General features: G+C 43.5%; 2 protein-coding genes across 2 annotated transcripts in view; both read right to left on the reverse strand.

Moving 5' to 3' along the window:
• Positions 1–9,559, reverse strand: part of LOC310799895 (regulator of chromosome condensation-like) — a 16,086-nt gene extending 6,527 nt beyond the window's left edge. Inside the window, exons 1-6 of the mRNA XM_083662503.1 lie at positions 9,483–9,559; positions 8,279–8,372; positions 7,930–8,117; positions 6,686–6,865; positions 3,620–3,716; positions 2,119–2,241 (exon numbers count right to left, since the gene is read on the reverse strand). Coding sequence (XP_083518629.1) covers positions 2,119–2,241; positions 3,620–3,716; positions 6,686–6,865; positions 7,930–8,117; positions 8,279–8,357 — 667 coding nt within the window. The 5' untranslated portion in view covers positions 8,358–8,372; positions 9,483–9,559. The remainder of the gene's footprint in view (positions 1–2,118; positions 2,242–3,619; positions 3,717–6,685; positions 6,866–7,929; positions 8,118–8,278; positions 8,373–9,482) is intronic.
• Positions 9,560–13,802: 4,243 nt separating this feature from the next.
• Positions 13,803–57,290, reverse strand: phactr4b (phosphatase and actin regulator 4b; the record flags this gene model as incomplete). Its single annotated transcript, XM_083662663.1, has 14 exons — positions 13,803–13,937; positions 15,075–15,151; positions 15,531–15,668; positions 19,587–19,648; positions 20,776–20,831; positions 21,549–21,747; positions 25,094–25,392; positions 29,087–29,621; positions 34,462–34,593; positions 38,392–38,733; positions 44,088–44,813; positions 47,625–47,705; positions 48,433–48,606; positions 57,221–57,290. 14 exons carry the CDS (start codon positions 57,288–57,290, stop codon positions 13,922–13,924), a joined length of 2,907 nt encoding a protein of 968 aa, XP_083518789.1. The 3' UTR covers positions 13,803–13,921.
• Positions 57,291–72,089: the final 14,799 nt, after the last annotated feature.

A 72,089-nucleotide genomic window follows, 5' to 3' on the forward strand; every position in this document is an offset into this window, starting at 1 on the left:
AACATTGTATTGTGTAACTGTTGCATCACATCATAGTTTGTGACCTCTCCTGAACTCCTGTTGTTGTTGTTTTGTTTTTGTTTGTCCTGTGTGTATTTTCTCTTGAAAAAAGTACGGTATGTAAAAATAAAGTATAAAAAAAAATGAATTGAACGGTTGAATTCTGTATTCGCACACGTGCCCCTTATTGCGTTTTACAAGTCGCACTGTTCTATTTTTTAGTAGCAAATGCGATCAAAATGATTGCACTGTCGAGTAGGGCTGTGAATCTTCACTGGCCTCACGATTCGATTACGATTCAGAGGGCTACGATTCGATTCGATAACGATTATCGATGCATCTCGATGCATCTTAAATCGATGCATCAATTTTTTCCCCCAATACATGTTTTATTTTTTCTCGCTTTCTTTTTTCTCACTGTGTGGCTACTTTTAAAGTAAAAGTGCATTTAGAATTGCATTGTATTATGATCCATAATTAAAATAAACAACTGCATGTACCGTAAATTCCGGACTATAAGCCGCGGCTTTTTTCCCGTTTTTTGGCCTTTTTTGGCCCCTGCGGCTTATATAACGGTGCGGCTTATCTATGGATTTTTTCAAAAAAAAAAAAAAAAAAAAATCTCTCTTTTTTAGCACTCTTTCTAACTATAAATCCACTTCTGTTTTAATTTCCTCTCTTGCCCTCTTTTCACCACACCGCGGACACTGTGTGCACTGTAAAAAACAACACAGGTGGTGTTGTGTTATGTTGTTTTGTTGAAATGTTAATAAATGGGAGCTTCCTCAAACAGCCATCTCTTTCCCGACAATCCCCTCTGTGCATGAACCCTTACATATGGTAATTAAACATTAAAACACAATAAAAAAAAAAAAAAAAAAAATACCATTAACACATTCAGTGCCACAGCGCTTCAGTAAAATTGTCTGGAGCCTGTGCCAGATTCACTTCCATTCAGTTGAAAACAGCTATAGAATTTTTTCTATTATGGCTATATTAACGGGGCTGGACTTTAATGAAAGATTGAACACTCCTGCTTCTTCCAAAGAAGAAATTTTGTTTCTAGACAGTTCCATTATGAAATTACAGCCTCTCAAAAAAGTGCACTTTCATGGGTTTTCTGTCGTTTTTTTTTTCTTTCCAAGTTATAGCCCCTTTTATGAATACCTTTTGCACTCTAATTTGGAGCACATTCACTGACTCTGGCTGGTGTTTTCTGATGTGGTGGCGTGTGGTGTGGTTTCTGTGCAGCCTGTGTGTGTCACACACCCCTCTCTCCCCCCCCCCCCTCTCCACCTCTGAGCTGCGGGCTCCTCCCACAGCACAGAGTTTGCTTTCTCGACTCGTTTTTGCCCCGGACAGATCCCAGCTTTGCTGCGCGCATCATTTCCTTGATGGGCATCAAGGAAATGATGCGCGCTGGCAAACGCGACTGAACGAAAAGGCTTGGCCCGTTCGGCTTCGGATGCTGCCTTTCTAGGAAATCGTGTGGAGATAGATAGAAGCATGTGAGCGCGGATGCAGCCGAGCCCACTCTCGCTGTAGACGGAGCAATATATAGGCTCTGGCAGAAAGCATGCATCGGTTTCCACGGCTTTCTCCGCTGTCTCCTGTACAAAGTAAAGGATCTGAGGTGGGTGGAGCAGCTCCTGTGACGATGTTTAAGGTGGCGCCGTGTGATCCCTTGAAGGGATTCATGCTCACTGGCTGGGTACGACCTTAAACAGCAGAATTATGGAATAATATGAATTATGATTTTAGGACGTCCACAGACGTCCTTGGCACTGAACGTTACTTTTTTTTAGGACGTGCACAGACGTCCTTGGCACTGAATGTGTTAAAACACCCGCGGCTTATAGTCCGGTGCGGCTTATATATGTAAAAAACAGTCAACTTTGCAGGTGCGGCTTATACACCGGTGCGCCTTATAGTCCGGAATTTACGGTACTTCCATTATATTTTATTTGATAAAAAAAAAGTTTTTTTTTTTTTTTTTAATAATCGATTTTTGACATTTGTGAATCGATGGAGAATCGTGCAGGTCCGCATCGCGATGCATCTTATAATCGATTATTTTTGACACCCCTAGTGTCGATCCCTGGCTGTAAAGTGACTTACAAAGGCCTCTCCTGCCTCCTCCTTGGGTAAAGCGCTCAGCCACCCTGCCCAGCTGACCCTGCTCTCCGTTGCCTGATGTGTAGAGATGTCCTTCCAGTGTCACCATCACAAGGTGGTCGTTGCCTGGTGAAACATTCATAAGCAATGTGACATAAACAGTTAGTGCACAAACAAACAAGAGTACAAAGTAGGGTTGTCAAAAGTAACGATAGTATCGATTAGGGGTGTCACGATATTTCGTCGCACGATATATCGCAATATCGAAACGTCACGATATGCGTATCGTCAGAAAAAAATGATATCGTAAAAAAAAAAAAAAAAAAATTGCTCCTGAATAATAATAGAACAAATTTAGCAGAATCAACACGCATGAGTGAGGGGGTAGACTACTACTGGCATGGCAAAACAGCTCAAGGGGTACATAAGATTACATAAGTTTAGGGACCATTGAGCATGAGTTATTTAAGAAATAGATTGTATACTTTATTTTTCTTTCACCATGCAACAAACATTTAGTTTGTGAGAGTGTGACACATTCTATTGCAAGAGAAGCATTATCTTCCATGTTGTTTTCTAGTTATTATAATAACAATTTCCAAAAACAGCATTTGTTTTGTATTTTGTGTATTTCAAATGAAAGGCTATTTTTCCAGTATTTTCCCAGGGCTCCCTTGAAAAGAGGTTTCGATTTCAACGGGACTCACATGGTTAAATAAATGATAAATAAATACATAAAAATTATTTACTTTTGTTAAAAAAAATATTGTTAAAATATCCTATCGTTATCGTGAACCCAATATCGTGTATCGTATCGTATCGTGAAATTAGTGTATCGTGACACCCCTAGTATCGATAAAAGTCAATACTCAAAATTTGAAACGGATACAATACTCATTTGCAACAGGTATTGATAAGTATCAATACTAAACATTTGAAACGAATACAATACTCATTTGCATCTGTATTAATATCAGCAGTGCTTTCTCTTAATGAAAAATCAAACATACCACTGATTTCTCCCTCCCTGTCATCTTTTTGCTTCAACAAGTTCAAAGTATTCTGATAGGCTGATGACTAGAGCAGGGGTAATATGCTGTGTTATGATAGGCTGATGACTAGAGCAGGTGTGATCTGCTGTGTTATGATAGGCTGATGACTAGAGCAGGTGTAATCTGCTGTGTTATGATAGGCTGATGACTAGAGCAGGTGTAATCTGCTGTGTTCTGATAGGCTGATGACGAGAGCAGGTGTAATCTGCTGTGTCACGTCAAAGTATTTAATGAGTTTTATCAGGCCTAGATTATGGAGAAGCGTGCGTCTGTCCGTCCATCTATCTTTATTTTTTATGCCTCTTGATGTGTTGTCATCCCGCCGTGTGGTATCGAAAATGGTATCGAGTATCGATATTTTCCTGGGTATCGATATCGAAGTAGAAATTCTAGTATCGTGACATCCCTAGTACAAAGTCATAGATGAGCCATCTCGGGGGATCATATCTTACCTGATGCAATCTTCAGAACAGGTTGTGTCATGGGGACTTTGACTGGAAGGTTGGAGGGTTTCATGGGCTCCAGAAGACCAATAACACCATTGCTATCCTAATGAAGAAAAACAAGAGAGCAAATATGTCAATCTTCTTCAAGCCGTACAACAGACCTATTCAACTGGCGGCCCGCAGCCGGATACGGCCCATTTGAATTTTGATGTGGCCCGCCAGAGTTTGATATAAAAAAATATATATATATATATATATATATATATTTATTTCTTTTTTCTTTTTTTTTGGGTGGGGGACAAAGATCTATGACTGGCCCGGGAGAAGCTTTTTTATTTTATTTTTCCTTGTTTGTTACATTACAGTGTTTGATTTTCATCATAATCTGGTTTTCCATAATAATAATAATTAGTTCAGTGTTTATGCCTGTGTTGCTGTCTGTTGTAATGTAAAACGACAAAAGGGAGAGCATGAAAGTGAGTGAGAAAAGGAGAAGATACTGAATAATGACATCACAACAGTCTAATCCTAATGTTAATTTAAAATTAAATATTCTTCTAAATATGGGGGCAGCGTCGAGATTCCATTCCTTACAGCACCCCCTATATAATAATAGTTCCAGCAGCACGGCTGCGAAAATGTGGTGGCGGGTTGTGTCAAGTGTTCATATAATGGCTCAGGGTCCGGCCCCCGGCCCCTTAGGTTTCTGACAATGTGGCCCCCTGAACAATTTAGTTGAATAGCCCTGCCGTACGAGTATGAGATATGAAAGCCTCATGTTTTGGGATTATGAAAACATATAGCAGGCTCTAATACAACCATTTTGTTTACAAATGTGTCCAAATTTGAAATTGTGTGAAAGGATAAATTTTGCTTGGGCACATCAGTGTGCCTACAAATAATTATATTGGCGCAGCTCAACATTGTGGTAATCTACCGCACCGTCTGGTCAGCTTGATGACTTCCTCGATGAGATGGACACCCTTCTCTCAAGTCTTTCCTGAGGATGGTAGGCCACTCAATTCTCCTGGGCGACTTCCAAACATCCAGTCGGTAACCTTGGCAATCTCTGCCTTTCTTGAACTTCTTCTCATCCTTCGACCTTCTACCTCTCTCAATCCCCTCCGACTCACAAAGCAGGGAACGTGCTGGACCTGGTCTTCACCAGATCCTGCTCCACCTCCAACCTCACTGTGACCCCTCTTCCTGTATCCGACCATCACTTTATAACCTTCTCTCTTTCCATCTCGCTCAATCACCCCCGCACTCTAGCACCTCCCATCGCAACCTAAAAACTCTCTCACCTAACTCCCTCTCTTCTGCTGTCCTCTCCTTGCTTCCCTCAGTCGAGCAGTTCTCTCTCTTGTCTGCTGAGGAGGCTTCCACCACTCTTCTATCCTCTCTCTCCTCTGCTCTTGATTCTCTCTGCCCTCTCACCACTAAGCCTGCCTGACCCTCTCCCCCTGCACCTTGGCTGACTGAATCTCTGCAAACTCTTCGAACAGAGCTTCGGGCAGCTGGGAGGAAATGGGAGAAAATCACACCACCTGGAAGATCTCTCTTCCTACCAACTTATCCACTCCAACTTCACCTCTGCTGTCTCAAAAGCAAAAACCTCCTTCTTCATCTCTGAAATCCAGTCCTCCACTTCCAACCCCAGCAAACTATTTTCCACCTTCTCCACCTCCCCCCTCTCTGCTGATGATTTTGTAACCTTCTTTACTAAGAAGGTGGATGACATCAGCTCTCAACTTTAAAAACCTTTATTATCAACATACATTATAATGTAACGTTCGCTCTAGTCTAGCTGCTGTGATCATGAGGATATCCGACTGGTGTCTCTGACTGTTATTGAACCCCGGAACAACATGCACTAGTAGGAACTAACAATCCTATTGTTACAGAGCTTTGTTTCTTCTTCTTTTTGACGGTGTTATCGGGAACACCGGTGTGGTCATGTGTTTATTACCCGGTGGGAAAATGGCCACACCGTGGCACCCCTACTTTGATCCTCTCAGTTAGAGTGTACAGAAGCCATGTCAAGAAGTGATGAAAAATGTGTTATATCATCATCATGTGTATCATCGTCATCACCATCAGTAGTAGTAGTAGTAGTATGTGTTATTGTTCTGTAAATTCTATGCAACTAATTATTGTTTCAATTATGTGTTGGTACTTTCCAAATTTGGATAGAGTATAGAGTAGATCCTCACTATTTCTTCGATGAGAGCCGCACTGGGAGGACAAAGTCAATAGGAGGCCCCTTTTAACGCAAAACACCAAAAGCCACCCCAACCAAGCACATCTGCCTACCATTTTTTTGTGTTTTATTGTTTTCCACACACACACACACACACACACACACACACACACACACACACACACACACACACACACACACACATATATATATATATATATATATATATATATATATATATACCAGTTTCCCCTAGAAAATCTTTCAGGCCTGGAGGGATTTCGAAACATACCCCGACCGCAACGGTGGGGGCCGTCGCTGGCGACGCTAAACTTTTAGCTAACCTGTTCACATCTATGTTCGCAATGGCATCCCGAGTATCATCATACTATTATGGGATGCGATGCGAACCGTTGTATTATGGGATGTGCGTTTCCCAGGCAATGACACACGTTGACACGTTTTGGAACAGCGCTACACGCTGGCACAATACTCATAAAAGCAAAATGCTTATTGCTTTGAATGATTTGGCACCTTCTATTACTGTCAACACCAGTATTGTTGTATTGTAATAATATGCCATAAAAGTTTATTGAAATTTTGGGGGGAGCAGGGAAAAAAAATAAATATATATATATATTTTGCAATTTCTTAGAGCCGCCAACTAAAGCTTCGAGAGCCGCCAGCGTCTCGCGAGCCGCGCAATGAGGAACTAGGGAGTAGAGGATAGAGTATATCCAGAACAAAAAACTGTCATTGGTTTTAAAGCATTGACTATTTTAACAAGACATCTCTTATTATTATTTACTTATTCATTATTTTTGCTAGTGCGCGTGCACACACACACACACACACACACACACAAAACTAACCCTGAAGGAGCCCCAGAGGTACACCGTCCCGTCGTCTGTGAGTGCAGCTGTGTGGCTGTCCCCGGCAGACACCTGCACCACCTTCGACTCCATCAGCACCTTCCCTGGAACCATCTCGGAGCACTCCTCCGACGTGTCCCGACCCAGGGCACCCTCGTCGTTGCAACCAAATGTGTAGACCTACAAAGTGGAAGTACAAGTTTGTCTGGGAACCTCTCTACCCAGTGCCCACAATGGTGGCATCACTGGCATGGAAGTAGTACGAACATTTTATATTTAAAAGAAATATGGCCGTCTGATGATGATCACTTTAGGGATGAAACAATAAACGGTTTAATGATAAACCATGATAAAATGCCCTTACAGTGACCGTACCGTTTCAAATTTTCATTACCATTAAAACCGTATGACTGTGATTATTAAAGCGCTTTGAAAAACACAGTAAATACTGTCCATCATCAACCAAAGTTAGCAACAGTCTCCCAGATGCAGACGTGCAGCCTTGGTGAAATGATTGTGTATAGACCAAATCAGCGGGGATGTTTACATTTACTTCCGGTTACCCCTGGTTCCGGTTACCTCCGCACAAACTGATGTGTTGAAGACAAAAACAGACAAAGAAGACAAAAATGGTTTGTTCGTGTTGTGTTGTTGGGTGTCCAGTGACCATAAAGAGCGGGTCAAGATTTGGATTATTCTAAATTCCCTCTGCAAAGAGCAAACATGAGCAAAGAGAACTCTGGAACTCAAAGAGAACTCTCGACGGCACAGGCTACTACAGCTACAACATCCGGGTTCTGAGCTGTATCCGAGCGGCGTCAGTAGCCTCTGTCTGTAACGTAACGTTAACGAGTCTGCAAAAAAACAGCGAGTTTGACAGTTGTAAACAAACGTTATTAGCTAGCTAACACTACATAAAACAAACACAGAAGAAAGGCTAGATACGTCGGACAAGCATGTTTACCACCCGTTTGAACATTTAAATTGAAAGTAGTCGGCCGAAAACAACGAGAGTTTGACAGCATTTATTTGACAACACGCAAATTTAAACCTGGCGCCTTCCCGAAGTGGTACGCGGAAGTAATGTTGTTTACATGGTGACGTCACGGTGATTTGGTCTATTGTGTAAATACTTTTTGAACATTTTCAACACATTTTAACAATACCACTGATAACCGTGATCATTTTGGTCACTATAATTGTGATGTGAAATGTTCATATGGTTTCATCTCTAGATCACTTACACTGCCAGTGTCACTGAGGCAGACGGTGTGCATGCCCCCGGCGATCACTTGCACAATGGCTTCGGGTAGGGTCACCAGGGCTGGCTTCTTCCTCATCATGATGTCGTCCCCCAGACCCAGCTGTCCAACATCACCCTGGCCCAGCACCAGAACCTGACCCGCCTCCTTCCCGTGACTCCTGTGGGACACTAGAACGCGAGAGCACGCCACATTGATTTCATTTAAATCTAAGCAATGGCAAATCTCCATGTATTTACGGAGAGATCACACAACAAGCTTGATCAATGACTTACTGATATAATAACTACTTTATTTTTCATTCCTGCTGGGGTCAAATGTACAACCTTACCTTTCAGTTTCTTTTGGTCTTTATCATCTTCCAATTTAACCTCAGACTTCCTCTTGCCGGCGGTCTTTTTAGCAGGCATGATGACAGCAACAGACTTTGGGCAAAACACAAGAGTAGACTGGTGTGAAATTTGAATATCCTACGATGGAATAAAACCACTGAGGCTGGTTCAGATATTTAGTAGAGATATTAGTTCAACAAATATTTTTGTTTGTCCATTTGAGTCATCCGATTTGACACTATAGGCTACATGCACAACTTTTTTTTACTTCCTGAAATAAGTACAGCTTCTTTATTTCCTGTCCTACACTATTGGATGAACTGATTAATCAGGTGATCATTGTTGTGACTGCAGCACACGCCTGACATGAATCAGTTCATCCAATAGTGATGACAGGAAACAAAGAAGCTGTACTTATTTCAGGAAGTAGTGGAGTTGTGCATGTAGCCCATTAGGCAATGCATCATTAGAAGTAAAAGCCTGCTTATGACAGTGCGTAATTATGGGCAACATCGCCAACAAACACCATCCACGAATTTTACGTGGCGATCACAATACTCCCATCTAGAAATAGCCATGATAACAGTCACTATGAAAACAATTAATTGCAAAAAGAGCACTTTATGCCAAGTATCAGTAACGTCACACGACTCTTTCATAAAAAGCGATTTCATTATCACAGTCAGTCAACAACAGCAGCTGTCAGGGGCATTTCAATGACTGGCGCAGTGTCAGTATCTCCACTGTACAGCTATGTCAGTTCAAAATACACGAACGAACATTAGCGGCATGTCGCCAAGTTGTCGTTGGTTGCATGCATAGCTATGTTAGCTAGTTAAGCTAAGCTTAGAAATACATGGAAATCTTGACCACAGGTTGAGCTTGACACAAGTTCAATGGGTTACTAACGTTAACTATACAGCGGCCATGCACCCTGCTAAGTTCACTAAAACGAAATACCCACCATGTAGCAAATGTTAGCTAGCTAGCTAGCTTTAAGCTGCTAGTCCATAACATTACGTTAACGTGAGGAGCTAGCTAGCCAAAGCTAACTTAGCCGACAGCGTTAGCATGTCATTTGAGAATGAATGGAAAATATACTAACATAAGTTAATGAATTGAACAAATACACACCGTTTAATGCCTTTGCTATGACTTATTTTCACATATAAGATAGTTCAGGAGCACTGTAATTTTACTAACCTGAAAGGTTTAGAAGTTTGTGTGCGGTTCTTCTCCACACTCTCAAACCTGGATGCTTGCTTGACGCTTTGGCTGGCCGCACGGAAATGAGAGACTAGCAACAACGAGCAACAATAAGCATTTCCGGTGGCCGTTTTTCAAAGTAAAACAACCTTTATGCTTTATGCACAATTAGAACACGGCTCTCTCGAATACTCGATTCTGATTGGTCAATCAACAATATTCACCGGTCATTATTTCTCGACAACCGACCGCTGCTCTGCCACACCTGGATTAATCAGTTGGTAAGAGCATTTTGTCCGCAGACGCTACTAATTAGGCCAACCAGTTGCAGCTGTGGTGTCTTGTGTGCCAATTACGAATGAAACCGCTTTGTGTTGAAAACGCTATTAAAAAATCTATTTGAATAATTATTTTTGTCAGATTATTGAATGATTTAGTTGTAGGCCGTGTTCTAAGCGGGATAATGTATACTGAGCCGGTGATTACTGGAAATAATGACCTTCAGGTGAATATTAAGCCCTCCGCTGCGCGTCGGGCTAAATCATTCACCTGTCGGTCATTATTTCCACAGTAATCACCGGCTCAGTATACATTATCCCTTATGTATAGCGCACACAGAAGCCATTGAAAAATGATTAATTTGCACATTCAAATAAATTATAGCTGCTGCGCAGCAATGGGTCATGGCCGGGCAAGTCTCAAGTCTGTTAGCTATAGTATTGATGACATCATCAGTGATGTCACAATGCACAATTGCGCAATGTTGCATAAATACAACATTGCATTTAAACAATAAAACGTTATACGTTGTTACATTACACTGGTTACATGTAGGCTACCCTGCAGTGTTTCTCAACCCAGTCCTCAAATCCCACCTGTTCTGCAAGTCCTACTTTTGTCTTGTTTTGTCTGGTAAATGTTGTGTATTGTGTCGGCTGTGTAGGGCAAGAACAAAAACTTGCAGGACAGGTGGGCCTGGAGGATTGGGTTGAGGAACCACCACTCTAGAGTACCGGCTAGTTTTTAGTCTGACACTGCTGTGCCTGTGGCACTGAAGCATTGCAGTTCTGCACTATTCAGCTCTGTACATATCATGGATACATTTATGGGCATAGCTCTCTACACCTCCCCCAGCTGTTTGAATGTGGACATTTGCCTTTGTGAACCCTGCACCTATGCCCTTGAACTGGACTGACTGTATACCTGTGTGAATCAAACTGGACTGACTGTATATACAGTACCTGTGTGAATCAAACTGGACTGACTGTATATACCTGTATATATATATATACCGTGTATATACTGTATATGTAGGCAATGGGGACAGTATTTTGGCATCTTCTCACCTGAATATTCAGCAGTATACAACTGCAGTATCTCACTATATACAGTACAAGTCAGTGTCATTATTCCTTTCTACCAGTTCACTTGTCATTTGCGGTGTCCTTGCGAGGCTCAATGGCAGTCCGTTTTGGTAGTGGTGGAGCCACCGCACTGCCACCGGTGTCGCTGAAATCACACATTTTGACTTAAATTTTTTATTTTATTTCCCCCCCAAATCTCAGCACCATGTAGATCGGACACTGGACCACCAGACACAGAAAAACTCCAAGAATATTAAGATTTTTAATTAGATCCAGATGTGTCTATTTACAACTAAAAAGAAAACAACTGTCAGTCCATACAGTCCATATAATTCCACATTCAATTAAAATGGAAAAAAAGGAGAAAAAAGAACTTAGTTTACAGAAAACATACACTTTCATATTCCCATTCTTGTAGCATTTAATCATACACTAATATTTTGTGCTTAAAAAAATAGCAACCTATAATACTTTTTATATTTAAAATGTATTTTCAAACAAAGGGAAGACGAGATATACACAAGCATCAGTTAAATCTATATATCAACCTGTACACAGCATAAAGAACCCTGTAAGCTACTGGCCAGACGACAATACATGATAAACGCTTCTGTAGTTTCAAAATGTTCCTGCCAAAATGACTCCCTGTTGACGTTAATTCATTTTCTGATTTTTTATAAATCCCTGATCTACGCTCACTGCAATTTGAGATATTCTGCAACATTTATTAACTCTTACTATAGATACAACTTAGCATGACCTTATTCAAAATGGCTACAGAACGCATTGCATGTTTGATCTTTAAAGGGAAGTACAAAAACTCATAAAAAAAAGTATAAATGAAGATAGATTATCCAGATCCAATGGTGCTGGACTGTGTTGGCTCATGCAGTGGATTGCAGAAATCAGTGCTATGAAAACCAGTATTCTATAGACCTTTAGGCATAGAGGTTATGTTGGCACACCTATCAGGACCAACTGCCTCCTGACTTGCACCTTTTCTATAGACGCTTTTAATTTGACAACATAAACATTCAAAATTGCCCCTAGCTTACTTCCTGTTGCAATGTTTGCTAATAGATAGCTGACAGGAAATAAGATAGGGTTCAAACTGTTCCCATAGCAACCCAATTCTGTGAAAACCATCTATATCTAGATTGATGCTCAAATGGCCACCTCACATCACAACCATAAATTACAGGCAAGCCAAATAATAATAATAATAAAAAAGCCCAAATAAAAGCTGTCACTATTCATGTGATCCAAATCACAATATAAAATATCTTGTGCATTACAGAATATTTTGTTATTAGATCTCTCCAAATTTCATTCTAAGGTATCACAATTGCAATATATACACAATTATATAAAATACACATAATATCCCAGAGCACGTCCAGTCCTAGAATGGCACATAGAGACAGTCCGCATGTCTGGGAACGCCCATACAGGCTCTAGGAACGCCCACAATAGACGCCGGGTTAGCCTGGGGGCGGGGTTCATGGTGGGGTAAATTCCCCCGTTCTCCATTCAGGCAGTGGCGGCTGGCCACTAGAGGGCGCCAGGGCACCGCCCCACCTATCCACATAAAGGAGGGGGAAATAAAACGTATATATATATACAATATATATATATATATATATATATATATATATATATATATATATATATATATATATATATATATATATATATATATATTTTTATGAGCGAGGTGAATATTAGATAGTGAGTATATAATCTGCAATAAATATGTAGATTCATAATGATCTACATGTGTACTGTTTTGGGTCAACTACTTTCTGCCACGGACGCCGTCCGGGGACTTCCGGCTTCCACCAGTGCTAAGCCAGGATCTGTGTAAATTGCACATGCGCTGTTCGCTCTCAAAACAAAGGGATTCGGGGCGCTGGTATCTAGCGACCAGGTGGAGGTGGGGCCAGGTAGAGCGACGGCAATGCATTCTTGACGGACTCTCTATTTGCATGCACGAACGTGCTTTCCTCATAGGTAATGTAACTCATTCACATGCTGTGGGAAGTCCTTCTTCCAAAGTGTTTATGCCATGTGCTTTTCAAGTAAATATGGATGCTAAGGGAAGTTTGATGTAGAGATCAGAGGGCTGCTGACCAGGTTACTGTCTATTTCTGTAATCTGCTCCGTGATTGATATGCCTACTGTTGCCCATATGATTCAGAAGGTAGCCTACTAGTAGGCTAACGTCCGTTACTACTTGCTTGATTTAGTCCACTGTCCAGGCCTATATTTGGTATAGCCCTCCCTCGACAAAAATGCACCAGCCGCTACTGCATTCAGCAAAGTTACAATTTAGCTGATAGCCCAGCCCAGGCAGACACGATCGGGGATTTAACCACCGCAATAAATGCACATCTGAGCAGACGTCTTGTGTTCTGCTCTAGAACCCCCAAACATAGAGCCGCAGCACCGTCTTTTGGTGAGTCAGCCCATGAGATATATCGGCGGTTTTACCCCACTCGCGCGCCGGCCGTTTAACATTTTGTGGGCGTTCCCAGACATGCGGACTGTCTATGACGAGACGTGGCCTTAACCTATCCCCGTCCTTCATCCTCTTGGCCACTCTTGCTTCAGCCTTTTGTGTCTATTATCTATTATTACCGTGTATATTATTACTGCCACCATCGTTATTATTACTATTAGATTATTGTTATGTTTACGTCAACGAGATAAGTAAGCTTTTCCATACGGGGTGAAAAGGAAAAAAGGCAACACAGAATGAGGTTGTGACTAGAACCTAAGTCCCTGAGGGAGACCACATCACAGCAGAGTCCTCTGCCACCTCTCCAACCTCATTGGCACGTGGTTCCCCCCCCTCCTCCTCTGTCCTGGGAGAAATACCGCATCTGCTCCTCACCGCCCACCACCTCAGTTTAGTGAAAGCAATGTAGTGATGGAGGGTGATGGAGGGAAGGGAGGAGCATTCCTGTTTTTCCTCAGTTCCAGGTTCCCCCTGATTCTCTGTACAGTACAGAGGCCGGGGAGCAGCTCCTTTCCAGAGTTAAGTGCTTCGTTCTTCTGGACGAAGGGGGGATGCTAAGGCCGATGAAACCTAAACAAAATGAGGACATCTCATGAGGCACGACATGAGGACATATCATGAGGCACAACAGACATATTTTGCCTTTTGAACAATGGGTATCTTCTGTTGTGGACCTGGCCATAGGCGATTCTAGGCTTTCCAAACAGGGGTTGCACCACCAAGAAGGTAGACAAAGAAATGTTGTATATTTTAAAGTAAAATGCATTAATCTGGTGCACTCTGAGAGCAAAATGAAGAGGCTAGTAGATATGATATAACTTGTCGCAGAACATCAATTTTGGGTTATTTGGTAAAAGTGGAACTGTATTCCTTCTGGTTTTCTTCATTGTTCATGATTTTGTGGAAAGTATTGACTATAGAGTCTATAGTGAATGCTGCTATTAACTTGTGTTTACTTTTGCTACTAAACCAACATCAGGACATCCAAGCAAGTTCTGACAGAGAGCAATGTTATTGGACCCATTGGACAAACACATTTGCATATCTCCCAGCATGCATTGTTCCTTCCAAACTTTTGACCACAAAGTAAAGTAACCACATTAAATAAGTGGTGAGTGGAAATAATCATTAGCCTATTCTTAGTTAAACATGCAGTTTTGGAACATTCAATAAAGACAAATACAAAAAATAGACTATGACTCGACACCCTAAGTGATAGACACATGTTATGAGAGTGGTATATATATCCCTCACACTATTATCCGTTTTAGTGTAGAATGGTTACTTCCTTGCTCTGCTCTTCCCTAGAGTGCACAACCATGTTCAACCCTGGCGCCAGGCTGTTTCGGCCCTCATCAACATAAAATAAAAAATCATCTGGCCACTAGGGGTTGCACGTGCAGCCATATGACTGCTGGAATTCATTTATTGAAGCCGTGCGTGGGGGCCATGGGCATCTCCATGATAGCTAGGTTCCTGTTTTGTTTCTACTGTGAGCAAATTTATGCACGGGTCGATGGTTGGGGGAGGGGCCTGCGGGGTGGGGGTTATGAATGAATTTGTTTGTGTATGTATTTTCTATTTTCTGGGTTTTTGCTCATGTTTTGTGGCTGTTGTTTTTGTTGCATGTCCAAATATTTCAAAAAGAAAATAAAAATCACAAAAGAAAGAAATCGTCAAATTGAAATCCAATTGATAAATGTTTACCTCGTGTAGATTCGGCTCTCTTCATGAACCTCCATTTCAGTGCTCTTATAATCATTGAGCTCCTTCCGGATAGCAGCCTTGAAGTACAAACATGAAAGGGCTTAAAAAGGGACAAGTGTTCCACTAACCGTCATGCTAGATACCAGTATCATCATGTGGTAACCCAAGTTAATTTACTTTTCCAAAGTCTCGTGCACCAAAAGGTGCCCCAGGTGCTTATAAGACACTACAATTATAACATACAAGAGCAATATCATGAGTGAAAGAATATGATACACCTCCATACATCAAACAATATCAAATCAAATATGAGCACAATGGCCTGCTCCTTAAACATGGCCGCTATAAAACATAACTGTCAAGTCATGTGAAAAACAGTCTACTTCAGGGAGATACATGCCTACACTCATCCAGGTTCACAAACGGGTTGATGGAGATAACAAAGTGAGTGAATACCTTATCAGCGGGAGTCAGCTTGGTCCAAGGCTTCTCGGCTCTGCGATCGTAGTCATGGGCGTTTGTGACTTCCACATACTCGTGGAATCGTAGGATTTTCCTAGCCTGTAGTTCTGCAACTGTGGGTCTTTGACTCAGCTGTATAGGGGGAGAGGTGTTATGTCAGCTCAATATCAAGTAAATACAGCATCTAACTGTAGTGTAGGATGTTAATAAATACAGCAGCTAACTGTAGTGTAGGATGTTAATAAATACAGCAGCTAACTGTAGTGTAGGATGTTTATAAATACAGCAGCTAACTGTAGTGTAGCATGTTTATAAATACAGCAGCTAACTGTAGTGTAGGATGTTTATAAGCACAGCAGCTAACTGTAGTGTAGCATGTTTATAAATACAGCATCTAACTGTAGTGTAGCATGTTTATAAATACAGCAGCTAACTGTAGTGTAGGATGTTTATAAATACAGCAGCTAACTGTAGTGTAGCATGTTTATAAATACAGCAGCTAACTGTAGTGTAGGATGTTTATAAATACAGCATCTAACTGTAGTGTAGCATGTTTATAAGCACAGCAGCTAACTGTAGTGTAGCATGTTTATAAGCACAGCAGCTAACTGTAGTGTAGCATGTTTATAAGCACAGCATCTAACTGTAGTGTAGCATGTTTATAAATACAGCATCTAACTGTAGTGTAGCATGTTTATAAATACAGCAGCTAACTGTAGTGTAGCATGTTTATAAGCACAGCAGCTAACTGTAGTGTAGCATGTTTATAAGCACAGCATCTAACTGTAGTGTAGCATGTTTATAAATACAGCAGCTAACTGTAGTGTAGCATGTTTATAAGCACAGCAGCTAACTGTAGTGTAGCATGTTTATAAGCACAGCAGCTAACTGTAGTGTAGCATGTTTATAAATACAGCAGCTAACTGTAGTGTAGCATGTTTATAAATACAGCATCTAACTGTAGTGTAGGATGTTTATAAATACAGCAGCTAACTGTAGTGTAGGATGTTTATAAATACAGCAGCTAACTGTAGTGTAGCATGTTTATAAGCACAGCAGCTAACTGTAGTGTAGCATGTTTATAAATACAGCAGCTAACTGTAGTGTAGCATGTTTATAAGCACAGCAGCTAACTGTAGTGTAGCATGTTTATAAGCACAGCAGCTAACTGTAGTGTAGCATGTTTATAAGCACAGCAGCTAACTGTAGTGTAGCATGTTTATAAGCACAGCAGCTAACTGTAGTGTAGCATGTTTTATAAATACAGCAGCTAACTGTAGTGTAGGATGTTTATACAGCAGCTAACTGTAGTGTAGCATGTTTATAAATACAGCAGCTAACTGTAGTGTAGCATGTTTATAAATACAGCAGCTAACTGTAGTGTAGGATGTTTATAAATACAGCATCTAACTGTAGTGTAGCATGTTTATAAATACAGCAGCTAACTGTAGTGTAGGATGTTTATAAATACAGCATCTAACTGTAGTGTAGCATGTTTATAAATACAGCAGCTAACTGTAGTGTAGGATGTTTATAAGCACAGCAGCTAACTGTAGTGTAGCATGTTTATAAATACAGCAGCTAACTGTAGTGTAGGATGTTTATAAGCACAGCAGCTAACTGTAGTGTAGCATGTTTATAAGCACAGCAGCTAACTGTAGTGTAGCATGTTTATAAGCACAGCAGCTAACTGTAGTGTAGCATGTTTATAAATACAGCAGCTAACTGTAGTGTAGCATGTTTATAAATACAGCAGCTAACTGTAGTGTAGGATGTTTATAAATACAGCAGCGGATGTTTATAAATACAGCAGCTAACTGTAGTGTAGCATGTTTATAAATACAGCAGCTAACTGTAGTGTAGCATGTTTATAAATACAGCAGCTAACTGTAGTGTAGCATGTTTATAAATACAGCAGCTAACTGTAGTGGAGCATGTTTATAAATACAGCATCTAACTGTAGTGTAGCATGTTTATAAATACAGCAGCTAACTGTAGTGTAGCATGTTTATAAATACAGCAGCTAACTGTAGTGTAGGATGTTTATAAATACATCAGCTAACTGCAGTGTAGGATGTTTATAAATACAGCAGCTAACTGTAGTGTAGGATGTTTATAAATACATCAGCTAACTGTAGTGTAGGATGTTTATAAATACAGCAGCTAACTGTAGTGTAGGATGGTTATAAATACAGCAGCTAACTGTAGTGTAGGATGTTTATAAGCACAGCAGCTAACTGTAGTGTAGGATGTTTATAAATACAGCAGCTAAGTGTAGTGTAGCATGTTTATAAATACAGCAGCTAACTGTAGTGTATGATGTTTATAAATACAGCATCTAACTGTAGTGTAGCATGTTTATAAATACAGCAGCTAACTGTAGTGTAGGATGTTTATAAATACAGCATCTAACTGTAGTGTAGCATGTTTATAAATACAGCAGCTAACTGTAGTGTAGGATGTTTATAAATACAGCATCTAACTGTAGTGTAGCATGTTTATAAATACAGCAGCTAACTGTAGTGTAGGATGTTTATAAATACAGCATCTAACTGTAGTGTAGCATGTTTATAAATACAGCAGCTAACTGTAGTGTAGGATGTTTATAAGCACAGCAGCTAACTGTAGTGTAGCATGTTTATAAATACAGCAGCTAACTGTAGTGTAGGATGTTTATAAGCACAGCAGCTAACTGTAGTGTAGCATGTTTATAAGCACAGCAGCTAACTGTAGTGTAGCATGTTTATAAGCACAGCAGCTAACTGTAGTGTAGCATGTTTATAAATACAGCAGCTAACTGTAGTGTAGCATGTTTATAAATACAGCAGCTAACTGTAGTGTAGGATGTTTATAAATACAGCAGCGGATGTTTATAAATACAGCAGCTAACTGTAGTGTAGCATGTTTATAAATACAGCAGCTAACTGTAGTGTAGCATGTTTATAAATACAGCAGCTAACTGTAGTGTAGCATGTTTATAAATACAGCATCTAACTGTAGTGTAGCATGTTTATAAATACAGCATCTAACTGTAGTGTAGCATGTTTATAAATACAGCAGCTAACTGTAGTGTAGGATGTTTATAAATACAGCAGCTAACTGTAGTGTAGGATGTTTATAAATACAGCAGCTAACTGTAGTGTAGGATGTTTATAAATACAGCAGCTAACTGTAGTGTAGCATGTTTATAAATACAGCAGCTAACTGTAGTGTAGGATGTTTATAAATACAGCATCTAACTGTAGTGTAGGATGTTTATAAATACATCAGCTAACTGCAGTGTAGGATGTTTATAAATACAGCAGCTAACTGTAGTGTAGCATGTTTATAAATACAGCAGCTAACTGTAGTGTAGCATGTTTATAAATACAGCAGCTAACTGTAGTGTAGGATGTTTATAAATACATCAGCTAACTGTAGTGTAGCATGTTTATAAATACAGCATCTAACTGTAGTGTAGCATGTTTATAAATACAGCAGCTAACTGTAGTGTAGCATGTTTATAAATACAGCAGCTAACTGTAGTGTAGGATGTTTATAAATACATCAGCTAACTGCAGTGTAGGATGTTTATAAATACAGCAGCTAACTGTAGTGTAGGATGTTTATAAATACAGCAGCTAACTGTAGTGTAGCATGTTTATAAATACAGCAGCTAACTGTAGTGTAGGATGTTTATAAATACAGCAGCTAACTGTAGTGTAGGATGTTTATAAGCACAGCAGCTAACTGTAGTGTAGGATGTTTATAAATACAGCAGCTAAGTGTAGTGTAGCATGTTTATAAGCACAGCAGCTAACTGTAGTGTAGCATGTTTATAAGCACAGCAGCTAACTGTAGTGTAGGATGTTTATAAATACAGCAGCTAACTGTATTGTAGCATGTTTATAAGCACAGCATCTAACTGTAGTGTAGCATGTTTATAAGCACAGCAGCTAACTGTAGTGTAGCATGTTTATAAGCACAGCAGCTAACTGTAGTGTAGGATGTTTATAAGTACAGCAGCTAACTGTAGTGTAGCATGTTTACAGGTTTGCTTGTTTGTGTTACCTTCCTTGTCAGCCTCCGTTTGATCTCTCTGACCTCAGCCTGTCTGTCAGCCTGATTCTTGGCTGAAGAGAGGACAAACAACAAGAGCTTAATTTAGACTCTGCATGAAAGCCAGGCTTCATCTGCACAAAAGGTAAAAGCAAATTTCCAAAATTAGCCATCATTGCTGTAATCTGTAGTCTTTGAAAAAGTCTTACATTCTTGCTATTATTGTTTGTGAAATTCATCCTCTGTAAGTAAAGCAGTGTGGCATGACCAAGACCAAGAAGATCATTGTAGACTACAGGGGGGGGGGGGGCGCACACCCCCCAATCACCATCAACGGCACAGTGGTGGAAAGGGTGGACAGCTTCAAGTACCTGGGAGTCAACATCCACCAGGACCTGACATGGGCCGGTCACACCGCCACTGTTGTCAAAAAGGCCCAACAGCGACTACACGGACTCAGGCGCCTGAAGAAATTTGGGCTAAGGCCAGAAATCCTCAGGGACTTCTACAGAGGCACCATTGAAAGCCTGCTGACTGGCTGCTTCACCACCTGGTACGGGAACTGCACCACCATGGACCGCAAGGCGCTAAGAAGAGTGAGGCGCGCGGCCCAGCATGTTAACAGGATGTGAGCTGCCAGAACTGCAGGAACTGTACAACCAGCGGTGCCTCAGGAGGTCCCTGAAGATCATCAAGGACACAAACCACCCCCACAACAGCCTGTTCTCCCTGTTACCCTCGGGGAGGAGATACAGGGTCCCAAAAGCACGCGCAAATCGCTTGAGGGACAGTTTCTTCCCGCAGGCCACGAGACTCCTTAACATACACAAATAAACTCCGAACAATCATGTAGTAGCTGTACTGCAGCTGCTACCATTACATATGTTTAATTATGTCTATGTTATTTGCACCTGTGCAAACAGAATGTTAAATTATGTTTAAATTTGTCTATACTATTTGCACCTATGTGCAGTGAATGTCACTGTTTCTGGCTTGTTTTTATTGCTTTACTGCCTTATTGCTTGTTGTTTCTCTTGTTTTCCTGCACCTATATGCCCTGTTATTTTGCACTATGTTGGAACGGAGCCTACAGCACAAGAATTTCACACGTGATACTTGTACTAGGGAGTGACAATAGAAATCTTGAATCTTGAAGTCATGGATAAGGACGGTGAGAAGAAAAGGAAGAGTTGATACTCACGCTGAAGGATGTTTCTTTGCTCAAGCTCCTCAGCAGTGGGTCTCTGGCTAAGTCGTCTGGAGTAAAAAATAAATCAATAAAAAATAATAGAAGAAAAAAAAAAAGTGGTGCTATTTTTACACACTTTCATCACTTTGCCATTCAGGCGAGAAGAAGTAGGACAAACATCTAAAATTATCTCTTTGATATCTTCAAGAAATGCACAATGGCTATTTTCAGTCGAAATGATTCACAGTCATTAGCACATGTGCACAAGCAGTGTTGGGCAAGGTACTTTCAAAATGTAATATACTACATATTACTAGTTACTTTCATTTGAAAGTAATAAGTTACTTTACAATATTACTGTCTGTGTAGAGTAACTCATTACTTATTACACTACTTTAGCATTACTTTTACCAAAACAACAGCGGCAGCAGAATGACATCGCCGCCCCGGGACCATCCCAAAAAATAATTTCAACCGCCTTGAAGTCAGTGTAAACAATCCAAAATTCTAAATGTTATTATCTTCCTTTGTTATCATAGTGGTTATTTGCATAAAAACACAGAGTTTGATTAGGAAACGATTGTATCTTTTTAAAATATGTGCTTTGATAAAAATAAAAAATAAAGTAACTCAATGTGTAACTTGAGTTACTTGACAAAGTAACTGGTATAATATTACTGAAATCATATAAGTAATAAGTTATATTACTGAGTTACTGCTAAAAGTAATATATTACATGTAATATGTTACTTTTGTAATGAGTTACCCCCAACACTGGTGTTTACCTTGTGAGCGCCGTGCCAATCTGTGTGCGGATGGCCTCCCACTGCTCTCTGCTCTGCCAGGTCAGGCCGGTCTGTCCTGGAGGCTGCTCGTCTCTGCTGTTCCTGTCCTGGACGAACCTGTCCCTCTCTGGGGCACAGGGCCGGGCGGCCAGCTTCAGAGCCAGGGTGTCCTTCCTCTTCACCCTACAGGCCAGGGCGTCTGAAGGGGCCAGGCAGAGAGATCAACCAACCGCTCAGGTGGTGTGGGTGCACAAAAGACAAACGCACTTAAAGGAACACTGCCCATTTTCAACCAGCTTTGTATCATTAGAACATCAGTAGTATATCAGAAAACTGTAAACTGTTTTGAAGTCTGTCATTTAATTTGACAGTTATTGAGTGTTAAAGTGTGGACCAGTGACATCACTGGTCCACACTAACTCAAATTAATAACTCATTAACTCAAATCAACTCTCAATAACTGTCAAACTAGATGAATGATGAATAGTTTGACAGTTATTGAGAGTTGATTTGAGTTAATGAGTTATTAATTTGAGTTAGTGTGGACCAGTGACATCACTGGTCCACACTTTAACACTCAATAACTCTCAAATTAAATGACAGACTTCAAAACAGTTTACAGTTTTCTGATTTACTACTGATGTTCTAATGATACAAAGCTGGTTGAAAATGGGCAGAGTGTTCCTTTAAGCTGTGTTCACACCGAGATATTTATTTTTCTCTGTCGCTCGATTCAACCCTTTGGAATCGCTCTGTCTCTGTGTTTAAATCGCTCGTCAACAGGCACAATAATTGACGGACATCTGGGGGCTGTAACGTTACGCAATGTCATGATGTTTGTCCACTACGAGCCACCGTAGTTGTTTACAAGCTAAGCCTATCAGCGTGCTCCTAACGCGAGCTCTATACCGGTAGTACAGTCGTCACTTCATATCAGCTCTCAGCCTGTCAATCAGCTGTCAATGCGGTTTGTTGCCACACAATAAACCAGCGGTTTGTTCCAAGCCAGTGTGATCCTTGACTCACTCTCAACATGGCAGTCAATCAGCGTTGAACAGCGAGCGACTGATGCCAGCGGAATTTCGCTCGAGTTGGGATATTCCATCTCGGGCGACGAGCGAATCTTCTCCCTATCGCTCTGTCTCTGTCGCTCGGACGCCCAGCGATTTTTCTCCCGGGCGAATATACGCTCAATCGCTCGTTTGCATCGACTTTGTATGTAAACTCGATGCCGGCGAAAAACTTGAATAGGTCAAGTCAAGTCAAGTCAAGTTTATTTATATAGCCCTAATTCACAAGCATGTCTCAGAGGGCTTCACAGAAAGTATGTCTAGCTGATTCTAGCTAACACACAGTAACAAGAATATACAGAATAAAGATAACATTTGAACATTTGAAGAAAGCAGGAGAGTGGAGGAGGGAGGGAGAGGGAGGAGGGAGGAGAGGGGGGAGGTGGGGAGAAAATAGGAAATGTGGAGAGGTGGGAGGGCGCAGGGGAAGGAGAGCAGTGGGAATGTGAGAGAGGGGAGAGGACAGAGAGGAGGAGAGAACAGAGAAGGAGAGGTGGAAGGGTACAGGGGAGGTAGAGTAGAGGTAGGGTCTAGGGTGGAGGGAGGGAGGGAGGAGAGGGGGGAGGTGGGGAGAAAATAGGAAATGTGGAGGAGGAGAGAACAGGGGAGGAGAGATGAGGGTGCAGGGGAGGGAGAGCCAGGGTAGGGGTAGGGTCTAGGGTTGGGGGAGGGAGTAGGATACGGGCCCGGATTAGGGCGAGGGTGGGGAGAAATGGGAAATGTGGAGGAGGAGAGAACAGAGAAGGAGAGGGTGCAGGGGAGGGAGAGCAGGGGGAATGTGAGAGGGAGGAGAGGGCAGAGAGGAGGAGAGAACAGAGAAGGAGAGGTGGGAGGGCGCAGGGGAAGGAGAGCAGTGGGAATGTGAGAGAGGGGAGAGGACAGAGAGGAGGAGAGAACAGAGAAGGAGAGGTGGAAGGGTACAGGGGAGGTAGAGTAGAGGTAGGGTCTAGGGTGGAGGGAGGGAGTAGGATACGGGCCCGGATTAGGGCGAGGGTGGGGAGAAAATGGGAAATGTGGAGGAGGAGAGAACAGAGAAGGAGAGGTGGGAGGGTGCAGGGGAAGGAGAGCAGGGGGAATGTGAGAGAGGGGGGAGGACAGAGAGTAGAGGTGCAGGGGAAGGAGAGCAGGGGAAGAAGAGCAGGGGGAATGTGAGAGAGGGGGGAGGACAGAGGGTAGAGGTAGGGTCTAGGGTGGAGGGAGGGAGTAGGATACGGGCCCGGATTAGGGCGAGGGTGGGGGGAAAATGGGAAATGTGGAGGAGGAGAGGACAGAGAAGGAGAGGTGGGAGGGTGCAGGGGAAGGAGAGCAGGGGGAATGTGAGAGAGGGGGGACGACAGAGAGGCAGAGAAGGAGAGGTGGGAGGGTGCAGGGGAAGGAGAGCAGGGGGAATGTGAGAGAAGGGAGAGCAGGAAGTGGCAGGGATTCAGGAAAATAGGGGAGAAGAGGAGAAGGAGCAGAGGGGGGGGAGAATGAGGAGAGAGCAGGAGAAGGGAGGGGGGGGCGGTGGGATGTGGGGGAGGAAAGAGCATGGAAAGAGAGGAGAACAAGAGGGGGGAAGAAGGGAAGAAGCGGGGAAAGGGGGAAAGAGAGGGGGGGGGGAGAAGATCAGACAACTGACTACTCTAAGCATTAACCAGAGCTAACTGGGACATAGTATCTAGCTAATCTACAGCCTAATCTGGCCTATCCTACCCTGCTCTAGTCTGATTTTAGCCTGAACACTAACAGGTCAGCCTTAGGCTGTAGCTAATCTATCGCCTACCTAAGCTGTTCTAAACCAACCGGCAGCCCTCGACCAGTGATGAAGAGCACCGATGCCCCCCGACCCGGCCCCCGCCCACATATGGCGTGGGAGGGAAGGCCAGGCCGGGACACAGCGGCACCCCCTCACCCCCAGTGAACGCAAGAAAACCTTTCCACCATATGGATCGCCGCATGGATTGCCCCAGTGACTTGGCTGAGGAGGAACCTTGTGAGGTCGTTGTGCTAGGGGCCAATTGCTGCGGCCCAGGCGGACCCAGCCCCCACGCGACCCGCCCCCCCAGCCCCCAGCCACCAGCATAGTGACTGAGAGCGTGAGAGCAGGCCACGCGGGGGACGGGCCCACCCACCAGGCCACAGCAGCGGACCCCCATCTGGGGACTCCCCTCCGAGACAGGCCGAGAGATGCCGGGCTAAACCATGCACAGAGTTTCCGATAATGAAACTCTGTGAATGGTTTATTATGGAAATAAAATGTACAAGAGAACAGAAAATTGAAAATGTAAAAAAGAGTCCAACAGAAGGGATATAAAAATGTAATTTTTAAATTATCCTAAGATCAGGGAAGGGAGTTGAAAATCTAAAAAGTAGAGTCCAAAAAAAAAAAAAAAAAAAAAAAAAAAAAAAAGGTCGGTGTGAACGCAGCTTTAGAGGGCCGAACACAAGTGACAACAAATTCAGACCCTTTTTTTTGGTCTCATGGCGCATGCTTACTGGGTGGGGGCTCATCCTCTTCATCCTCGTCTGACTCTTCATCTTTATAGAGCACAGGGCCGTCTGAGTCACTGTCCTCCCCGTGCTCCATGTCACGCTCTCCCTCCTCCTCCTCCTCGTCTTCCTCGCTGCTGTTGTTGCCCTCGGGGATGATGCAGACGCCGGGCTCCCCGATCAGGCACCGGCGGCTCCGCGGCTCCAGCTCCGGCTGGGGGATCTCCCCATCGTACGCCTCCTCTTCCTCATCATCCTCCTCTTCCTCCTCCTCCTCCTCCTCCTCCGAGTAGTCATCTTCAGCTCTGATGGGAAAGTGCAAATACATGACCGGCCATTGAGTTGAGTATTATGGACGCAGATAAAGGCTCTTTTCATGTCTTATTATTGAGATGAGATAGACTACCTTTAGCACTTAAAGTCCCTGGAAACCAGAAATAATTTTTTATTATTTAGCATTTTGAGTTCATCACATCACAAGAACCTATGTTAATAAGCCACCAGCCAAATTTGAACGGTGATGAACGTCGCAAAGTATATAAATTTAGGTTTGAGAGTCATGACAAAAGTCATGAGAATCAATTAGATTTTCTCCCGCGGACTGTGTGGGCGTGTCCCGTGTGTGTGCGTGCAGGACTTCTCCTCCGAGAGAGAGAGAGAGAGAGAGCGAGAGAGAGAGGGAGGGAAACAGAGAGAGAGAAGGAAAGAGAGATGGAGTGTGTGTGTGTGTGTGTTCGCTCGTTGCTCGGCGCATACTGACAGAGAGGAAGAGAGACTGCCGCTGCGAGTGCACAGCGCTACTGTGTGTGTGTGTGTGTGTGTGCACGTGCGTGCGTGCGTGCGTGTGATTCGATTAAATCTTATGACGTGATAAGACCATTCATTTTAGCACCGCGCGCTCCACTCTCTTCAATGAGGAAATGGAAATGCAGACCTTGTAGAAAAGTGGCGATTTTGGGGGTTTGGGTTGAAACTAATGTCTCCTACTTTCTGAGGCACACAATTACTCACATAAGACCCTAAATGTAATAGTTAGAAGGTTTTTGTGGATTTTGGTTTCCAGGGACTTTAAATGAGAGTGACGCACTCTACAGAATCTTACAGAGTGGCAATATGTACAGTATCCCACCACCACAGTAACGCCACTTACTCTGGCTGATTATCAATATGCATTCTTGTGGCATCCATGACGTGTTTGATGTCATATCTAACTGCCAAAGCATGACTCCAAAACAAAAGGAAGGAAGTCATAGAAATGGACAAGACAGAAAACCTGTCAAGTTTCCTCGTCATTCTCAAAATAACGAGGATGCATCGGATGTTGTTGACTTGACAAACAAGAACGAATGGAAAGCCCCAAGATTGATTCAGGGTATATGCAGAAATCCTGAAGTTAAATTCAAAACCTTTTAAGACCTTTTCAAGACCCCACCGCCACTTTCGACAGATCAGCAATAGAGGTTTCATCACGATACAATGTTATATTGATTCTTTGGACAAGGATGCCACAAAGACTTTTTAAGGGCCTTAATTTCCCCTAAATTGATTGATCAATTTTTAATACTTTTTCAAGACCCTGTTCATTGCACTGCATTATGTCCGAACAGCGTTTCAGTCTAGAGTACAGAAACATGTAAGAAAATGAATAGCTGTTTCTTAATTGATGACGTGTGCTGCTATGTGAAGCACATAGTCCATCTTAAACTGTAAGGAAGCTTCTCTGTGCTAACTTTCATGAGGAGATCATCCTCCTCTACAAGAACACAAGTATCAACAAGTATCAACCCCTTCCCTCATGTGTCTGTTTTTGCAGCTGCCCTGTTCGTTATATGATTGATTTGATTGATTGATTGATTGATTGATTGATTAAGGTGTCATGCCCTCGTCGAGCCCAAGCCAAACGGGTTTCCAAGACACACACTAAAATACAATAATAATACAACATTGACACAAAATAAAATAAAAAACAGATTGTAGGACATTGTACTGCTCAGACAGCAATACAGAGCAATACATCAATTACTAAACAAAGAGTTTTATCTTTTCTCCCAAGCTTTACAAATAAACTCTGCTGTGGGGAAGGTTCCTTTTTTAAAGCATAACTCAAGTTTCACATAATCGTCCAATTCAAAGAAGTCAGCATAAATGGAGGACATTTGACTAAAGAGTACTTCTCTAGCGTCATTATAAGCAGTACAGTAGAACAGGAAATGCATTTCATTTTCAATTTGCCGTAAGTTGAGCACACAGGGATCTTTTTGGTCTGTTCAAGTCAAACTACACATAGGGCTCTACACTGTAACTGTCTTAATTTTGGTTTATACCATAGGTCGACAGACCATTTATTTTTATACATACTGAACATATTACTCATAGTCTCTCGGGTGTCACAAAGTAGCTTATTATGAAAAATAAAAGACAAGTCGTTTGAGTAAAATATGGATTTCAATTGATTTGAAATCCAGACACTTATGATGTATAGGGAATAGGGCTGGGCAATAAACTGAACATGGATCCAAACGGACATTTAGACAATGAGAACCACTTTTTTCCCCTTTTCAGTCTATTGTCATTTGCCTTTTGATTGGGAACGCATATCTCATTATTACTCTGGTTTCTATGGTTAGTGTGCTGCCCTCTTGCTGTTGTTGTTGTTGTGGCGTGTGTTTGTTTGTTGACTGGTCTTGTATTTTGTTTAATAAAAATTATTGAACCAAAAAATACAAAAAAAGAAAGTGACATTTTTAGAACCTCTAACGACCTGATCTTGTTCATGTCAATCAATTAAATTAATTCATTAAAGCAGCTACGAGCAAGATTTTTGATTGTTATTAAACAGTCTAAATTTAATATCGATGCATGACATCTTACCTCTAATAGTAGACGAGACCAACGCAGAGTAGTCTCGCTTGAAGCCCGAGTGAATCGGCCAGTGTTAGTCTGTCTGTAGCCAGGGCAGATCAGGAAGTGAAATGAAACGGTTTGCAGCAGCCACTTCGGCCATAACCACAAAATAACTTCCAAACAAACTGTTAGAATATAACGAGAGATGTTGGCGAGAGTAGCAAGCCCCTGCATGGCGTTCTCCTTGTTTATGGTCTGTTGCTAGGCAGAGCGAAACGGCGGAAGGCAGGCAGCTGCCGTAAACCGTTTCGTTTCACTTCCGGGTTTATCCGGCCCGCCGGTAGACAGTAGGGGTGTGCCACCTTAGGCACCTCACGATTCGATTTGATTCGATTACGATTAAGGGTGCTACGATTCGATTATTAAACGATTATTACGATTATTACGATTAATCACGATTTTCGATGCATCTTTTTCACCAAACAGGATTTTTTTTAAGCAAGGTATATTTGTCAGTATCCATTAATTAAAGTAAACAAACAAATGTACCTCCATTATCTTCAGTTGCGACTGAAGTCCACGCATCACATGTTACAGCCACCCTGCATGCTTTCTTCAGTGATTCCAGTTTCCAGTACTTCGGTTTTGGTCTCGTTTTACAGTTAAGGAACTGCTTTCCGGGCGAAATACCGTATTTTTTGCAAATAAAGCAACAAAAAAAAATGCTTTTTTTTTTTTTTTTTTTTTGCAATTTTTTGCAAATCGATAATCGAACATTGTGAATCGATTTTAATCGTCACGTGACTCAACACGATGCATCTAAAAAACGATTAATCGGCACACCCCTAGTAGACAGATAGAGAGAGAGAGCCCCCTGGTGACGCGAGGTTAGACAGACACAGACTCTATAAGCATCAAGAGAGCAATCTCCGATTCACACGGCTTTGGTCTCAGCTACTATTATAGGTGTGATGCATCAAAATTGTAATTATACTGTTTAATAACAATCGAAAGTCTTGCTCGTAGCTGCTTTAATTGAATTAATTCATGTTAATTTGGTTCATACTTTCCCCAATGCGTGCATTCATAAACTGTCCCCTGGTGGTGATATTGATTTGAAGTCATATCGCCCGGCCCTAATAGGGTTGAACTCACAGTTTTAGTGGTTGGATGCTGACAGGCAGGGGGCGCCCACGATCTCCCTGGTACTCTGTTTCAAAGAGCAGGGAGTGCGCCGTCCGTTGCGAGCCGTCCGGATGGGGCAGGGCCGGCCCGGGACTCGACAGCGCCCTCTGGATCATGATGTGCAGAGGGACCGGGGCCGGGCGCTGGAGGGGGTCGTTGGTCGGGCTGGGCGGCTCAAACAGCATGGGTATGGGCTGGGGCAGTGGGTGCGGGTAGGAGTGCTGATGGTGGAGGAGGTGGTGGCCGCGTATGTGTTTGCGGGGCGGGGAAGGCGGTGTGTGGGACGGCAGGGGCGGAGACGGGGGCGGAGGGGGCAGCTCGAAGCCCAGCGGGAGGCTGTGGTTGTGGTCCTCTGGGGTAGAGGGACTGAGAGCATGGGCCAACGCTGAGGAGGAGTCGTCCGGGTTGCGTTTGGTGACGGGAGTGGTCCTCTTGGGGGGCATCGGCGGAGAGGGCTTGGCCGGCACGAGACTGGCACCCCCGGTGGCTTGTTGGGTGAAGTCCCCTGCAGACAGGGGAAAAACAGTTCATACATCCAGTCGTAAAGTCAAGATGCGAGTGAGCCGTTAGTGAGTGTCATTTCATTGTTTGCCACTGTGATGCGAGTGCGCACATGCATAAACTCATAATACTAACTCCTAGTACATGTACTGTATGATGCAGGCCCGGTTTTACAGGGGTGCAAAAGCACGCATTGCACCCTTATTTTAATTGTCTGCATGCTCAGTTGAAAATACGTTTTTTTTTTTTTTATATAAATGCTGCAGCTGCTTTTTGGCACCTACATGTACCCTTTTGAGGTTGAGATAATTATTATTTATATATTATCATTATATGGTCCAAAATATTTCAGTAAAGCACTTGAAACACTTGAACTATTCTTGCTTGGCTGGTATCATTCTACTTGAAATGATGGTAAAATGCATTATTTTTAGTTCTGGGTCGGCCCGTGCATGTGCACCCCTTCCTATCTAGGATGCATCCCTAGTCATCTTGTTCTGGAACCCGGCCCTGGTATGACGTATCCAAGTAACATGATCCAGTACACATGAACAGGTATAAATACTGAGATTACATGTCTGACTGACCATGAATGCATACTGTACATATACTGACTCGGGTCACATGACTCAGGTCACATGACTGGGTCCACATGAATGCTTGCGTTGCCCTAGCAAACTGTGGCACATGGCAACCCAGGTCACAGAGACAAAGAGCACAAGCATTAGCCTACATGCTCTACTACACAGCCATATCTTAAACCGGTCATCAGAACCTCCTTCCTGAGCATCTTCGCAGTGCAAAAAGAAGCTACTGAGAAAACCCAGACACAAAAAAAGCTCAAATGCAAACCTTTGCGATTAAATGCATGCACATTTGGTTTGGTATATTGATGATTGTTAAGAATGTTTTTCAACGTAGAAAGACTTAGCTTTAAAATGTTAATGTTGAAAGCCATAGCCGTGCTACTTAAGACATAGTCGGAGATCGGAGCTGCCAGACGTGAAGCATGCGACAACAGACTGGATTAAAATTGATTAGACCTTCTCTCTAGTAGAGTCAAGACCTTATGTTAGAACACGTTCTCTTCCTGGTCCCATCCATCCATCCATCCATCCATCCCATAGGGCCATATGATTTACACAAAATTACATAAAAATGTAATCAACTGTAAAACATGGAATATTGCAGAATATCCATAATTTGGCTGAAATTGATTAAAAAAACTAGGCCTAATTATCAAAATCAAAAGTACCGGTAGACCCAATTTATTGTAGTAACCTAAATAATTTCTTAACTGTAAAATAGCCCTAGAGAAATAATTCCATTTTCAATTGAGGTGTTTTTGAGGTTTTCGAGGTTTTCGATCCTAAAGGTCCTTACACATCGGGAGCGTTTTTTTTCGTGCGATTAATTCGCACGTCAATAATATTTTCCCAACCTATACCAGTCAATGCAACCATGCATACCAACGGCGAAGTTTCACTCAGCGTTATTGCGGTGTTTATTTTTTCCGAACCACGGTCGATTTTTCAGAAATTCGCTTCCAACGTGTACACATCTGTGGCTGTGATTGACACGTGGGTCAAAACTCGCATCGCAATTTCGTGCCGTATATTCGCATCGCTCTTGATGTGTAAGGACCTTAACCCTTAAATTAAAATGAAATGGAAAAACAGAATTTGGGTGGAAAATTTTGATTTCGTACGGCCCTCTCTTCCACAATCTTCAAATGCTCCAGAGACCGTCTGTACGTCAGCCCATCAAAATGTGGACAGAGGAAGTTGTTCCTCTTCCAAAGAAAACGCTTCTGACTGGAAGGAAGTTTGACGGCATTCGACCAATCACGACACATGTTCACGAAAATAAAGAAATAAAAATACCGACTTGGGGTGTGATATCAGTGAGGAAGAATGGTTAAAGATATTAGCGAATACGGGGAAATATATAAAGGAGGCGAGGGGGAAATTTACTCAATATAAGTTAATACACAGGTTTTATTTTACGCCCTCTAAGCTTCACAGGATGAGTTTGATGGCCAGTAATTTATGTTGTAAATGTCAGGCAGAGACAGGAACGTTTCTGCAATATGGGAGTGCAAACTGGTTTACCCGTTTTGGGAAAAAGTAATAGAATACATAGGGAAATGGTTGGGTGCGGAGGTGCCTGTGTCACCAAGGTTATGCCTGTTGGGGGACCAAACAGAAATGGGGCGGCTTTAGCTCAGGAGGTAGAGCGGGTCGGCCAATGACGCAAGGGTTGGCGGTTCGATCCCCGCTCCCTCCCAGCTGCTGTCGTTGTGTCCTTGGGCAAGACACCTAACCCTCCTTGCTCCCGATGGTGTGTAGGCACCCTGCCGGTGTATGCATGGGTGAATGTAGACTACCTACTGATTGTAAAGCGCTTTGGATAAAAGCGCTATATAAATGCAGGCCATTTACTAGGCCATTTCAAGTGCCAAATATATCGAAGTACGACTTTGCAGTGATAAATGTAGGCGTGGTCACGGCTGCCAGAATGATTCTCAGATTATGGAAAAGTACATCCTCTCCAGATTTTAAAAAAGTGGGTAGAATTCATGTTCGAAATAGTATCATATGAACACATGTTGGCAAGAGTCAATGATAGAAATGATTTCAAAATTGCATGGGACCGCTTCTTTGCTCATAGCATGACTGGGACGCTGTGATGTCGCTATATTATATTACATTGCTTTAATTATTTGATTTATTTTTTGCTGTGAATATATCACGGAACCAAGTATGTTCATTTATTACAGGCCTGGAAATAGGGAATATTGTATGAGTGAAAGTAAAAAAATAATGTTTGTGCTGTCTGTGTGTGTAAATAAATAAAAACTTTATTTACAAAAAAAAGAAAAGAAATAGAAATATCCAATTTCCATTTCTGCTCAGCAGCTAGCTAGGATTCGACTTTTTCCTTTGCCAGTCGGAGCTATTAAGCGACTGCACAGGGGACACTGAAGTGGTGAAACGAGCGGATACACATCTTATTTATGCCTTATTTCTTGAGAGCTGTTGAAATACAGACGGGCAGGCGGGAGCATGTGTCAATTGTGGGAGCCAACTGAATCGTATTAAAGAGATACTCAACAGTTGAGCCAGACTGATTTTGAGCCAAACAGATTTGGTCAGTTTTTCAAAAGAGGGTGGGGAGTTTTTTTGAATCCGCCCACTCCACATTTGGATAGGATGAACTTTTGTGGGGCGGGCAAATTTCAGAGCCAATGGCAGAGCTCTGTGCATTTCCTGCTCGCGCATGTGTAGTTTCAGTTAAAGCCAGCTAGCGCTGTGACTGGATCTGCTGCTGATGTTGCTGTCCAAACCTGACCACCCAGCATACCACCCAGCATACCGTTTTACTTCGTCGAACCAAACGGTTCAGCTAACGCTATAATCGGGAGAGACCATAAAACATTTTTTTTTTTTTTTACGTTTTGGTCCCAGTGAGATGTTATGCAATCTCACCTGTTTCTAAATATATCCGTACCGTTTGGTTTGAACCAGTAAAACTTTTTTATAAGCATTTTACGAAATGTGTATGGGAAAATAAATGGCGGATGAAAATCTCCGGTACAGTGCTGAAGCAGGAAGTAGGCGGTCACTTTGCCTCTCTATTGTTTGATATTACCCAGAAGGCTTTGAGGCGGCAGATTTATGACAAGAAAACCATCAAATCTGGCTAAAAAGTTAGATATAAATCTCCCGCATTCACATGACAGGTGGTACTACGTAAACGTACTAACACACTAGGGCTGCACGATATGAGGAAAAGCTGCGATGTGCGATAACACTGTTCAATATTGCGATGACGATATGACCTGCGATAAATAAATAAATGCTATAAAAAAAAATATTAATGGGTAGGGGTGCTCCGATCCGGCTAAGCCACGATCCGATCCGATTCCGATTCCTGGGGTCACGATCCGATTCCAGAATCGATTCTCGATTCCAAAGATTCTCGATTCCAGAATCTAGAATCGATTCTCAATTATGTAGTTTTATATTGCAATAACACACAAAGGTAAATCTAAGACAAAAAATGACAAATGTATTAATGCTGAACTTCAAATTCAACTTCTGAAGTATTCCAGTGAGGGCCTAAATTCATTTTGCAATAAGAGTGTCTTAATTTAAGCATAAGTGGCACAGGATTCTCAAAGCCTCGGTCATACGAACAAAAATGCACTCTTGAAGCAACAAAAAATCCAAAACCAACAAGTTAATTATTTACATTTTTACTTCAATGTAGAACAGTCATTTCTTACACATGAGATTACTTTTAGCCTTTTAGTCATAACGATTATTGAAAGATATTCCATATTCCAGACTGAAATGTTATAACAGAAGTGGAGTATTGGCCAGAATGACATGAACATTTGGACACTTATTCAGCCGGTATCTTGCATGTTGCGTTCATGTGCACTGTAAAAAAAAAAAAAAAAAAAAAAAAAATTGCGATAACACGTGACTTTTGCGATGTGTTCAGCGCATATTTTCATATCGCGATGACGATGAAAATACGATAAATCGTGCAGCCCTATAACACACCCAACAGTATTCACCTAATCACTCGCACAAATATTGTCGTACACACACACGGTATCCACACTCGGCGCTTATTATGTGCATGCAACTCTCCAAAGAAGGCAATCAAAGCTAATAGACAAGTGATTAAGTGTCGTATCCAAGGCGTTGAAGAGGGGCGATACGTTGCAACTACGACGACGGAGTTGACAGGATGAAGAAGGGCAGACTCTGAAGGGGGCATTCCAGACACGCCGGGCGGGGCAAACCCGGGCCACGGTGGTGACATCCTTTTACCTGAGCGCAGGCCGCCAGCCCGCCGGCACAGGTACACCGGCAGGGACAGGTAGACGTCATAGTCGCACTCTCTCTTCCAGCAGGACCAGTAGAGAGGAAGCTGGGGGTTTTGCGCCCCCTGCAGGGCCGAGGCTAACAGGGAGGAAGACGGAGGCCTTCAGCTGCTGTGGTTCATGAATGCATGTGTGTACATGGTGGTGGATGTGGCTGTATTGAGAGGGCAAAGCAGGGCAGGCGGCGGGGTGGTGGGGATGGGTCACTGCTGTGCTGCTCAGCATTCCGTCTTTCAGTTCGCCAATGTTTCAACCCTGCTCTATGTCACTAGCGTGCTTACTTCTTAAAGCAGCTACGAGCAAGATTTTCGATTGTTATCAAACAGTCTAAATTAGGGATGCACGATATATCGGCAATCATATCGGTATCGGTCGATGTTAGTCATTTTTTAACATATCGGTCATATCGGTATCGGTCAGATGTTGCAGTGTTAATATCGGTTATCATTATCAGCCAAATTCTTCACATTGATATGAAATAATGCAGTAAATCTATGATTTATGGCCTTTTCCAAAGGCTTTGCAAATAAAGAAATGCATAACTTTTTCAAATTCAGTGTTAACATGTGTTTTTCAGTATGTACAAAATGTGATGATCATAAAAATGTGGTTTTATACAGATCATATCGACATCGGTAAATATCGGTTATCGGCCATAACAGCAATGTTAATATTGGTTATCGGCATCGGCCAAAATTTTCATATCGGTGCATCCCTAATCTAAATTGAATATCGATGCATCACATCTTACCTCTAATAGTAGACGAGACCAACGCCGAGTAGTCTCGCTTGAACCCCGAGTGAATCGGGCCAGTGTTGTCTTGACGATTAGTCTGTCTGCGGCCGGGGCAGATCAGGAAGTGAAATGAAACGGTTTGCGGCAGGCAGCCACTTCGGCCATAACCACAAAATAACAAAATGACTTCCAAACAAACTGTTGGAATATAACGAGAGATGTTGGCGAGAGTAGCAAGCCCCTGCATGGCGTTCTCCGTGTTTATGGTCTGTTGCTAGGCAGAGCGAAACGGTTGAAGGCAGGCGGCTGCCGTAAACCGTTTCGTTTCACTTCCGGGTTTATCCGGCCCGCCGGTAGACAGACACAGACTCTATAATCATCAAGAGAGCAATCTCCGATTCACACGGCTTTGGTCTCAGGCTACGATTATAGGTAAGATGTGATGCATCAATATTATAATTATACTAATCGAAAATCTTGCTCGTAGCTGCTTTAAATTGTTCATGTTTACTTATTATGATTTTATGCACTGCTCCAATAAAATGGCACCGACTGTATCGACAGATATTTGCTCAGATCGTCGATAAGGCCTACTCTTGAATTTTGTGAAGCCAAAAAAATGCTGGCAACCTCTCTTCAGTTTCCAAGCATGTTGCATTTCATTCCATCTGCTAATGATGATGAGCAATATAACCATAAGTGAGTCACAACAAATAAGGCATCTTTCAAAATATATTTGCCCCATTTGACGAGTCACTTCGGTTAAAGAAGTACAAGACTATCAGAAAACCTGATTGAGATATGAGAAGAGGGGAAAGAGCTCAAGAGACCAACATTTCGAGAAAGCCGTGCACATTTCAGTCAGCGTTGACATAATTCCACAAGAGCTGAGACAGGAGGTCTAAATATTTTTTAAGGCACCAAAATCATTAGATCAAATCAGCTGATGAGATCAAAAGAAATCAAAGTAGTAGACAGCGTTGCCCCAAGCGGGAATTAAGTCAAGATCATCACGGAGAGAAGCGCACAGCGAAAAGACAACAACAAAACTGTATCTGCGCAAGCAGCAGCTCACAGCCACCAGGGGTCCCTGTTCTCTATATAATGGGCCTGTCTGATTCTCAAGTGAATGAGCAATATAGGTGGAAGTAAGAAGTAAGAAGTTGTAATTAGGCCGTCTGAAACCAGTTTGATACATAAGTTCACTGAATTTGCAACCTTTCTAGGTACCTGGTTATGGATGATTTTCGAGGAACCATACCATGCACACTTTGGTGGGTTAGGGTATCCCATGATACCTTGCGACCCCTTCCAAAACGACGAAGAAGAACGGAGCGAGCCCCTAATGGCGACGCCCACAAAGCCGACCGCATCAGAAAAAAGTGAAACAACGTTGGCTAAATAACAAACATATGTCACTTTCTTTTTCATTTTTATTCTAGAATAGTCAATAACGTCAACATTTACTTAATGTAGTGCAGTCAGATGTTTGTACAGTGTCAGGAAAGTCACTTTTGAACAATAGTAGGAAGCATCTTACCTGACGGTGTTCTGGACAGCAGCCGGCTAGTTAGGTTGCTAATATAACTAACGTTAGAGAACTCGCTCCGCCCGCCCCAAAGCAGGACTACACAGCCAGGATGATAGCAGCATTGCAGACCTTCAAGTGTAAGTGGAGTTCGTTTTAACTGTGCTTTATTAAATGTAATAAATATTAAATTTATTAAATGATAAGCTGTCATTACTTCCCATTTCATTTGTAGCGTTTGTAACATTTACGTTAGCTGGGTTTTACGCTTTTAATTTGAAGGCGGAAAGGGGAAATGGTCTGATCGTAGATAGATTGAATTGACACTGGTCTGTCAATTCGATCAGTTCATATGTACCATTTCCCTTTTTCGCCTTCAAATTAAAAGTGTTCACGTTGTGCCTGTGAATCCTCGACCTTTCTGGATTATAAAAGTAGTATAGCCATGCCGTTTTATACACATTTATTGCCAAATGCTTTGGGATTCAACTTGATCAATCTTGGTCAGAAAAAATCTTGTATATTCAATGGAAACAGCACCAGTGTGACCTGTCGCGTGCAATGCTACCTTCAAGCATGAGGACGTCTGAAACGAGTTATTTTTCATCCACCTATATTAAAATTAGTTACCTAATTAATCAAGTATCTAGTTAGGTAGCTAGGTGATAGGAGCTCACTTGAGTTACAGACAGACCCTATATATTTGAATATTTGATTGAGCAAACAGTAATGCACGTGTTGACATGTGTGACTGTTAGTGCTGTTAATTATGCCATCCTCTCTTAAAGCAGCTACGAGGAACTGTCATTTTGCCTTGATTTTAGCGGCCCCCTCTGGACAAAAGCGGTACTGTTCTCTCCCGGAATGAAGATTGCATTTCCTGAACACAGAGTCTCCTCCCCCCGCAGCTCGCAGGCATTTAGAAATACTATCTAGAAATCACCAATCGCCTCGCCGATGGTGTCATCTGCTGAAGTAGGTAGGACGTGAGCAGTGTTGGGCGAGTTCCTTTCAAAATGTAATATACTACATATTACTAGTTACTTTCATTTGAAAGTAATAAGTTACTTTACAATATTACTGTCTGTGTAGAGTGACTCGTTACTTATTACACTACTTTTGCATTACTTTCACCAAAACAACTGCAGCGGCAGAACGACATCGCCGCCCCGGGACCATCCCGAAAAATTATTTCAACCGCCTTGAAGTCAGTGTAAACAATCCAAAATTCAAAATGTTATCCTTTATTATTGTCATCTGTAGTGGTTATTTGCATAAGAACACACAATTTGATTAGGGAATTATTGTATCTTCTTTATTTAAATGTGTGCTTTGATTTAAAAAAAAGTAACTCAATTTGTAACTTGAGTTACTTGACAAAGTAACTGGTATAATATTACTGAAATCCTATAAGTAATAAGTTATATTACTGAGTTACTGCTAAAAGTAATATATTACATGTAATATGTTACTTTTGTAATGAGTTACCCCCAACACTGGACGTGAGGCATCGGTATTAAATTGAGACTGCTTCATCATAAGCAGCTAAAAGCTCCTCCGTAGCTGCTTTAACAGAGGCAACCTGCAGACCCTTGGTACTCAGAAGCACTCACCCAGCATGGCAGCGTTGCTCCTGTTCACTGGCTTGGGTGGCGGCAGGGGAGGCTGCTTGGTGACCTGAGGGGTGGACGCAGGGACGAGGGACATTGCGGTTGATGAAGGCTGCAGCTGAGGGTTGGCACCTGCAGAGGAGATGGTCCGAGCAGCCGAGGAGCAGTACTGGTTTGTGGGGTGGTTGGATGATGGGGTGCTGCGTGGTGAACCCTCACTGCCAGGTTCAGGGCTGCTGGAGCTCATCAACCATTTGGGAGGCATGACGGACTGCTTGGGAGGCAGCGGCTCCCGTAAGGTGTCCCGCAACGCATCCGGGTCAGGCATAAAGTGGCTGTCTGACTCTGTGAGAACACAGTAGAACAAGAGATATATTACATCATAAAAGTTAATTCCACAGATGTCATTTCTATTCAAATGAGATTGAGGCAAATTAATTCATCAATTAGATATGAACAATGATCCCAGATTTTTTTTTTTATCTCTCACTGCACTACATTTTAGTTAGATTGCAGTGTATACAAAATGCTCTAAATCAGTGGTCCCCAACCACCGGGCCGCGGACCGGTACCGGGCCGCAACGCATTTGGTATCGGGCCACGAGCCTGGTCCAAAAATAAATAAATATATATATATATATATATATATATATATATATATATATATATATATATATATATATATATATATATATATATATTTTTTTTTATATATATATAAAATATATATATTTTTTTTTACTACAAACATAAATAAACGTCAACTTGAAACTATGTTTCAACTACCACAGCCTATATATCTACCGCCCATATATCTACCGGTCCTATGTTTTTTGTTATTATTAAATTTGACAACCGGTCCACGACTTTTTTTCCCATATCTACCGGTCCGCGGCACAAAAAAGGTTGGGAAACCCCTGCTCTAAAATGGCCCAGCCATTCTTTCAAGTGTGGTACTATCTTTTTCCATTACTGAACGAGTGACATGTTTCATCACATGATGTCTCAACTTCACGGCTATAAATGTTTCAGTTCAGGGACTGAGCAGCGCTCTGTGATAGAGCTCTGCTTTGAGAATCGCTTTATCAGGGGGATCAGCTGTGAAGATAAACAGAGTAGGCGGCTGTAATTACCACCCCGGTCCACCTCCCTCTGCTCAACACGCCCCCCGCACACACACACGCGCGCGCACGCACGCACACGCACACACACACACACACACACACACACACACACACACCCGAGCAGCGCCCACACTACTGTTGTTCCCACGCCATTCCTCAGGGCTGAAGCCCTCAGTACCAGTGTTGGGCAAGTTACTTTCAAAATGTAATATACTACATATTACTAGTTACTTTCATTTGAAAGTAATAAGTTACTTTACAATATTACTTTCTGTGTAGAGTAACTCGTTACTTATTACACTACTTTTGCATTACTTTCACCAAAACGACAGTAGCAGCAGAATGACATCGCCGCCCCGGAACCATCCCGAAAAATAATTTCAACCGCCTTGAAGTCAGTGTAAACAATCCAAAATTCTAAATGTTATTCTTTTCCTTTGTTATTGTCATCTATAGTGGTTATTTGCATAAAAACACACAGTTTGATTAGGAAATGATTGTATCTTTTTTTAAATATGTGCTTTGATTTAATCAAATGTAACTCAATTTGTAACTTGAGTTACTTGACAAAGTAACTGGTATAATATTACTGAAATCCTATAAGTAATATGTTATATTACTGAGTTACTGCTAAAAGTAATATATTACATGTAATATGTTACTTTTGTAATGAGTTACCCCCATCACTGATCGCAGTGATGTCATACAATCAAAGAGGAAATAGTCCAGAGAAAGGGAAAAAGTGAAGATGAAAATGGCAGGGGAGAGAAGACGAGGAGAAGAGAGAAAAAGAAAGAATGTAAAAGGGAGAGGTAAAAGAGTAAAGAAAGTGGAGCCAGGGCCATAGGCACAAAGGTAGTAGTTAACCTTGTGAAGTCCTTGGATTTTAAAGTGTGCTATATAAATTAAATTGATCATTATTATTAGTATTAGTATTATTACCTGCAAATCTGTCAATACTGCAAGAATTAACTCAAGCTTGACGTACGTTTGACATATTCTGTCGGTTGTATTTTTCCCCAATATGTTGTATTATGATGTATTCTTATCTATAGTCTGTTCTCTATAGCTATGACCCGAATTCCACATGTGTCTTATCTTATCGGCGTACTTTTGTACACGGGTATAGAAATAGTGAGGGAATTGTGTGAGGGAAGTGATCGATGGAAACGTGCCATCTATAAACAGATGCAGAAGCACCATTACTTCTCAAAAGTTAACCGCTTTGAGTGACGTCAGTTATCTCTGGCTCTCCACCCATTATCACTGAGCACGCCGTTAGCGTTAAAGGAGAATTTCGTTTTTTTTTTACCTGGACCCATCTCCTGGCAATAATTATGATTTGGCCACTCACCCAGCGATGTCCGCGGCGTTTCTGGCCGTCCTAGCGTTGTTTTGAGATCAATAGCGTCCAAGTCAGTTGTAAAATGGAGCTGATTTGGGGCCAAGTGTGAGCCTGTCTTTCCTGCATCTAAATAGCTATTTTTATTCCCGTTTTCGCCACAATCCATAATAATGTGATCCCTCAACATCCACCAGAGTGATATTTCGCCCCAGGCCATTTCCTGGACTCTCACAGGGAACGCCGCGGACATCGCTGGGTGAGTGGCCAAATCACAATTATTGCCAGGAGATGGGTCCAGGTTAAAAAAAAAACGAAATTCTCCTTTAAGTCAGTTAGCTATGGCTCTTCACCATTGACTGTATATATAAATCTGGACAATGTGAGCTGATTGGGTTTTGATTGGGAGGCTGAATTGGGCACTGCTCTTCACCCACTATCACTGAGCTGACAGCGTTAAGTCAGTTAGCTCTGGCTCTTCACCCATTATCACTGAGCTGACAGCGTTAGCGTTAAGTCAGTTAGCTCTGGCTCTTCACCCATTATCACTGAGCTGACAGCGTTAAGTCAGTTAGCTCTGGCTCTCCACCCATTATCACTGAGCTGACAGTGTTAGCATTAAGTCAGTTAGCTCTGGCTCTTCACCCATTATCACTGAGCTGACAGTGTTAGCATTAAGTCAGTTAGCTCTGGCTCTTCACCCATTATCACTGAGCTGACAGTGTTAGCATTAAGTCAGTTAGCTCTGGCTCTTCACCCATTATCACTGAGCTGACAGCGTTAACGTTAAGTCAGTTAGCTCTGGCTCTCCACCCATTATCACTGAGCTGACAGTGTTAGCGTTAAGTCAGTTAGCTCTGGCTCTCCACCCATTATCACTGAGCTGACAGCGTTAGCATTAAGTCAGTTAGCTCTGGCTCTTCACCCATTATCACTGAGCTGACAGCGTTAGCGTTAAGTCAGTTAGCTCTGGCTCTCCACCCATTATCACTGAGCTGACAGCGTTAGCATCAAGTCAGTTAGCTCTGGCTCTTCACCCATTATCACTGAGCTGACAGCGTTAGCATTAAGTCAGTTAGCTCTGGCTCTCCACCCATTATCACTGAGCTGACAGCGTTAGCATTAAGTCAGTTAGCTCTGGCTCTCCACCCATTATCACTGAGCTGACAGCGTTAGCATTAAGTCAGTTAGCTCTGGCTCTTCACCCATTATCACTGAGCTGACAGCATTAGCATTAAGTCAGTTAGCTCTGGCTCTTCATCCATTATCACTGAGCTGACAGCGTTAGCGTTAAGTCAGTTAGCTCTGGCTCTCCATCCATTATCACTGAGCTGACAGCGTTAGCGTTAAGTCAGTTAGCTCTGGCTCTCCACCCATTATCACTGAGCTGACAGCGTTAGCGTTAAGTCAGTTATCTCTGGCTCTTCACCCATTATCACTGAGCTGACAGCGTTAAGTCAGTTAGCTCTGGCTCTCCACCCATTATCACTGAGCTGACAGCGTTAGCGTTAAGTCAGTTATCTCTGGCTCTCCACCCATTATCACTGAGCTGACAGCGTTAGCGTTAAGTCAGTTATCTCTGGCTCTTCACCCATTATCACTGAGCTGACAGCGTTAGCATTAAGTCAGTTATCTCTGGCTCTTCACCCATTATCACTGAGCTGACAGCTTTAGCATTAAGTCAGTTAGCACTGGCTCTCCACCCATTATCACTGAGCTGACAGCGTTAGCGTTAAGTCAGTTAGCTCTGGCTCTTCACCCATTATCACTGAGCTGACAGCGTTAGCATTAAGTCAGTTAGCACTGGCTCTCCACCCATTATCACTGAGCTGACAGCGTTAGCGTTAAGTCAGTTAGCTCTGGCTCTCCACCCATTATCACTGAGCTGACAGCGTTAGCATTAGGTCAGTTAGCTCTGGCTCTTCACCCATTATCACTGAGCTGACAGCGTTAGTGTTAAGTCAGTTAGCACTGTCTCTCCACCCATTATCACTGAGCTGACAGCGTTAGTGTTAAGTCAGTTAGCTCTGGCTCTCCACCCATTATCACTGAGCTGACAGCGTTAGCGTTAAGTCAGTTAGCTCTGGCTCTTCACCCATAATCACTGAGCTGACAGCGTTAGTGTTAAGTCAGTTAGCACTGGCTCTCCACCCATTATCACTGAGCTGACAGCGTTAGTGTTAAGTCAGTTAGCTCTGGCTCTCCACCCATTATCACTGAGCTGACAGCGTTAGCGTTAAGTCAGTTAGCTCTGGCTCTCCACCCATTATCACTGAGCTGACAGCTTTAGCATTAAGTCAGTTAGCACTGGCTCTCCACCCATTATCACTGAGCTGACAGCGTTAGCGTTAGGTCAGTTAGCTCTGGCTCTCCACCCATTATCATGGCGTTAGCTGATGGCGTTGGCGTTACCGGGCAGTAATGGGTCTACTGATTGTGCCGCATTAATTAGCAGAGGAGAGGAGAGGAGAGGAGAGGAAGAGCTATTCCCTCCTGCTCCTGAATAAGAAGCAGAGCTGGAGCAGGGCTCCTGGGAGCTGACAGGAGCCCGTCTATATCTGGGAACACGGAACACAAGCAGGAAAGAGACAGCGAGGGGGAGGGGGGCAAAATACATGAGAGACGGAACAAGCCACAGCTGTCCCTTAAACATGTACGATGGAGATCAGGTTGTAAAACATACAAGAGAGGGATTTTGTGATCATAGTAGGGATGTTCATTTTGAAAAATTTCCATAATCGAAAATCGGGAAAATTAACGATCAATTATCGATCCTTTTTTTTTTTTTTTTTTTTTTTACAAAATGAATGCCTATGGCAGAAAATACGAAAGACGTGTTCTCCTCAATGAACTCTTTATTTCAATGTGTCTCCTCTCCAACACTCTGCTGTCCCCGGCGCATGCCGGTGTGAATTCCCCATGTTTAAAACAGTTTTGTTGGCACAAAGGCCCGTGCCCAGCCAGAAAACTAGAGACTATATGAAGCTCCACCTCACGTTAGTCGGCTGTGCAATGGAGTGGGGCGAGGAGGAACGAATTCCACCCAAACCTAGTCCAAAAAAAATAATAATAATAAAATAAAATAAAATAATAATAATAACAATAATCGATAAAAATTCCACATGATCGATTCCATTCCTTAACGATCAATTATCGATTTTCAATAACTGATGAACATCCCTAGATCATAGCATTTCACAAGGGGGGGGAAAGAGTTGATGGGACGGGCCTACCTCTGCGTGCCCTGCCCTCCTCAGCGGAGGCGTGCCGGGGGAGGGTGGGCTTCCAGTCCTCTGCAGGCCGACTCCTCCTGCCGTCCTCCGACGGAGCCTTCTGCAGCCCGGGCCTCCTCTGCCCGTCGCTGGGGTGAAGCCTGCCCCCGCCGCGCCTCGCGTCCTCCATCTGGCCCTGGAGCTGACCCTGGAGCTGACCCTGGAGCTGAGCCTGGATCTGACCCTGGAGCTGACCCTGCCAGGCCATGTTGGACTTCCACTCCCCCTCGCTGTGCTGACGTCCCCGTCCCCCATCCCCGTGTTGACGTCCCCCTCCCCCCTCGCCATGCTGACGTCCTCCTCCCGCATCGCCATGCTGACGTCCTCCTCCCCCATCACCATGCTGACGTCCCCCTACCCCATCACCATGCTGACGTCCTCCTCCCCCATCGCCATGCTGACGTCCACCTCCCCGTCCGCCTCCCCCTCCTCTCCGCCCGTCTTCTTGCAGTCCGGTGCCCCTGGAGACCGGAGCTCCGTGCCGGTCTCCGTCCGGGTGAGAGCGTCCCCCCCTGTGGTCCTCTAGCTGAGCGAGCCAAGCCGGGTTCATCCTAAAGTCTACGGCGTCCGGCGGGGGGTGTTTCCCCTGGTCGCTCGGGCTCCTGCAGACGCCGACTTCCACGCCTCCTCCGACCGTGTGGCCGTTCTTCACGTAGGGCTGCTTCAGGTTTTGTGCATCATCAGCTTCTGTCACAGTACAAACACAACATGAGTCCTTGGTCCATAAGAAGATCCATAAGCTAACACTACTTTGAGTCAGCGAGTAAGTGTGTTCGTAAGAAATCCCATCATAATTGGTAGATCTACTCCAGGGGTGCCCAACCAGTCGATCGCGGTCTACTGGTCGACCGCGGACTGACCCCAGGTCGATCCCGAGGGGTGTAAAAAATCGATTATTAAAATAATAATAATAATAATATTAATAATAATAATAATAATAATAATAATAATAATAATCAAATAAAATATAATGGAAGTACCGTATATGGAGTTGTTATTTTAATTATGGATCATAATACAATGCAATTCCAAATGCACTTTTATTTTAAAAGTAGCCACACAGTGAGAAAAAAGAAAGTGAGAAAAAATAAATCATGTATTGGGGAAAAAAAAGTGATGCATCGATTGAAGATGCATCGAGATGCATCGATAATCATAATCGAATCGAATCGTAGCCCTCTGAATCGTAATCGAATCGAATCGTGAGGCCAGTGAAGATTCACAGCCCTAATGTCAAGTGGTTGTGGGACAACGAGAAAGTGTTGTGAGGTTAGTTACTGCAGGCTGGAAACGACGTGTGTGCGTTTGGCGATGTTGAAACTGGACTGGTAGATCTCAGGAGGCTGGCTACTTGAAAAGTAGATCTTGGGTCAAAAAAGGTTGGGCACCCCTGATCTACTCAGTCTGAGAATGTTTTATGGTGGCAGTGGGTGGGCTGACTGTTATAGGGGATTATAATGTATAGATTTTTCTCCCTTGGTGCACCTGTAGGTCATTTCACAGTGGTAAAAAATATTCAGATTGAGAGAAGGTGTCCTTAACCCACAGCCTGTAGTGTGGATAGAAGCTGTGCTTGTTGGTGTGATAAAGGAGCAGCTGTAAGTTTAATAAATCAGTTTCTGCAACAGTGGGGCCAACATTCTCACACACACACACACACACACACACACACACACACACACACACACACACACACACACACACACACACACACACACAAACACACACACACACACACACACACACCTCTCAAAGCAACTTTGCTGCAGGGCACAATTCGTCCCACTTTTGTCTAGCTCTAGTCCCCAGCTCTAGAGAGTGGCATGCCATTTTATATATGATATTAATGTCAGAAAGCAGCGAGGTTCAAGTGAATGGCATTTCTGTCATAATGTACTGAGGGGTTAGAGTGTGTTTACTGTCTGTGTTGGGTGTGATAGTCTTGTCTACAGACTAGTGATGCGCGGGCCGCAGTTATAACCGCGCTGACCGCGGATATCCCGCCCCGCGGGCTGGCCGGATCATAAAAATAAACATTCTGATTAACAGCGGATGGGTTGCGGGCGGTTGAAACGATGTATCATTAATGAGGAACAATAACATTAATTACGTTCCTCTAGTCTATGAACGTATTTTAAGCTACATTTTTCATCAGGCACATTCTTAGTCGCCTATTGGACCCAAACCCAAAGGACCCAAGGCCGTAAACCAAATAGCCATGTGCTAGGTCGCTACGCTCCACTTTTGGTCCATATATGGTCAATGATGTCACCCTCAAAAAGGAGTCTCCGCTGAAGACGTGTTTGAAGAGAAGACGGTTTGTATTTTCCCATACAATGAGGCAATCCAGTAAACCAGTGATTCCCAACCTGTGGGCCGCGGCCCCCTGGTGGGCCGCGAAGGTATTGCAAGTGGGCCGCCAAATCATTTCCAAAAAAGTATGATTTTTGGAAAAAAAAAAAAAAAAAAAAAAATTGGAAAGATTTTGAAAAATCATACTTGAAAAAGTATGATTTTTGTTTCTTTGATGTTATTGCTTTTGCTTGAATTGAAGTTTCATCTTTACATCATCTTTATATTGGGTTTGTGTTTATTTGTAACCCTATCGATTTAATGGGCTTTCTTCTGATATTTGGATTTTGTTTGGATCTGATATTGGATGTCAAATTGTTATGAGAATGCATTTTTCCATTGTTGAAGGATACCGTTATTTATTAATCATTTGTTAATTAGCCTGTTACAGACAGCCCCTTGCTTGTCATTTCTGACATCTGTGTGGTGCTGATGGACAGCTCCTTGAATGATTGGTGTGTGTGAGTGTGTGTGTGTGTGTGTGTGTGTGTGTGTGTGTGTGTGTGTGTGTGTGTCTGTGTGTGTGTGTGTGTGCGTGTGTGTGTGTATGTGTGTGTGTGTGTGGACAGCTCCTTGAAAACTGTAATACTGAAGGTGTTGCAACATGTTACAGGTGCTGTGTTAGTGACTGTGGAGCTTCCAACATGTTTCTCCTGTATTCAGTTCAGTCCTTTATGTTCAATTTTCAATAAAAAAGTGCTCTGAGAACGCATTATATGGCCTTTGTATTTATGGGGTCGGAGGTGGGCCGCGAACATTTTTGAGACATAAAAGTGGGCCCTGAGTTGGAAAAGGTTGGGAACCACTGCAGTAAACTAAACTTAAAGCTATAGCATTAGCCGAGTAAGCTACATGAGGGCAAGTGGTGGACTGGACATAATACAGGATGGAAGTTTTTTAAGTCTTGGACTCGAGCGATCGCACCAACGGCAGCAGAAACCGTAAGTTCGCTCCTTTTATAGCGTTGTGAAATGTCGGGCGCGGATCTATAAATAGTATGAAATAATTTGCGCGGATTTATGGCGGGCGGACGGTTCATGCATACACGTGGATTTGGATGGCATAAAAGCTCATCCGTGCATCTCTATTACAGACACAGTCGTGCAGAGAGATCAGATGCAGATCAGATCACGGCAGTGCTCTTACCGTTGTCCGGAACCTCTTTCAGCACTCCTTGTTCTATAAGCTCCTGCCTCGTACGCCTCATCGACATCTGTCTCTCCAGAACTGCAGTCAACACACAGAATTTAAGACCACACATTTACCTTCTGACTTTTCTCTTTCAAGATCTCCGTGATAAATATATATATATATATATTGGTGTAAGGTAGGTCAAATGTGTGACACCATGATCCAGAATCCAAAGAGACAAGTTTACAAACCAATCGGCAAGACATTGTGCACTGCTAGCAACATATCGACTGAACACATTCATTTACACCTGGCGTTAACATGCATTTTCTGTGATCAGATTGCAATCAGATTGTGTTTTATCACTTGAAATGCCAGGTGTAAAACACCCCCAAAACGCATTGAAGAAGGATCGCAATCTGATCGGCCAAACCACCTCCGGAGGTGGTCAGGGATGCATTGTGTACACATTGAACACAAGTGTAAATGCAATGTGTCCTCTCAATCTGGATACAGCAACTTTATGCGGATTGAGAGGACAACCATTTCTGCCATCTGATTGCAATCTGATTTCAGAAAATGCATGTTAACGCCAGGTGTAAATGGAATCAGGCTGAAGTGATAAAATACAATCTGATTGCAATCTGATGGCAATAAACGCATGTTAACGCCAGGTGTAAATGGCCTCAGAGACAGAGAGCGAAACACCAGGGAATGAAAACACACACACAGGAATCTTGATGAACGCCGTCTAGAACACGTGACCGGTGAGAATGGGGGGTTTTCACGCTACAACAAACAATGAGATGTGAAGAACACAAACCTTCTGAAGTTTCCTTAAACTGATCGCTGCTTTTCTTCTTGCGCCACTTCCACGGTTTGAAGATCTTGCCCAGGGTGGAGAACTTGCCCTTGCGCTTGGGTGGAGGGGTGCCATCGCCCGTGCTGCCGCCCCCCTCTCCCGCCGGTGTGCTGTGCTGCTGCTCAACTTCATCATCTAAACATGGGCAAAGAAATAATGATCTTTTAAACCAACCGTTTTAAAAGCGTCAACAGGGTTTGTGCAACATAAAACTAGAGCCTGACCGATAATATCGCTCCACCGATATTATCGGTCGATATGTTGGCCGATATTGCAGATCTTTTTTTATTTTGCATTTTTTTAAGTTAAGCATGTTGTGTATATTTGATCTTTTTTCTTAACTCAAGTTATATTTTATATTTGTTCTATTTGTGTTTTTGTATTGCTAGTTATTTATAATTATTAAATTCCCAGTGAAGTTTACCGTTTCATTGCATTGATGCCATTTTGGACAATAAAGTTTATTGATAAGCTGTAAAATATCCTCCCTACATTACATATTTCAATTCATGTCAACTCATATCAGGCACCCCAGCCTGGCTCTCTCGTGAGGGAGAAATCCACAAACGCTACGGATTAGCCTCCCGAAAATCTGTGTAAACATCGGCGCGGCCTGGGGTCCTTCAGGCTAGAGCAAGGTGCTCATCGCAGGCGAATGACGTGCAGCGCACAGGCCTTCTTGAGGCATCCTCTCTGCCCATGGTACGCCATGATGGCATGGTAGGATTGCCTTCTTTACCAGGGAGGGTCTGGTGAGACGAAGGAGGAGCGCGGCCGGGAAAACCACAGGGCCTGAGCCTCCATGCACCGAAGGGTCTTTCAATACTGCGGTGTAGCACTAACTCTATTGGGCGTGATCAACCCTTCCGCGGGCGACGTTGCAGACAGAGTAGGAAGGCTGATCCGTGAGCGGCTGCTTCTGGGATGCGGGTCGGGGTCTTAATCGGCCTCGGCTGGGTCTACTGGGCGAGGGTGTATGATGTATGACAGACCCGAAACACCTTACGACCCCAGCTAACATCACTGATGACGCGTCCCAGCGCATGCCGAAGTATGTATTTTGAATTATATCTTTGTCAAGTGTTTGATATTTGAGGGATCATTGCAAAAAAATCTTGTAATATAATGTGTATATATAATATATGAATATCGGCCGATATATCGATGTCGGAATTTTTTTACTCCCTAATATCGGTATCGGTATCGGGCTCAAAACTCCAGTATGGGTCGGGCTCTACATAAAACAAGACAGAAACATGCTAAATAGAGGAGGATAGAGCCACAGATCACAGCCGTCAACAGACATGAGATTCCACTTCAAACTGATCCGCCTCGTTAAAGAGCAGAAGATAGCTGTGCTCATTAAAGCCTGTTATTAGCTTTAGCTGTTAGCTCTCGGGGGGACTGGGTGTGCTTTGGCAGGGTGGTGCTGCTGACAGCTCAGGACTCCTCCACATTATCCACACCGTCAACAGGAGAGAGGTCTGATGCTGGCCTACAGCCACAACTTCCCACAGTCAAGTGCTGCTCACATTCCTGGGCTGGATGGAGACTAGTGGTGGGAGAGGAGAATGCTGCCTTATCAGCCGTTCAGCCATGACGTTGCTTTATAGAGACGCACACACACACACATGGGTACGATCACACACAGTAGCAGACAGACCAGAGCCTCATCAGACATTCACACAACTCAAACACAACACAGACTTATTCATGAACCTCCCACCTCCCCAATTATGTCACATTACAGTAAGAGCAGCTGCCCCCCCCCATCATACATCAGTTTACAGTAGCAGCAGTTGGACTCACTGTATGTGTATATATATATATACATACATATACATATATATACACATATACACACACACACACACACACACACACACACACACAGATATATATACATTATATATATATATATATATATTATACTGGCATTATACTGTACATACTCATTACATTAATGTATCATAGAGGCCATTTACACCTGGCGTTAACATGTGTTTTCTGTGATCACATTGCAATCAGATTGCGGGGTACACACATGTTAAATTTTTCTCAATTTGAAAGATAACTATGCATGTCGAGAAAGTGGCAGTTTGTCCTGAAACTGAAACGTAAGGTTTAGTTTTGTCAATAAACTACATCTCGTGTCGCACATTATACGTCACACCATCAACAACGTGGACTGGCGATGGAGAGACGTCACTTATGCGACTGGTTGTGCGTCGTACTTTCTGATTTATAACTTAGGCCATGTTCACATTACAGGCAAATCCGATTTGCTGCTAAAGTCATAGTCATCAGACCTCTATATGCAGGCCATGTTCAGACTAGGAGGCCAAATCTGATTTGTGAACTTTAGTGACCTCTTAATGATTCTATCCAGATTGGTTTTATGAGTCTGGACGCTCCAAGTCTGATTTGTGTCACTTGTCCCAAACCACATATGGAGGTCTGGACACACAGATCCGACTTGAACACTTGCCCAAATCAGATTTGTGGCAGTGCAGACACACTCCCAAATCAGATTTGGGAAACCAATCAAGATAATGATGATTAATGACTTTATCAGCAAATCGGATTTACCTGTAATGTGAACATGGCCTTAGAGTGCCACAGTCTTACCACAAAATGCGACTTTCTTGACTTGCACAGTTATCTTTTAAATTGACAAAATGTAACATGTGTACCCCGTGTGGCACAATTCAAATGTCCGTCTCCGTTCATCACTGTTGTATTCTTTCTGACGCTGGTACAGTAAGTGACGTTCACTTTGCCTCTCTATTGATGTGCATACAGTATACTTACACTAAGTCAAATCCCTCGTATGTAATCTGATTACCTGCTGTGGCAATAAAAGTGATTCTGATTCTGAAGATGTAATTGAAGGCCTGAAGTCTGCGACTGAATGCATTCTGGGTAGGGATGTCCGATATTAACGGCCTACCGATATTATCGGCCGATATTAGCATAAAAAATTCATATCGGAAAATATCGGTATCGGTTTTCATGCCGATATTTTTTTTTTTTTTTTTTTGTATACAGGGGGAGTCTCACTGAGAGCAATGCTCTCTTTTTCAGGAGTGCCCTGTTCACATTCACGCACACATTCATACCTGGAAGTTGACCAGTACAACCACAGTCTGATCTGTTGGCCACTGAGCAGCTCCACTGGAGCAGTTGGGGTTAAGGGCCTTGCTCAAGGGCACCTCAGTGGTGGTAATGAGGGAGGGGCAAGCGCTGCCTTTTCACTTTCCCCACCCAGATTTATCCTGCCGGTCCCGGGGATTGAACCGACGACCTTCTGGTCACAAGCTCGCTTCTCTAAACCGTTGGGCCCATCACTGCCCCAATAACACTTACAACTTTAACACAACATGCATATTATATAAACTCTTCAGCTACATTAAGCTACATTATGTAACTTGTTACCTGAGATTTTGGTGGAAAAAAAAAGCCCGCTTATATCGGTATCGGTTGATATCGGTTGATATCGGTATCGGAAATTAAGAGTTGGACATTATCGGATATCGGTAAAAAAGCCAATATCGAACATCCCTAATTCTGGGTAGATATTCTTGGCCGGGTGATTGACAAGCCCGACTGACAGGGTGCTGAGCTCAGGAGGACATTTCAAACACCGGCTCTAAGAGCCAGCTCTCTCAAGGCTGGGCTGCTGTGTTCAGCAAAGACAAAATATTTACCAGCAGAGAGAGAATAGGGGTCCGGTCGGTGCCAAACATGCAGTCGCATGCACAGGATGTCTCTGCGACAACACCGCCTCACAGTCTCATTCCCACAACAATATGCTCCAAACACAATAACTAACAGTACAATACTGACCAGAACATAAGGAGAATAATAATGTCATACTTCCATTCCTGTAGTAGAGAAATTCCTCTTTTCACTTGACCCCCCCCCCCACACACACACACACACAGGGATTCAGTATCTTGCTCAAGGGCACATCGGCAGGGCGGATGCTCGCTGACACAGAGTTGAACCCAGGTTGTGCAGTTGCAGAACGGTCTCTCCCCACCCACCACCCCCAATGTTGCGTCACGGAAAAATCTGTTTCCTTGTTTTTTTATTTGGGCTTGCTGAACATTTGCATACTAATTAAAACGACGACCCTTCGGGTCTATGAAACCTACAAAACTGCTCAATTCAAAAATGGTGTAATTTCATGCATGGCGGTCAATGTAACTCTTATGTCCTGAAAAGTTAAATTATTCCACAAGGCTTTTTCAACTAACACATTTATAGGCTGGCTTGAAGATTTTGACAATGACTACGTTTACATGCGCACAATATTCCCGCTTTTTGCCCATATTCGGAAAATGACAATATTCCGACTAAATGAATAATTCACTAATATTCCCGTTTACATGCAGCCGTAGCTCGCCCTCCCCGACACGTGAGGGAGGGGGGGGAGAGAGAGATGCAGGTAGGGGGAGTTTTTCTGTTGAGAATAAACAAGAGTAGCACTATTCTTACGAGCATCACTTGGTCCATTTCAGGAGCAGCTTTGCTGCTGAAAAGTTTGGTGTTGCGCATCCAAGTCTTTCAGAAAAAGTAGGCTAGTAGCCTACGTTATTACCTCGCAGGCTCGCAAGCATTGTGGACTTCCGTGGGCACTGGGCACTATAGGCTACTCTCTCTCTCTCTCTTTAAATCGATGTTTCTCATCTCCTCCCGATCAGAAATGTCTGCTTTTCTTTTTGCATGCCAGAGATGATGGATTATTATGATTATATCGCCTCTTCTAGAGCTTTCTAGCACACATCAGTTGACCGCAAACGGGCAGCATGCGTCGCAAACTGCAGTAAAAACCCTGATTGAGACGCATATTCCGAATGCGCTGTATACATGATCAAAGAATCCTCCGAAAACCCGAATAATACTGGAATAACCCACACGTCTTAATCGGAAAATGCTAAATTCGGAAAAAGGGCAAATTCGGAAAATGCAACTGGAATATGCCGTTTACATGACCCGTATCAAATTCAGAATATTGTCATTTTCCGGATAATAGTGGAATATTGTGTGCATGTAAACGTAGTCACTGTGACACTGGTCTAACCTGGAAGAGGGCTGCTTGGTGTCCAGCGTCCACGGTAGCGGGACCTGAAGCAGCACGCCATGATGAAGCAAGGAGCAAAACCAACTGTCCCGTATAGAGAACCAACAATCTCTCAAGGAGAAGAAGAGGCCAGAACGCCTGTTTGCATTAAGAGCCACAGAGGGCGCTCTTCCAAACTACAGCAGAACGGCTCCGAGTTCAAGGGTCATGTCCGAGCCGTGGAAACCCGGCTTATACTGGCGGGATAGAAATGTGAGGATTCAGATAGAAATGTGAGGATTCAGACCAGCCACCGTAACATCCAGATTAAGCATTGCTTAAGGGCCTGTGTCCACCTAGCGTCTTTTTTTCTGACCGTTAAACGCTGGAAGTACGCCGAGAAGCGCCGATCTCAGCGCACAATTAACATCTGAAACTAACGTTAGTTCAGTGCGGTAGTAGCTTGATAGCTGACGGCTAACATTAGCAAAAACAACACACATACAGTGATTTAGCTCAACACTCACCAGAAATATTAAGTGTCTAGCCAATCTGCTCCCATAATTGAGCCTTTATGTCTCTGTTAAGATAGTTTCTCCATATGATTATTAGTTGCCAGAAAAGGAGCAACAACCGACACCAGCGTCTTTCTGAAAAGTTAAAATATTTTCAGCTGGGAGTCGGGCGCACAAAAACGCCGGAGCGCTGTGAAAATAAGACGCTGGGGGCGCTGCGCACTTTCTCTAGACGTCCGTGTGCGCCGTCCGCATACGCTCTCCCCCCCATTGGAAACGACTGAGAATAGACGCCGGAGCTGATGAAAAGACGCTAGGTGGACACAGGCCCTGAGGCAAGCTCCTTGTGATCCACAGAAGCCAGCTTCGTAGACAGCAGATTGTTCTGTCAGAGAGAGAGAGAGAGAGAGAGAGAGCCTGTGACAGAGAGTGGGGGGCTCAGCTGAAGCCAGTGAAGCAGGATGAAGAGCTGGCGCACTCCAACACCCAGCAGATGATGATGATCAGACCACTCGGTCCATCCAGATCCAGCGGGACTCCTCCGTATGAAAAGTTGACCGTATCCTTGGGCGACTAGTCGTCGTCAATGAAGCGCATCTGCTCGCTCAAACCAAAAAAAGTAGATCCAACTCAATCAAGGATATTCAGGAGAGCTGTCCGGGGGGGGTCCACTCGGAAAAAGATTCTTCAGGGAGTACAGAGAGAAGCTCTCCATCGTTTCAAGAGGAGCGAGTAGAGGTCCAGGCACTCACAGCTGTAGTGTGAGTGGGAGGAGAGGGTAAAAAAGAGCTAGAGTACAAAGAGGAAAAGGCACAGGCGTTATGGAGGGGGGCAGCCTGGAAACACGGAGAGGAAACGTGCACTCCACCCTGATCCTAACTGTGACCGAGGAACAAAGACAACCTCCTCTTCCCCCCCTCACAGCCCGCTGTTACTGCTCATGGAAACAGTGCTGTGACAACAACCAGGCAAAACTAATCAACAACCGAGACTGGATCAATATTCAGATTCTGCCGCCCGATATAAAACAGAGGAGCTTTTCATTCAGGGGAACGAGTCAAATTCTACTAGTCATGCTGTCTAAGCAGCAACGTTGCCTAGATAAGGCGTACCAATCAGTAAACGGGGCCTGAAGTGTGTGTGTGTGTGTAGGGGGGTGGGAGGGGGGGCTCTGACGTCCCCCCCCCCCCCCCCCCCCGTCCTGAAGCCACACCTACCTACCGCTCCGTCAGAAATCTCCTGTCCCGCCCCCACACTCTCTGTCAGAGCACAGAGAGCACAGATTTTTCTCCATACCTCATGATTTACTGGGTCACGGCAGGGCCGGTCAGGTGAGCATGTGTTGTTGTGAAGATCCCGGGCCTACAGCTAGTCTGCTAGCCAGTAGGGGTGGGGGGAGAAAATCGATACACCATAGTATCGCGATATTTTGCCTGACGATATTGTATCGATATTTGGACGCCAAGTATCGATATAAAAAAAAAAAAAATGTTTTTTGCAGGCCATGCCATGCCAAGTACAGTAGTCCACAGACACATCCAGTTAAGGTGGACTGTAAGTAGACTGTAACAAACAGTTCAGTTTGTCAGGTGCATGCAACTATGACATGACTTTATGAAAGTTGTTGGTCTGTCTACTTGACAATGTTGCTGCAATAAAATGGTTGAAGTCAGATGTACAGACTGGAAAATTGTTCTTATATAAACCAGATGTTGACAAAGTTTTCCTTTGGGGACATCATTTGCAGTTGAAAAAGTAAGACATCGCAATATATCGAAATATGGCAATATTCAATATATCGCAATATCGGCGATATCGCAATACTATCGTATCGTGACTCAAGTATCGTTTTAGTATCGTATCGTGGGCATCTGGTGATTCCCACCCCTACTAGCCAGGCCATCCTGATCACTTACATAACAGTCTGCTTCCATGGGGCTGCCACTGTTGGGAAATAGCTCATTATAAACAGTATCGTTGCCAGGGCAGATTATGAAATGTAAATCGACTTAATTGGACAAAACAAAGAGGTTATAATCGCTATGAACGTTTCTCGTGGGAATCTTATGCAAAACTAAATGCATCCCAAACATGTAACACACCCGCAGTAAAATAACTGCAAGTCAAAATAAATACCATTAAATGTTTGACTCTGTTAATGAAAATTCAATACTACTTTGTCAAACTCAAGGTCAACGTTCTACACTTGCAGATTACGCCTCAGTCTGTACAATTTCCAACAATCCCACAGAAAAGTATTTCCAACGTCTTATTTGACTCGGTAAATATGGAGGCATGTGCACCCGCTCATATTGTCCTATGCACTGTAATCAGTGTTGGCGGTAACTCATTACAAAAGTAACATATTACATGTAATATATTACTTTTAGCAGTAACTCAGTAATATAACTTATTACTTGTAGGATTTCAGTAATATTATACCGGTTACTTTGTCAAGTAACTGAAGTTACAAATTGAGTTGAACTTTTAAAAATCAAAGCACATATTTAAATAAAGATACAATTATTTCCTAATCAAACTGTGTGTTTCTATGCAAATAACCACTATAGATGACAATAACAAAGGAAAAGAATAACATTTAGAATTTTGGATTGTTTACACTGACTTCAAGGCGGCTGACATTATTTGAAATAATTTTTCGGGATGGTTCCGGGGCGGCGATGTCATTCTGCTGCTGCTGTTGTTTTGGTAAAAGTAATGCAAAAGTAGTGTAATAAGTAACGAATTACTCTACACAGACGGTAATATTGTAAAGTAACTTATTACTTTCAAATGAAAGTAACTAGTAATATGTAGTATATTACATTTTGAAAGTAACTTGCCCAACACTGCACTGTAATACAAATAAGTGCGCCACACCATGCACCAGTGTGCAAAAACACAGCTGAGATTCTTCCACCTGATCCCGGAGATTTAACATTCCTTATGGTGGTGAAAGACAGGACGGGGGGGTGAGCGGTTGAGCGGAAGGGTACAGTACAATGATTACACAATCCTACCACTTATCTACACTCTCCCTCACTGAATGACTACAGGTTCAGAGAGCGACAAAATAAGACGACTAACCACTCCGTGCCATGTCTGTTTACCGGGGTAAGAATGTGTTGCACAGGACGCACGGAGCCTTGCGTTAAAGAGAGAAACTCACCGCCGTCGGTGTGTTGTTGTTGTTGTGGGTCCTGAGCTGCTGGGGTCTGCCGATGAAGGCTCTGTCCCATGATCCAGCCCCCTGAGGGGCCCTCTCTCCCTGTCCTGTACCCAGAAATATGCACCCTAAACTGGGCAGGAGAGGGGTCACCACACCTGCCTTGATCAACACTGTCTCCTGGCCTCCTCCACCATCTCAGGTCTTCCCGTCTGCGTTTCTGCCTGTCTTCCTTTTCCTAATACGCCTTTTCAGTTCGGCCCTTCCCCTCTCACCCTCCCCTCTCTCCCCTCTCCCTCCCCTCTCTTCCAATCTCCTTAAGACCTTCCCTCCTTCCAGGAGCTGTAGTCCCTCTCTCCCTCCTCGCTCGCTGACCCTCCCCTCCTCCCTCCAGGAGCTGTAGTCCCTCTCTCCCTCCTCGCTCGCTGACCCTCCCCTCCTCCCTCCAGGAGCTGTAGTCCCTCTCCCCCTCACTCACTGACCCTCCCCTCCTCCCTCCAGGAGCTGTAGTCCCTCTCCCTCCTCGCTCACTGACCCTCCCCTCCTCCCTCCAGGAGTTGTAGTCCCTCTCTCCCCCTCCCTCGCTGACCCTCCCCTCCTTGGCTCATAGAACAGGTCAGCATTCAGTGAAGGATGCCGACCATTCCAGGGAGAAAGACTGGTTGTGTTTTCAATTTGATGTGTGTGCGGTGTGGGATGTGTGTGTTTATGTGTGCGGGTGCAGCGGATTGTATGTGGTGTAGCGTAAGTGTGTACATCTGTGTGTGTGTGCACGTGTGTGTGTGTGCACGTGTGTGTGTGTGTGTGTGTGTGTGTGTGTGTGAGTGCGTGCACGTGCGTTGAAGGGCTACAGAGAAAGAGATCTTAAGTGACTCATGTGATCTCAATGCTCTGATCTAGGTCAGAGACTTTAAACCCCCCCCCCCTCCTCCTAGACCTTAGACTGGCTTTAGACCACACCCCCCCCCCACATAGACCTTAGACTGGCTTTAGACCACACCCCCCCCCCACATAGACCTTAGACTGGCTTTAGACCACCCCCCCCCCACATAGACCTTAGACTGGCTTTAGACCACATACCCCCCCACATAGACCTTAGACTGGCTTTAGACCACATACCCCCCCACATAGACCTTAGACTGGCTTTAGACCACACCCCCCCCCCCACATAGACCTTAGACTGGCTTTAGACCACCCCCCCCCCACATAGACCTTAGACTGGCTTTAGACCACATACCCCCCCACATAGACCTTAGACTGGCTTTAGACCACACACACCCCCCCCCCCACATAGACCTTAGACTGGCTTTAGACCACATACCCCCCCACATAGACCTTAGACTGGCTTTAGACCACACACACCCCCCCCCCACATAGACCTTAGACTGGCTTTAGACCACCTCCCCCCACATAGACCTTAGACTGGCTTTAGACCACAGTTTAAGTAACCCCCCCCCCCTCCTCCTAGACCTTAGACTGGCTTTAGACCACAGTTTAAGTAACCCCCCCCTCCTCCTAGACGTTAGACTGGCTTTAGACCACAGTTTAAGTAACCCCCCCCTCCTCCTAGACCTTAGACTGGCTTTAGACCACAGTTTAAGTAACCCCCCCCTCCTCCTAGACCTTAGACTGGCTTTAGACCACAGTTTAAGTAACCCCCCCTCCTCCTAGACCTTAGACTGGCTTTAGACCACAGTTTAAAAGTAGGCATTCCACAATACAATTATCCTGCCTGACTCAGTGGTGAGAGTATTTCCTTAGAACCGAGATGAGACGGAGAGACGGTTTAAGCAAGAGCCCAGATCAAAACAAAGAAAGAGTGACACCATCTGCTATAACAGTGTTTCTCCCAAAAAAAAAAAAAAATTACATGTATTTCTCCTGTTCAGTTCAAATATATTCAAAGTTCAAAGAAAGTTTTTTCAAGTTCAATAAATGCACAATGTTGCCAAAGTCAAATAGGCTATCTTTTGTCATCTTAAAGTAGCATTCAGCGATGTTTTTGTGTTCAAATAAGTGTTAATATTCTGACAGCAATCACTGAAATAGAGCATTTGGTCAGTGGCTTGGAACTCCCAACCCCTCGCTGTAGGCCTACTCTGTCTCTCTCCTGTAGCCCTGCAGGCAGAGTGGATGTATCTCCACAACCGTAACTCGTAGAGACTCACGAGTGGTAGCGTTGGATTCGGGGTGAAAAAATACATATAGTCCTTAATTAGCATCGCAATCTGACCTTCCGTTTCCCAGAAAATGTAAGCATTTCTCTGATTGGATAGTGGGAGGTGTAAAAAAAGGAAAAAATATAAATATACTCACGGATCACTAGGGGGCGCCCGCGGACCACCACTGTTTGAGAAACACTGTGCTATAAGTCTCCTACTCCTCCTCCTACCTCCTACTGTAGGTTAGAATAGCGATCCACTTCCATAGACAAATAAAACCTTACTTCAATTCTGGCTGTAACGGACGGGAGTGGGAAGTGATTGGAGGGAAAGAGTGAGAAGTCCATTTCTATCAATGGCCTCCATTAGGCTAAACGTGAAGAAGGACGTCGTTCTCGTCTGAGAGCCATGTAAAGGTTAAGTGGGTCTAGGAAGCTGCTGCCTCTCAGCTATCAAGACGCATAACACTGAGTGTGCGGATGAACGTGACGAGCAGAAAGTATTCCAGCTGAATAATTACAGCTGTTATCAGCGGAGAGGTCAACAGACTCGTTCAAAAGGAGGAACGGGGCAGCACAAAACGCCCCCGAAAAACGTGAGTGGCCGTGTGATCAGCACATCCTCCCACGTCCAGTAAGCAGGCTAATGTTAGCCTATATGCTGCTGTTCATGTCCAGTAAGCAGGCTAATGTTAGCCCTAAGCATGCTAATGTTAGCCTATATGCTGCTGTTCATGTCCAGTAAGCATGCTAATGTTAGCCCTAAGCATGCTAATGTTAGCCTATATGCTGCTGTTCATGTCCACTAAGCAGGCTAATGTTAGCCTATATGCTGCTGTTCATGTCCAGTAAGCAGGGTAATGTTAGCCTATATGCTGCTGTTCATGTCCACTAAGCAGGGTAATGTTAGCCTATATGCTGCTGTTCATGTCCACTAAGCAGGCTAATGTTAGCCTATATGCTGCTGTTCATGTCCAGTAAGCAGGCTAATGTTAGCCTATATGCTGCTGTTCATGTCCAGTAAGCAGGGTAATGTTAGCCTATATGCTGCTGTTCATGTCCAGTAAGCAGGCTAATGTTAGCCTATATGCTGCTGTTCATGTCCACTAAGCAGGCTAATGTTAGCCTATATGCTGCTGTTCATGTCCAGTAAGCAGGCTAATGTTAGCCTATATGCTGCTGTTCATGTCCACTAAGCAGGCTAATGTTAGCCTTTATGCTGCTGTTCATGTCCACTAAGCAGGCTAATGTTAGCCTTTATGCTGCTGTTCATGTCCAGTAAACAGGCTAATGTTAGCCTATATGCTGCTGTTCATGTCCAGTAAGCAGGCTAATGTTAGCCTTTATGCTGCTGTTCATGTCCAGTAAGCAGGCTAATGTTAGCCTTTATGCTGCTGTTCATGTCCACTAAGCAGGCTAATGTTAGCCTTTATGCTGCTGTTCATGTCCACTAAGCAGGCTAATGTTAGCCTATATGCTGCTGTTCATGTCCATTAAGCAGGCTAATGTTAGCCTATATGCTGCTGTTCATGTCCAGTAAGCAGGCTAATGTTAGCCTATATGCTGCTGTTCATGTCCAGTAAGCAGGCTAATGTTAGCCTATATGCTGCTGTTCATGTCCAGTAAGCACAATAATGTTAGTTATGCTGCTGTTCATGTCCAGTAAGGACGCTAATGTTAGCCTATATGCTGCTGTTCATGTCCAGTAAGCACACTAATGTTAGCCTATATGCTGCTGTTCATGACCAGTAAGCACGCTAATGTTAGCCTATATGCTGCTGTTCATGACCAGTAAGCACGCTAATGTTAGCCTATATGCTGCTGTTCAGAAATTGTCCAGTAAGCAGGCTAATTAATGTTAGCCTAGATGCTGCTGTTCAGAACTCGCAGAGGGGTGCTTATCATGCTGCGCACCTCTCTAAAAGCTTCTGGACACCATTTTCTGCAAATCTCCAAAGTCTCTTATCACAATCGGCAGCACAGTCTTGGAGGTATTAGCATGCCTTTGAAACGTGTCTGCCAAGGAGAGCTGCGCTATTTGGGGCCCAAACACAAGAGTGCCAGAGCCAGAAAGGAAGAGAGAGAGAGAGAGAGAGAGAGAGAGAGAGAGAGAGAGAGAGAGAGAGAGAGAGAGAGAAGAGGTGGTGAGACTGGACCCACTGAATTAGTCCCTTGATTTCTTTTGAGGTTTGTGCATCTTCAGAAAAGCTTGTACAACTCCTGCCTCAAGAGGAATCCGGCGCATTGAGCCGTGTCATTATGTCTGGGTGGATGAGAGTTTTCAGTGCATTGAGCCGTGTCATTATGTCTGGGTGGATGAGAGTTTTCAGTGCATTGAGCTGTGTCATTATGTCTGGGGGGATGAGAGTTTTCAGTGCATTGAGCTGTGTCATTATGTCTGGGTGGATGAGAGTTTTCAGTGCATTGAGCCGTGTCATTATGTCTGGGTGGATGAGAGTTTTCAGTGCATTGAGCCATGTCATTATGTCTGGGTGGATGAGAGTTTTCAGTGCATTGAGCCGTGTCATTATGTCAGGGTGGATGAGAGTTTTCAGTGCATTGAGCCGTGTCATTATGTCTGGGTGGATAAGAGTTTTCAGTGCATTGAGCCATGTCATTATGTCTGGGTGGATAAGAGTTTTCAGTGCATTGAGCTGTGTCATTATGTCTGGGTGGATGAGAGTTTTCAGTGCATTGAGCTGTGTCATTGTCTGGGTGGATGAGAGTTTTCAGTGCATTGAGCCATGTCATTATGTCTGGGTGGATGAGAGTTTTCAGTGCATTGAGCCATGTCATTATGTCTGGGTGGATGAGAGTTTTCAGTGCATTGAGCCATGTCATTATGTCTGGGTGGATGAGAGTTTTCAGTGCATTGAGCCATGTCATTATGTCTGGGTGGATGAGAGTTTTCAGTGCATTGAGCTGTGTCATTATGTCTGGGTGGATGAGAGTTTTCAGTGCATTGAGCTGTGTCATTATGTCTGGGTGGATGAGAGTTTTCAGTGCATTGAGCCGTGTCATTATGTCTGGGTGGATGAGAGTTTTCAGTGCATTGAGCCGTGTCATTATGTCTGGGTGGATGAGAGTTTTCAGTGCATTGAGCCATGTCATTATGTCTGGGTGGATGAGAGTTTTCAGTGCATTGAGCCATGTCATTATGTCTGGGTGGATGAGAGTTTTCAGTGCATTGAGCTGTGTCATTATGTCTGGGTGGATGAGAGTTTTCAGTGCATTGAGCCATGTCATTATGTCTGGGTGGATGAGAGTTTTCAGTGCATTGAGCTGTGTCATTATGTCTGGGTGGATGAGAGTTTTCAGTGCATTGAGCCATGTCATTATGTCTGGGTGGATGAGAGTTTTCAGTGCATTGAGCTGTGTCATTATGTTTGGGTGGATGAGAGTTTTCAGTGCATTGAGCCATGTCATTATGTCTGGGTGGATGAGAGTTTTCAGTGCATTGAGCTGTGTCATTATGTCTGGGTGGATGAGAGTTTTCAGTGCATTGAGCTGTGTCATTATGTCTGGGTGGATGAGAGTTTTCAGTGCATTGAGCCGTGTCATTATGTCTGGGTGGATGAGAGTTTTCAGTACATTGAGCTGTGTCATTATGTCTGGGTGGATGAGAGTTTTCAGTGCATTGTAGGGGTGCACCGATCGATCGGCAAGCAATCTGTATCGGCCGATTTTGACCTCAAATATGCGATCGGCTGATTGCCGATATTTAGGCTGATTGCCGATATTTTTTTACATTAATTATTAGTATTATTATTTTTTTATTAAAAAAAAGCCCTATCACTAATCAGGCTTTCCAACGATATAAAATACAATGCCAATTGGTATTATTAAAGGGGAGAAATAATCGACCGAAATAATGTTTCCAAACTTTTTGAGTTTATATATCGGTGATCGGTCGATGATCGGTTGGGCAGATATTTCCCATAGGCGATCGGCAATCGGTGATCGGGGGCAAAAAACGTGATCGGTGCACCCCTAGTGCATTGAGCTGTGTCATTATGTCTGGGTGGATGAGAGTTTTCAGTGCATTGAGCTGTGTCATTATGTCTGGTGGATGAGAGTTTTCGGAGTGTTGAAGCTGCATCTCTGCTGTTTCTAAAGATGGAGCTAGAGTGCTCCACAGCGCTCCTTCTCCTCTCCCCGTGCCCCAAATACAGCCTCCACAACGGGCCGGCTTCCAGAGAGAGCTGAGCCAATCCCGCATGAGCCCAGGTCCTGTTGGCCTGACCTGGATAACAGACTGGGCCAGGCCATTTCAAGCAGGCAAGCACGCAGACTTGAGGCAAGGCAGGTACACACACACACACACACACACACACACAGAGCAATAAGGAGGTACGGAACCCTGTCAATTTGCCCTACGGAGGGGCTACAATGCTCTGAGTCACTGCTGCTTGTGCTCATGATAGGAGGGGCTTTTTTTTACCCACCTGCTTTACTGACTAAAGTTTAGTGTCGTTCTTTTTGATAAAAACTGAGATTAGGGTTAGGGTTAACTGATCCTCAGTCAGCCCCGGGGGCAGAGAATATGTGTGGCTGTACCAAGGGAGCTGGAAGGTGGGTGCTGAGGGTGCTGCAGCACCCCCTGGTGGCAAGAGATGGGATTTTCGAAATTGTTGGATTTGGCTGTCTTGTGTTTATACTAGGGATGGGCATCGAATTTCGAATTTTCGAATAATCGTTGTTATTATCAAGGTCGACTTTTATTATTGAAAGTCGAAATTCGTTTATTGGAAAAAAAAAAAAAAAAAATTGGTGAGTGAAATGTTGCATTGTCTCCCCTGATTGTAAGTATAGTCGAATCGCTTGGTTTGAGCAAGTAAAACAATTTTTATAAGCAACTTCTCCCTCTTCATGGGATTTCATCCGCCATTCATTTTTCCATAAACCTTGCTTAAAATGCTTATAAAAATTGTTTTACTTGCTCAAACCAAGCGATTCGACTATACTTAGAATCAATGCAACATTTCACTCACAAAAAAAAAAAAAAAAAAAAAAAAAAAAAAAAAAAATACATTTTTATTTTATTTTCGAATTTCGATTAAAAGTCGACTTTGGCCAGCGAATTTCGAATAGTGTTTTTGCTAGAAATGCCCATCCCTAGTTTATACCACCAACAAAATGCATTAAAAAACAGCGTGTGCTTCCCAGCTCTAATCTTATTTCATACGCTCTCTCTTCAAAAGTGTTTGATTTTCATCATAATCTGGTTTTCCATAATAATAATAATAAGTTCAGTGTTTATGCCTGTGTTGCTGTCTGTTGTAGTGTAAAACGACTACAGGGAGAGCAGGTGCTTACATGAAAGTGAGTGAGAAAAGGAGAAGATACTGAATAATGACATCACAACAGCATAATCCTAATGTTAATTTAAAATTAAACATTCTTCTAAATATGGATGAATGTCGAAAAAACGTCAAATTTTAGGGTTGAGGGTTAACTGATCCTCAGTCAGCGCCGGGAACAGAGAATATGTGTGGCTGTACTGTATATTTCTGAGTGGCTCATAAAACCACGCCAGACAGACCCCATAAACAGTTTAGATCTACACCAAGCTGAGTGGATTGACATCTCTCTCCGCAGCACTTAACACTGCACTTAACCAACCACAACGAGCAACTTAGGACTCACCACCACGATTTTCCATTACAGAGCTTGAGGCACACCAATCAACGGTTCCTGAAAAACAAGATTTGGAATATTAACAGAGGTTTAAGGTTTGAGCTGAGAGAGGCTTTCCGTTAAACCAAGGCTAGGAGAGTTAAGAGTTATTTCATGCACACAACACCTGTGCGCTGATTTTCTCAAACCAGGATGCCAAGGATTCTCCAAGAAAGATTTGCATCGTGGTCTTGAATTCGTGAATTCACGAGATATTTATACAGTCATTCCTAAAAAAGCCCCGTTGAGTGACCTCGGCATATAACGCAAGTACTGTAACTGAGACATTAATCCTTAAAGCAGGGATACTCAACTTGCTTTGCCCGGGGGCCACTTTCGTGAAATGATAGAAGGCCAGGGGCCAGTTAATAAACAAACAATATACATTTTTCTGTAGCGGATTGTAGGTTTTTGGGGTGTCAGCCAGAGTTTAGTCTGACAATGTTGTGCACACCGGATAGTTAGTTAGGTTAAGTTAGTACATACATAAGTGCCTGGGTAACGAGCAGACGGCGGTATTTGACAATTTAGCAGCTAAATCATAGATTATTGAAAGATATTCCATATTCCAGACTGAAATGCTATAACAGAAGTGGAGTATTGGCCAGAATGACATGAACATTTGGACACTTATTCAGCGGGTATCTTGCATGTTGCGTTCAGGTGAACTGTAAAAAAAAAAAAAAAAAAAATGCAATTCCATCGCGGGCCGCCAGTTGAGTATCACTGCCTTAAAGGAATACTACATTCGTGTGGCTCTTCAATCAGTTTTGATGGGTAATGTAGTCTTTTGAAGCCATGAAATCCCCGGTGAGTGCTAGACCGACAGAGAGCGCTGAGTTTCCCTGAGTCGCATGCTGAATTGCAGTGCATACTACATGTACCAGCATGCATTGTGCGCCTCACGGGTTGAGGCGCACAGTGCATCCTGGGCCCCCCATCTAGCTCAGAGCCACAAAACATCATGCGTCGTTCGACTAGAACACACCGGAGAGAGGGAGAAGTAGAGAGAGAGGGAGAGGGAGAAAATTGAATAACACTAGTTTTATCAACAACAAACAATCCCCCCCCCCCTGATTTTTTATCCCATTTTTATCCCCCATTAGTGCTAATTTAATTTATTTATCCTGGTTGCTACTCCACCCTCTGCCGATCTGGGGAGAGCCGAAACTGGCTCCATGCTTCCTCCGAGACATGGGCAGTTTATGTGTTGTTTTTGTATGTCCTTGAAAGTCCTGTGTCCACCTTGGTTAATATCCCTAATGTTCCCTGTTTTTGTTTCATTTGTGTTGTGTTGTTTGTGTTTACCCTATGTGTATGTATGTGTCATTTACATTGCTGTATGTGTATGAATGCCCTACGTATGCACTAATTTTCTTATTTCTTCTTTTAAACTTTTCTGTACCTCACCTGTCGAGGGACTGCGGATGGAAATTAGCTAAGGCTATAATCCGGCACATTTACATGAAAATGTTCATTAATGTTGCACTGTCCCTGAAATAAATAAATAAATAAAATAAGTTAGCCAGCCGCTTCTTTTCACCTGACAGAGGAAGCTTCACCGGTAGGACATAGCACGTGGGAGGATCACGCTATTCCAACCAGTTCCCCTCCCTCTGAACAGGCGCCCCTAACGACCAGAGGAGGAACCACATTAGCGACCAGGATATTGCATGTTTTGGTGAAGGGGTTCCTATATGAAGGAAACCCCCGGGAGGCACGGGGAGAACATGCAAACTCCACACAGAAAGGCCCTTTTGACGACCCCACCCGGGCGGCGGGCGCTCGAGGAGTTCCTTTAACAATTTTCAAACCGAATTAAATTGTCTCCTAAGTTAAACCAAATTAATGTATATATTTTTGTTATCCATTTATAAATTGTATTTTATTTTTTATTTTTTTCTGCATGTATGAGAGTCAACAATAACCTGTAAACCGTACCGATCACGTAAACTCACATTGTGTTTGGTTCTGCGGCTCAGCCCGCCCTCCTGCCCCGCCCACAGCGATTTCACCGTACAGGAAGTACTTGCCTTGCCAGACGACTCCTCCAGCCAATCAGCGTCGCCGAATCCGACCGATCCACTCAGAAGAACGGCGATGACGTCTTCCCCCCCGAGAAACCCAGCTGGCGCATACTCCTGTTCTTGTTTAATTGTCGTTATCGAGTCTATTTCCGCACTTACGGCTGTGTTTACTCTGCCCACGTTAACGTTACCGCTCATTGTCTCGTTGCTTCGGGAGCTGCCATACTGTTTTTGCCCAGCGGCGTCCGCCCTGATTGGCCGGTTACGTTGTCAACTACGGAGAAGGTCCCGGATTGGCCCGTGAATTGCTGGGGGGCGGGGCTGGAGGAGAGCAGACTGGATCAGACAGGAAGAACAGACAGGTGTAGACACACACTGGAGAAAGTCATTGGGGTGGAGGTGGTGGCAGCGTTTCTTCAGGTGTCCAACATGGTGAAGATGTCAGCTCCTCCCATCTTAAGCCCTCTGTAAAAACAATAAGGAGAAATGAGAGGAGACAGTTAGTCACAGTCTGTATAGCAAAGCCCAGGAAGAGTGAAGATCAAAGACTCATGGAGAGCAGTGGACTAGAAATGTATCAGTATCCCCAACAAAGATATATATTTAAAGCAGGACTAAACCCCCCAGATTTCTTGCAAAACTGCATTCTACTTGATTTGAAAACGGCAGGCAAGATGGCCGCCTACACTCCCTTCTTTAGCTGGCAGAATTCCTCCCCCATAAAGCAACATAACTTGGCCAATAAGTATGTGACATACAAAATAAAACAACCCGTAATATCTTCATTTGATGTAGAATGCAGAGGACATGTAATTGTTTAGTTAAACTTGCATTCCTGGAAGATTAGCGATAATGGCTCGAGACTGTTTCGTCCTGAAACCCACTCGCTTTGCGCCAGAACACAGAACACAGAACACAATCGATTTGGGGGTGGAACACGCCAGGATTGGCCAACGCCAACGCCAGTGCCCAGAACTGTCAAATCAAATCATCGACAGAGACGCTATGACCCGCCTCCCAGTATTCTCAGTGTATCCGAGATAGATATAATATAAAACGTTATGAATATAGCCACGTTATAAACAACAAACTAACGCTGGTGATCCGTATGGAAACAGTGTTACTCGAAATGGTTCAAAGTTATATCAATTTGGTCATTCAGTGGCGTTTTACTGCCATATAACATAACTAACTAGCGGCTAATATTAGCCACAGTAGGCAATACCCAGGGATGCATTGGTCTTAAAGGGCTCGCGCCGCGTGAACTACAGTAATAATAATCAATGGGGAAAAAAACAATTTTTCACATGAGTGGGGCGCGTGCTAAACCCACGATGTACCAAATATCCCATTCATTTGAGGGCACAAAAAAAAGCAGTGTTCAACCCATAGAGGGAACTTATGCTGCTGAAAATGATACAAATGGTACAATGGTAACAGTTTGGTCTCAAATGTGGAAATTTTGACCAGAATTCTTCACACACCACCCCCAAAGTCATATATATTGGTTAAAAGCTGGAAAAAAAGTGTTTTGGGGTTTAGTCCTGCTTTAAAGAAATGTATCCATATGAGTATACACAACAAACACATATATATTATACCATATATATTTAAAATATATTGATTCTTTAAGATATATATTTAAATCAGTGTGTGGAATCTAGAAGTAAAGCCCCCCGCCATCAGGAGGTTGACGCCTTATAATTATTTTCAGAGCAGATGTGACAAAAAGCATTCACATTCTCTACCTGTCATGTAACAAGTACAGTAGCTGCTATTTTATACCAAGAGATGAAGTGTTACTGAAAGTGCTTAAAAAGCCAACACCACGTACATTTATAGTCCACTCAAAGGCAAGCTCGCACACCGCCTCTAGCCGCAGCACCGTGTCGGGAGGGTGTCAGAGCCGGGACAATAATAAACGTGAGGAACGCTACGCAGACCCCGTTTGCAACTCGTTTTTAGTGCCGCTAACTTGAGCAGGTCTGCTGTTAACGGTATTAACCAACCATTGATACCTGATGCAGCATTTGCGTGTATATCCCTCATTTGTGTGTGTATCCCTTTAAGACCGGTCTTAAAGGGATACACACACAAATGCTGCATCAGGTATCAATGGGTTGATGGGTTTTTCTTTCCAAGGACAGGAGAAGGGAAGGTGCGTGTGAGCGCGGAAGCCAGGAAAGGAATGATGAACACGAGCAGCAGGACAATGTAAGACAACGGGCCTTTTTCACAGCAGCCATTTTGTGTCTAAAAGGCAGGAAGTAACACAGTGTGCACCAAAACATCAATTAGGGTTTCCAACTTCCAGTCCATTGAGGTGTTCCAGTGCAGCTGGGGCCCTAATCAGTGAGTTGGTTTACCCTGCCTTTTAGACACAAAATGGCAGCTGTGAAAAAGGCCCCGTGTAGGATGTGAAGTGTGTGTGTGTGTGTGTGTGTGTGTGTGTGTGTGTGTGTGTGTGTGTGTGTGTGTGTGTGCGCGTGTTCGTGTGTGTGTGTGTGTGTGTGTGTGTGTGTGTGTGTGTGTGTGTGTGTGTGTGTGTGTGTGTGTGTGTGTGTGTGTGTGTGTGTGTGTGCATGTGTGTGTGTGTGTGTGTGTGTGTGTGTGTGTGTGTGTGTGTGTGTGCAGTAGAGGGAGGCAGGGAACAGAACAGGGCATGTGAAGGAGAAAGTATGACACTAACAGCTCAGTAGAACGGAGGTGTGGGCAGCAAGGGCATCCCAGAACACACTAGGCCTGCACGATATGAGGAACACCTGCGATGTGTGATAACATTGTTCAATATAGCGATGACGATACGACTTGCGATAAATAAACAAATATTAAAGCATGCATATTAGCTATACAGTTCCTATGTCTTTCTGCTTTAATAATGCTAACATAGACCCCAAACATAGCCTGTGCCCACTGAATAAAGAAATGAAATACACACTGACTCTAGCTGAAACTACACACAGCGTGTTTGGGCTTTGGCAGAGGGGCGGAGCGCACTGTTGTAAGTTAAAGGTGTACGCTGGATTTACAACACAAGACAAAATGATCAGATGCTGAGTGGGAATGCATGACGCATGTCAATAAAACCACTTTTGTTATTCATCCATTGGATGCATCCAGCCTGGTGTCAACAGTGGTGGTGCCGTCATTTTTTGCTTAAATCAGTGTGCTCGGTTCATTGAGTGGGTAGGGCTACAGAGTAGGGCTGGGTCGGTTTGAAAATTTTAAAACCGGTTCGATATTGAAGTCTAAACCGGATCGAACCGGTATACCGATTTTTTTTGTAATTAAAAAAATTTAAAAAATTAAAAAAATTTAAGCAGGGTCTGTAGTGCAACTTCAGTCCACCTGATAGCGATAATACACCTCTAAGCTGGTATTGTCAACCAGCAATGATACTGAATAAAAAGAAGCAGGACACCTGTGTAACAAACACACCCTGTATTTATTTCTCATAACTATTCAGCTTAACTTTTCTTCAAACATCAACATAATAAACAAAATAAGACTTTTGCATACTAGTGCAACTTGAGAAGAGGCTAATACGAACAATAGTGCAATCAGAATATACAGGCAAAAAAAAAAAAAAAGGGGTTTTCGGTTCGCACGTGATCAAACCGGTTTGGGCTCATACACCGAACCGAACCGGTAAAACCGGAAATCGACCCATGCCTACTACAGAGTAAAGGCAGGTGTAAAAATATGCATTTACATTTTCTATTTTCTATGTCAAAGCGCGTGGAGCGTGTATATGCATTGCAAACTAAAGGTTCAGTTCAAACTCACTCACTGCCCTATATATTTCTAACAAGGATGAAATGTGCTTGAGACTAGAATAGCGTCCGTACATTTGGGACAGAAATACATTTTCTGTGAAGTTCAGTTTGGGATAATTGTGCAAATTCAAGAGACCAGACAAAAGACTGAGGTAGGTTACAGATCAACTTGTCCTGTCATCCATTTGCGAAAATAGATTTTCTTTTTTAGACTGACAAGTCTCAAACAAGACTACAAACAAGTCTGTGGCCAGAGGGCAGCACAGGACACTGAGAGAGACAGACTGGGAGAGACTGTGGCCAGAGGGCAGCAGAGAAGCACAGGACACTGAGAGAGACAGACTGGGAGAGACTGTGGCCAGAGGGCAGCACAGGACACTGAGAGAGACAGACTGGGAGAGACTGTGGCCAGAGGGCAGCAGAGAAGCACAGGACACTGAGAGAGACAGACTGGGAGAGACTGTGGCCAGAGGGCAGCACAGGACACTGAGAGAGACAGACTGGGAGAGACTGTGGCCAGAGGGCAGCAGAGCAGCACAGGACACTGAGAGAGACAGACTGGGAGAGACTGTGACCAGAGGGCAGCAGAGCAGCACAGGACACTGAGGGGACAGACTGGGAGAGACTGTAGCTGGGTTTCCATGCAAAAGGTATCGCAACTTTTAATCAAATTTTCAGAAATTCGTCAAAAGAAAATGCGATATTTTGCACGTTTGCACCCACTACCATTATGCGTAATAATATCAGGAATGGTGAAGAGGAGGGCAATTAATTGACGTGATTAAAACATTAAAACAACAAGACGCCAGTCAAACCCTCAAATGAGGGAAATTAACCAATTAAAATTAATTAATTGTTCTCTGAATAAAGGTGATGTAAGAGAAAACATCCTAGCCTGATATTCAGACTGAAGTGGGGGAAATCGTGTTGTGGGAAGCTTGGTGACGGAGAGCGCACTGCTGTCTGCCTCTGCTAACGTTACGTGTGTGCTGTTGTCTCACTATGAAAAACATCACATTCATTTAACGGTTCTTGATTATACAGAGGTACGTCAAATGTATTACCAGACGCCCACTCTTCTGCCAATTCTGGATGTGAGTCGCCGGTTATCTTCGCTGTCTTCCTCCGTTAAAACTGCATGTTTTTCAATGGAGTTTGGTTACAGATTCGCTAAAGCCGTTTCCACTGCATTTATCGCATTTCTTTTTATCGATACACCCTACTTTTCCGCC

This window comes from Poromitra crassiceps (assembly GCF_964638095.1).
Source record: "Poromitra crassiceps genome assembly, chromosome: 29".
In the NCBI taxonomy this organism is placed as follows: domain Eukaryota; kingdom Metazoa; phylum Chordata; class Actinopteri; order Beryciformes; family Melamphaidae; genus Poromitra; species Poromitra crassiceps.